General features: G+C 38.3%; 7 protein-coding genes across 7 annotated transcripts in view; 6 read left to right on the top strand and 1 right to left on the bottom strand.

Moving 5' to 3' along the window:
* The window catches only part of LOC105951228 (uncharacterized), a 4,448-nt gene extending 349 nt beyond the window's left edge, over window positions 1–4,099 (top strand). Inside the window, exons 1-5 of the mRNA XM_012974614.2 lie at window positions 1–120; window positions 739–1,192; window positions 1,298–2,489; window positions 2,569–2,715; window positions 3,273–4,099. The exon at window positions 1–120 is cut by the window's left edge and continues 349 nt beyond it. Of these exons, the coding sequence (XP_012830068.2) occupies window positions 1,136–1,192; window positions 1,298–2,489; window positions 2,569–2,715; window positions 3,273–3,904 (2,028 nt within the window). The 5' untranslated portion in view covers window positions 1–120; window positions 739–1,135 and the 3' untranslated portion in view covers window positions 3,905–4,099. The remainder of the gene's footprint in view (window positions 121–738; window positions 1,193–1,297; window positions 2,490–2,568; window positions 2,716–3,272) is intronic.
* A 2,608-nt stretch (window positions 4,100–6,707) lies between these two features.
* LOC105970603 (uncharacterized) lies at window positions 6,708–10,863 on the top strand. Its single transcript, XM_012995432.2, has 4 exons — window positions 6,708–7,064; window positions 7,737–7,945; window positions 9,527–9,634; window positions 10,121–10,863. Exons 1-4 carry the CDS (start codon window positions 6,773–6,775, stop codon window positions 10,736–10,738), a joined length of 1,227 nt encoding a protein of 408 aa, XP_012850886.2. The 5' UTR covers window positions 6,708–6,772; the 3' UTR covers window positions 10,739–10,863.
* A 4-nt stretch (window positions 10,864–10,867) lies between these two features.
* LOC105970523 (Pentatricopeptide repeat (PPR) superfamily protein) lies at window positions 10,868–12,737 on the bottom strand. The gene has a single exon (XM_012995359.2). It carries the CDS (start codon window positions 12,599–12,601, stop codon window positions 10,982–10,984), a length of 1,620 nt encoding a protein of 539 aa, XP_012850813.2. The 5' UTR covers window positions 12,602–12,737; the 3' UTR covers window positions 10,868–10,981.
* A 3,890-nt stretch (window positions 12,738–16,627) lies between these two features.
* LOC148768594 (uncharacterized) lies at window positions 16,628–19,053 on the top strand. Its single transcript, XM_088821134.1, has 3 exons — window positions 16,628–18,412; window positions 18,505–18,570; window positions 18,651–19,053. Exons 1-3 carry the CDS (start codon window positions 16,685–16,687, stop codon window positions 18,840–18,842), a joined length of 1,986 nt encoding a protein of 661 aa, XP_088677260.1. The 5' UTR covers window positions 16,628–16,684; the 3' UTR covers window positions 18,843–19,053.
* A 7,745-nt stretch (window positions 19,054–26,798) lies between these two features.
* On the top strand, window positions 26,799–28,348 carry LOC105970564 (coumaroyl-CoA:anthocyanidin 3-O-glucoside-6''-O-coumaroyltransferase 1). The gene has a single exon (XM_012995398.2). The coding sequence runs from the start codon at window positions 26,879–26,881 to the stop codon at window positions 28,277–28,279; it is 1,401 nt and encodes a 466-aa protein (XP_012850852.2). The 5' UTR covers window positions 26,799–26,878; the 3' UTR covers window positions 28,280–28,348.
* Window positions 28,349–57,322: 28,974 nt separating this feature from the next.
* On the top strand, window positions 57,323–57,922 carry LOC148768593 (uncharacterized). Its single transcript, XM_088821284.1, has one exon. The coding sequence runs from the start codon at window positions 57,323–57,325 to the stop codon at window positions 57,920–57,922; it is 600 nt and encodes a 199-aa protein (XP_088677410.1).
* A 1,521-nt stretch (window positions 57,923–59,443) lies between these two features.
* LOC148768592 (uncharacterized) lies at window positions 59,444–60,571 on the top strand. The gene is made up of 2 exons (XM_088821283.1): window positions 59,444–59,978; window positions 60,132–60,571. Exons 1-2 carry the CDS (start codon window positions 59,444–59,446, stop codon window positions 60,569–60,571), a joined length of 975 nt encoding a protein of 324 aa, XP_088677409.1.
* The last annotated feature ends 6,401 nt before the right edge of the window (window positions 60,572–66,972 follow it).

Genomic DNA, 66,972 nt, shown 5'->3' with positions numbered 1-66,972 from the left:
CGCTCCTTTCTCTTCATTCTAGGGTTAAATAATTAATTTAGGAATTTACAAGCAATTTTTTTTTTCTGTGCTCATTTTTTCGTCACCGGGAGCTATACTCGGCAATCTGGCTTACAAGAGGTCAGATCATAATTCTTCGAAAAAAGTCTACTTCTTTTTTTGTTTGGTTGAATCGCCTTTTTTTTTTTTTTTTTTTTTTTTTTTTTATTCCTGTTGTCTCCGAGGAGTTGAATTATTTGAGCTTTTGTGTTGATATGATTATGATATGATTATCCGGCGTTGAGATTTTTATATTTTGTATATATTGGATGTGTATATATTCGTGTTGTGGTTTATTGAAATTGACTGTTGGCGTTTTGATTAGCTATAGATTATTGGAATCTTAGGGTAGTTCTTATTTAATGTTTTGATATATGTTTACTTGATGAAATATTGTTGTTTGTTGTATTGATGCTTGAGCTCATCGGAGTTCTGATGCGGTTATAAGTACGTCGTATACCTTTTGTCCGAAACGAGTAGTGTGTTCAAATTTTTTAAAGCCTGAAATGGATTTTCAGATGGTTAATTCATTATAATGCTCCGAATTCTAGAGCAGAAATTTAGATTTGTGTAACTGGTGTATGTATGTAAAGGCTTCGTATGTACTTAAAAACTACGTGGCCCTTTCGTTGCACGCAGCCAAGTGAATTTCACTTTGATTCTACTGATGAATTTGTTTCGGTTTGTTATAATTATCAGGCACCTGTCTCTTACATGCATAGTCGGATTTACGCTCTTCTTAGAGTTGCAGAAGATTTTCTTTCAGTCTGGCAGCTACAACATCATCTGAGGTTTCTCACACCTCTTACCAGGTGTGGGGCGATAATGAGAGTGTGATTCTTTTGTGTGTTTTGAGGAGATCAAGATCATCACATGTATGGAGATTATGCCGCACTTTAGAGGGTTTATCTGTTGATTATGGCTAAGGTTTGCCTCAGTTTAGCCCGCGAAAGTGTTGCTGCTGTCTGTGATTTATTTTTTTCATAGTTGTTCAGACAATGTTTGTTAGGAGAATAGCCGTACTCGTTCGCCACTTACCTTAAATATTTGCAATAAGATTAGATCTGATGTGAACCAACTGTGTCGTTTCGGAAAGATGGTTAGATTTTCATGCTTTCAAGCTCACATACTTACCCACCACCACAAAAATAAGGTTGGTTGATTATTTTCTTAACTAGGTATATTCTCATAAGTTCGATACTTTTAGTGATCTTTCGATACCTGTTTGTTAATTTTAATCTATTTCTTTCCTGAGTAGAGATCCGTTCAGCACTCTAGCGAAGCAATGCAGAAGACTTTCGAAGATAAAATTTCTAGTTTGACATCGGAAAATAAGCCGTGCTTGAAAAAAGAGGGAGACATGCATAGTAATATTACCGATCATGCGACTGATTACTCTCCTAGTGAACATGGTTGTCGATCTGAGGAAATCGAGGGCAAATACAGTTCCGATGGTGATATGATTGTGCGCAAGAATTCACTGATTAAAAAAAGCCAATCGATGGGGAGTTGTTTGAATTTGGAAGGGAGATCCTCTGGTGCTGATGGCTCGGAAGATGTAACGGAGCAGAGATTTTCTTACAATGGATCTGTGAATAACAGTGGGATAAATGTCCAAGATGGCGTCAATAGTCAAGAACCAATGCCCTCTAATTCTGTTCAAGCTGGTTCCGATTTCGCTAAAAATGTATCCATATTTTCAATCGGAGAACCCCAACAAAACGAAAAGGAAGATTCTGATAAAGATGATACATATTTATCGGGGGTCGTTGATTCTGGTGATATTACTCCTCGACCTGTTCTTGTGAAATCAAGTTCTTTACCGAGGATTGGTTCCCCTAACGGAAGCCCTACATCCTTCTTAACACACGCAAGATCTGCAGATGATCTGAATACTTTAGATTCTATCAAGAAAGGCACAAAAGTAGGAAGACAAGCACAATTTGAAGAAGTAGATACCTCGTTGTTCAACAACGAGAAGAACATTAATGGTGAAATTCCTGCTGATGGTGTTGACGAGACTTATAACTATCTCGGCTCATCAAAAGACTGGATAATACCCGTGTCGAATGGGCTAGACACAGGGAAAGGTATACAAGAAGAAACTCCGTTTCACCATTGGGATGAATTGCCAGCTAAGGATTTTCGGTTAAAGCGCATTCAAGAATGGGTTGTCAACCTTCAGCACTGTGGCCCACTAGAGGAGTCTAACGAATCTGCTCCGTACTATGATCAGGAGTTATCAAAAGTCGATCCTTTCTCAGAGGAAACCACCGCCCCAAAGACGGAAGTCAAAGTCAACCCCGGAATGGAGGCAGCAAAGAGATACATCTCTTCTCTGAATGCCTCGGCTACAGCAGCTCAGTTGACTAACCTTGGGTTGGTTGTGATACCCTTTTTCAGTGCTTTTGTTAGCCTCAAAGCGCTCAATCTATCTGGAAATGACATAGGTTCGTTTTTTCTCTGCCATTTTGTTCTTTTTCCTTTTATGTGCTCAGTAACGATTTCTTGTTTCGGCTGACTGCTCAGTGAGGATTGCTGCCGGTGCTCTCCCTCGAGGACTCCACATTTTGAATCTCTCAAAGAACAATATCTCCACTATTGAAGGATTGCGTGATCTTACACGGCTTCGTGTGCTTGACCTAAGCTATAATCGGATATTAAGAATTGGACATGGTACGATTTCTTCTCAATATAAACTTTGATGAATCTCCCTAGCAGTTAATGGTATTTGATTAGCCTGAATGTAGTTTGCATCAGTTCTGTTTTGCTTCAAATTTCCAGTAATCTGTGAGGTAAGGCAGTAAAACTAATAAATCCATTCTTGACAAGTAACTTTTCCCGGTTATAGATTTTGAGAATCGTAGCCTTTTTCAAGAAGTCTTAATAAACTTTGTTGATTCTTCTCTGAAACGGCTGGCGGCATATGTTCCTCCGTCGAGTAACTTTTCACTGTTCTGGATTTCTCTCGAGAGTGAAAAGAAAATGAATAAAAGCTTTAATAGTTTGAAAGTTTTGTGTGACCAAGTCAATTTTATGGAGCTTGGCAATGTTCTGTTAAGAGGTTTTGTTGAATACTCTTCATAGTAAATGTGCTCACCGTAGTTGGGGTTGAAATTCGGGCTAAGGGGGGCTAGGCCCCTCCCCCCACTTTCTCAAAAACCAAGTATTTTATATATAAAATTGTTAATTTTCAAGAAGTCTTAAATAAACTTTTGCCCTTTGTTTGAAAGGTCTGGCGGCATGTTCTTCACTCAAGGAGCTGTACTTGGCTGGCAACAAGATAAGCGAGGTTGAAGGGCTCCACCGACTCCTAAAACTGAATGTCCTCGATTTGCGTTTCAACAAAATCTCAACAACAAAATGTCTGGGCCAAATTGCAGCTAATTACAATTGCCTACAAGCTATCAGCTTGGAAGGAAACCCTGCCCAGAAGAATGTAGGAGACGAACAGTTGAAGAAATACGTGCAAAGCCTTCTTCCAAACCTCACATACTACAACAGACAATCTGTGAAAGTTGGGTCAACGAAGGACACTTCAGATCGGTCGGCTCGATTAAGCATCGGCTCTCATCAAATGGACCGTGGCCATCGATTGGAAGCGAAGTCCACCAGAAAGGGGGCACATGGGATCGTAGCTCAGAAGGTATCTTCTTCTTCAAACCATGGCAGGAAAAGTCAAGCAGTAGTGGCTAACTTACCAAAGTCCCACAGGAGTAGGTCGGGGGGGCGACTGCCCCCCACTGGAATGAAAACGGCAACTCAGGGACATGAGCTTACCGACCTGAGTAAAAGGGTTCTGAGCCTGAGGAATGATTTCTCTTTCCCTCGAAGTCGAAGTGAAGGCAATCTTGGAGGCCTTTGAAGTCGAATTATGTGGTATTTGATGTTGGAATGTTTTTTTTCGAATTCGGTTTGTCTCGATGTTTGTGTGTGTGTGCTCTCTCTTTAGTTATTTGTTGGGGCTTGATTTTGGCTTGAACTATATGGTGGAGACTCTTTGGTTTATGTTTCTCTAAGTTTGGTTTGCTTGTTGAATGGAAACAGTTGATCATTTTCATCTTAATTTAAATATTTTCAATTATTATATGCATTTTGTGGTTTATTTACATTATAAAATAAAAATAAAATTGAGAATATGTTTTGAACTGTATTATCGGTGAAATGTTCCCACATTACCTTAGTTCTTATCATCCGTCTGTGCCATTGAGATATTTTGAAAGAACATTCATTTTGAATGTTCTTTCAAAATGAATCCTAGTTTGAGTTTTATTTTTTAGTATCCCAAATTTAAAATATAACCTTCAAGTTTGAATCATTGTAAAATTCATTATAAAATAAAATTTGTGTTTCATAGTTTTCGAGAGATTTGTTTTGTTTAATGTTCTGAAATAAATACGAAGAATTTTGATTAATAATCGGGCGTTGGTGCTAAGTTTTAATTTATTAAATAAATGGTAAATTACAACCACCCATAAGGTAATGTCAAATTACAAAAACCCTCTCTTGTTTGGCTAATTGCAATCACCGCCTCAACTGTAAATTTTCTTACACGTCCACTCTTGCAGTTTCAAATTTAGTGGAATTTTCGAGATTATATGAAATATTATCAATTTTGTACCCGTTTTATCCCATTCGAACTCTACATTTTGAAGCAAGATAATTATAATATGTGTTTTTTTTGGCTTGTATATTAGATTGTGGTGCATCATAAACTGTATTTTTACTCAAAACGAGTACAACTTAGATCACATTCCACGAAATATAGATGATTATGTTGAATTTGATACCATAAGGAATGTAAGAAAAAATCATAGTTGAGGGATAGATGTAACCATCCAAACAGGATAGATTTTTTTCTTACATTGGTCATACCTCGTGGGTAGTTGTAATTTACCCTTAAATAAAATATCTTATATTTACCAAGTTCCTATTATTAATCATCAAAATACGAGTTTATCAAATTTTAAGCATAACTGAGACTACTACTGTCTTCAATCTAAGTGGAAACCTCGATTTTTTTCAATTTCAAGATAAATCAATGGACAAATTTTGAGTTTGGATGATTTCCCCAATTTAATTCAAAAAGTTAAAAAACATAATTTATATTTAGAAATTTAACAACACCAAATATAATTGAATTTTAAATATAACAAGAGTAAAATATGCTAGAAGCCCCTCAACACAAACTTAAATTGAAGTGGATGACAACCTAAAATAAAATATTTTAAATAAATCCTTAATTCAAAATAAAATTTTATTCACATCCTTTTATTTTTATTTAACCCGAAAATACCCTTAATATAAATAATAAAAGATTAGGTTTATCTCTCATTCCTCTCATTCTCTTCTCACGCTTTTCTTTTTTCATCCGCCACACCCTAATTTTTTCTCTCTTCTTTTCAACCGTTCTCTCTCCCCCTCTCTGCCTCTTTCTCTCTTTCTTCTTCTCTCATAATTCCGTCGTCCGATCTAACCCATCCCTTCTCACTCTCATCGATGGAGTGCAAACTGAAGATGTCGCCGCCGCTGCCACGACCGAGATCTGAAGATTTAAATGATCCATTACAAATCCGTCGCGGAGCAGTAAAGGGGGTGAAAGAAACGATACATAGATCTGAAAATCTCGAGGTTCTTGGAGACCGTGGCGACGGTGCAGTGGAAAGGGCAGCGAAGGTGGGTCTACAACGATGGCTATGGTGGTCATGGTTATAAGGGTGATGGTTATGGTGGATGCGGCCTTTGGAGATGGTGGTGTGAGATTAGATCGATGGTGGGAGGCAACTGCATCATCTAGAGTTTCTTGACGACGCTAGGGTTTTGGTTGACGGCTAGGGTTGGTGAATAATAGTTGGCGGCGACTGTGATTTCTTTGCTGCTAGGGTTTGCCGATGGGTGTGATTGTGTTTTGATGCTAGGGTTTGGAATACTACGCCATTGTAAACCATAGTATACCGTAGGTCCGTAGTAAACCATAGTATATCGTAGGTCTGTAGTAAACCATAGGACACCGTAGTATACTATAGTTCACCGTAAACCATAGTACATCGTAGTATATCATAGTACACCAAAGTCTACTACAATATTATTAACAACAAATAAAAGTAAAACAAAATAAAAAAAATGTAAATTTATTCAAAACATGTTTTTTTTTGGTAATTTTCAATATTATAAAGGAAAAATGGATTTTGTTTTGTTTTATAATAGTGTAAAAAATGATTAAATGGAGAAAGAGAAAAAAAAAGGAAAATGTGTTTTTTGTAAAAAAAAAAATGAAAATATTAGATTGAAAAATGAAAATATTACATGCTAAAAAGATGATAAATGCAATTTAAATTTTAATTAATTCATATTTCGAATTTGTGTGTAAAGGGCATTTTTGGAATGAATTTTACAAAGGATGTGTAGCAAAGATTTAGTTAAGCTTGTCATTTAGTTCTAATAAGTTTTCTCACTAGGGACCTATATCTTAAGGCCCCAAAAATAAAATCAAAGAGATGATAAATGGATGGAATGGAATTAAAGAATTAAAAAAAAATGAATTGCGTATACTAAAAGCCGAGATTTCACTGTGATTAATTCTTAAAGAGTTAAAGTGCATCAAAAAAAGGGAAAATAATAATTTATTAAAGAAAATAAAATATATTATTCTTCAGTGTTCACGCCTTCCATGCTGCAGTGCGGTGGGTTTAGAATTGAAAGGGTAGAGAGAGAAGGAAGGTAGAGAGAGAGAATGGAAAGCGGAATGATATCTGTAGATAAATGGAGTTACGGCAGCCAAGCCTACTTCTTAACCCACCTCCACGCCGATCACACCGCCGGACTTTCCTCCACCTGGAACCGCGGCCCTCTCTTCTGCTCTCGCCTCACCGCCAAGCTCTTCCCCTGCAAATTCCCCTCCTTCAACCTCTTCCTCCTCCGCGTACTCGACATCGGCTCTTGGTTTTCTCTTTCCTTCACCTCCCCTTCTTCCGGCTCCCCCACCACCATCTATGTCAAAGCCATTGACGCTCAGCATTGCCCCGGTAATTGCCCCTCCTTTTTTTTTAATTTATTTTTTGTGTCCGGCAGGTGTTTGTTGTAATTCCTCACTGACATTTTATCAGTTAGTTGGTGTTCCGTTTGTTGCATTATGATTTTCAATGTAGATTTCTTACTTCCTGGTTGTCGGTTAGTGTCTTTAATTCTGCAATGCATTCTTATTCTTTGGTGCTAAATTGAATGGAGAATGAATTGTGTTAGTTTGTGTCTATTTTTACGGCATAAGAAAACTGGAAGCAGGATTCGAATACATGAACTCTGTTGGCTTAGCATAGTTTCAGCTATAACAATTCTACATTGTTGAAATGTTCAGATCTACATGTTTACTTTCTGGTTTTGAGTGGCAATGTTAATTCGAGGGCTGGAAAAATATTCTAACTACAATGCAGAAACGATTGTTAGCAGTTTGATTCTGTTGTGTATGTATTTACGAGCTAATGTCGAGATATTCATTCATGTATAGTTGCCGAAATCTGTATCGAGCATACAATTATTTTTTTGTATACTGCCTTCCACTTGTCATTAAAATATTTTAGTTCTTACGCCATACAAATTATATTTATCCACTACGTAAGTTTTATTATCTTGCTTCTAGTATCTTCTAGTATCTCCTTGAAAACCTTAATTCTTCTCCTGTTTCACCGATCATCAAACAGGTTCTGTTATGTACTTGTTTCGAGGTGATTTTGGCTGTATGCTGTTCACTGGCGATTTTCGATGGGAAGTAACTGGTAGTGGAGTGGAAAATAGAAGGGCTATGTTACTTGATGCTCTCAAAAACGAGACACTTGATACTTTGCACCTCGATAATACTTATTGCAATCCAAAATACTCCTTTCCTTCCCGTGAAGTTGCTGCCAGGAAGGTACAAATTCTATGCCTCTAAATGTATTCTTTTCATTTATTAGTATGTATGCTGCCTGTTACAGTTAAATCTCGCACACGCAGATTAATATAAGAAGCTGTTAGGGATTTTCCACCTCACCCCCATAAGAGCAGTAGTTCTCTTGTTTCTCTTGCCCTCAGCTTACCATAAACGTTTTAAAGGTTACACCACACGAGTTTACTCATTATGTTTCTGAAAAAAGAGACAGTCCATCATAAGCTGCATATAGGTTGTCCGTAAAATTTTCGGTAAATTGTTGAGGAGTCTCTCTAAACTAAGGAGGACTATAATTAGATTTCAGTAAGAGCAGCTATGTTTCGTTAGCTGTAAGTCCTTTGGTTTATCATTTTCATTTCTATAAATTGATTTTAAGCATGTTGTGACATTTTCACACTTGAGTAGTTCAAATTCCAAATCATAAACATAAAAACCTAATTCGTAACACGCTAAACACACATACAAGCATTATCTTTCGCCTTCCTTTATAATCTCCACCCAACTTTTAATGTTTTTTCTTTAGATTTTTCGATTATAACAATACTCTTATCATATCCTTCACTTTCAACAATTATTTTTTCTTTTTTCAGCAATTTTGCGTTGTGAATTGATGTTTCCTGGCACTTGTATGTAATTTTTGTGGGATTGTTGGTTTATGCAGTTGTTCTATTACAACTTTGGCTATATTTTCTCGGGTTTTAACAAGGAAAACATTATCTTAAAAATGGGAATCAAAGTAGATCTTCTAATTGGAAAATCGTAGGATAGAGTTTTGATATTTTTCCAGCAAATTCTGGTGGTTGTAGTGGTGGTGGTGATGATTTCTTTGATCTTTACGTTTTAGTTCGAGGCTTACCCTATTTAAAGTGAAACGGTCCAACCATCAATACTCACCACAGCCTTGGGTAGTGATGCAAGGCGGATTTTAGCGATATGATATCGTTTTCAGCTTTCAAAATTATTGTATTAGTAAGTTTAATATGTAAATAAACTTGAACCATAGTAATGTAAGCTAAATCTCAGTAAAAATAGCAAAAGTAAGCTAACTCATAGTAAAGTAATTTAGAACCTCAATAAAGTAAACTATAATATCAGTAAAGTTTATTAGAGCCTTAGTAAAGTAGGCTAAAATCTCAATAAAATAAGCTTAACCTTATTGAAATCATGAAAAAAAATAATACATGCAGAACCTTAGGTTAGTTTATTACCTCAGTTTGGTTAACCAAGTAAAACTAATTCAGAAAAGTTAACTAAGTGAAAGTTAACCCACCTTATTCATAGGGCAAAGGACTTTTGACTACGAAAACAGCAAGGTTACTTTGTCAAAATAAAGAGCGAAGGACTTTATGTTGGTGGGGTTTTAACTAATTGCCCTCGCTCTGAATGAAACTAGTTTCATAGCCTCATTCAGTTAAGATATTTAACGTGTAAAATACATAGTAATGCTGTGCTTTCATTAGTTTGTGTGAAATCTAAAACGCGAAAGCTCTGGAGAGATGCTATTGCACTTAAATCTATCAAACATCTTTGCTTTTGCTTCATAAGATTGATGGCTTATTACAGGTTGTTGATATCATTTCGTCTCATCCAAAACATGACATTGTTATTGCGATAGATTCTTTGGGGAAAGAAGATCTTCTGCTCCACATATCACGTGAACTGGACATAAAGGTACACATGCATCTTGCATCCTATTAAACACATTGAATAATCCATCTGCTTATTGTCACTTGAAACTGACTAAAAGAACCAAAGAAATGGGGATTAAAAAAAGAGAGGAGAATCTTGTTAGACGCTAGTCAGGCTAATAATTAATATAACAGTAATGCTATATTCTCCACTCCCCCCCCCCCCCCCCCAACCGGCATTTTAGTAATTTAGACTACTCTTGGGACATAGACTTACTGAATGTATCTCTGTATCACCGGATTTCGATACTGTAGTTTGGTTAAAATCATCGTTTTCTTCTTTGTTCGTGGCTATATCGACATAGTTTCGTATTCTTCAACTTCGTAATACTGCTTACGATCACCCTTCACTAATTGATCTCAATTTAAAACATTTTCATGAAGAGTCAGAGTGAGTGGACATAAATTTCAATCTCATTTAGAACATGTTTCTCTTACTGAAAGGTGTAAACCTTTTGATTTCTTACAGATTTGGGTTTGGCCGGAGCGATTGCAGATCATGCATCTTCTCGGATTCCACGAGCATTTCACCACACAAACCTCTCTCACTAGAGTTCGGGCGGTCCCACGTTATAGTTTTAGTATCGAAACTCTCGAAGCGCTGAACACAATCCGCCCAACCATAGGGATAATGCCATCTGGACTTCCGTGGGCGACTAAACAAAATGACAATCCTTTCAGCTCTTCTGAGTACATATTTGTAGTTCCATATTCCGATCACTCGTGCTTCTCTGAGATACAAGAATTCATCGAGCTTCTCCGACCAATTAAGATCAAAGGAATAGTATCTTCTTCTTCGTGTTGTATTGACCCTTGTTATTACTTTGACCACCTTTGTGGGACCCAGCAAGCAATCTGGAGGATTCAAGCGAAGATTGAAAATGATGAGGGAGTTGATACATCAGTTGAAGCTGCTGTAATAAAATCATCAGCAGCAAAAGAAGAAGAAAAAGAAAGTTCGACTGTTGTAGGAAGGAAAAGAAGGCGTATTCTTGATCAGGTCGATTTTTTCGGTATCCGTGTAAGTAGGGTTAGCTTGTTGAGGAGGCTATGTCGTGGCGGCGTTAGACTTGCAGATACTGAATGAATTGGGAAATTATCTCTGAGTTGTAATTAACACCTCTCTTCCACTTTAGAAATGTACAAATGGAAGAAGACTTGCTGATATATATATAATTAGTTCTAATTAAAATCATATGAGCTTTACGTAAATTTGCGAATAGTTCGTTTAGTTGGAATCTATCATTGGTAGATAGTCATGGTAGTCGTAATATCAGAACTCGAAGTACAATCATAAGGCGATATGTAAAATCGTAATACATATCATTTTTTATCCAATTCCAACCATTTCACCGTACAGCTGACGAGCCCTTGTCTCGTTACCATTCTGCAAGTGTCCAGCAATTAATCTCTCGTACACATTCGGACTAGGAATAAATGATTGACATTTCATTAACCCCAAATACTTCTCTGCCTCTTTTAATTTCCCGTTATTGCATAAACTGACAATCACCGAAGTAAATCCCAACACATTGGGAAATATCGAACGGTATTCCATCTCAAACAAAAGCTTTGTGAGCCCCTCAACATCATCTTCTTTACCGTAACCACAAACAAGATGAGAATACGTATTTTCGTCGGCAACAAATCCTTTATCCAACAAGATTGTCAATATCTCATCAGCTTTCTTCGTCTTTGCATTTTCACAAAGCTTCCCAAACATCTCATTTACAGACGAACAGCTAGGAACGAGACCCATACTCATCATTTTCTTACAAAATACAACCCCATACTCGAATCTTCCGTACGAAGAACAACCTTCGATCAGATGATTAAACGTCTCGTCAAAAGGCTTCAAACCCAAACTTTCCATCTCTTCGAACAGTCCGACTGCCTCATCAATTCTCCCCTCCTCACAATACGCCCCGATGAACAAACTGCACACGAAAGCGTTCTCTTCAAAACCTCTCTTGAGCATTTCCTCGTATATTTCTTTAGCGTTATCCAAATTTCCCATCTTAACCTTGGCAAAGATAACCAACGAGTAAGAAATAGTATCCAAGATCATCGCTTTCTGCAACATCCGTTTCAATAAAACCAACCCTTCTTCGATTTTGTCCTCCTCTATCATCTCATACACCAAACAAGTATTCACAATTACCCGAGGAATCGAACACCTCTTCCCGTGCATCCTATCCACAATTCTAAGAAACCTTTCCAATTTTCCTTCTTTGCATAAAGCACTAACCATGATTCTCGTCGTCATTTCATTCGGGCACATTCGTTCGCTAATCATGTGCTCGTATACGCTCCAAACCAAACGGGACTTGCTCAATTTTATCATCACGTGTAGCATAGTATTGAAACTAATCACACTCAACGGAAAATCGTGACGAGACAACAACTTGCAAGCATCGAGAATATCATCAACCATTCTCAACTTGGAACAAGTTTGTATAAACAAGTCGAATACAAACGGAACCGATTCAACAATTTCATAACTATCGATCAATGATTCAAGAACATCGAGCATTCGAGAATCTCCATCGGAGAAGTCTTTGATTAAAACCGATTCGATCAACGCCTTGGCATCCTTGATTAGCCTAGCTTTCACCAAAATGTGGATTGTTAAGCAGTAATTTGAAAGCCCGTGTTCGAAATTCATTTCTTTACTCGACCAATGGAAGAAGTTGAGGGCTTTTCTTGAATTAATGGGTTCTTTGAGCTGCAAGAGTATTTTCTGAACTATTTGGTTGGTGAATTTGAGTGAGCCAAACTTTTCGGAAAGGGTTTTCCAGCTGCGGCGTTCGTGTAAAGAATCGATTAAGGAGGTGATGCTGCTGCTGCTTGTGTTGCCATTGATTTCGGGTTTCGTTAATGTGTGAATTAACGGGAGAAATGGAATTGTAGATTGTTTTCTGCGTGAAAAGATTCCAACAAAAGTAGCCATTTGAGGAGTTTGTTAGCCAATCGAGCCGTCGGAAACCGGTTAAGCCGGACGGTGGAGAATGATAAACTTTTTGGATGATGAGAGAAGTTGAGTGCGGACTTTTGTCGAACAGATGGTGTGCAGAATATCAAATGATTATTTAATATAAGATACTGAGGCTTCATTGAAAGTAGAAAGAGAATTGTTAGAGAGAGAAGATCTCCATTGTTGGTGTTCGGTGAAGAAGAAAATAAAGAAAAACATGGAAACAAACGGGATTGCAGAACAGACGGATTAAAATGAGGAGTAAACTGGACTAGATAATAAAATAATGGACCAATAGGCAAACCCTTTTAATTACTACCGGTATGAAATTTTGGTGCTATGAAATTTATTATCCTGACTAAAAATTTCGGTATACCAGATATTCGATATGGTACGATGATTATAATTACAGGTTTATGTTATTTACTATTTTTGTCAAAATTGAATATCATTTTTGTAAAACAATTCATGATATATACTTGTTTAAAATTCTCAAAACTGGTATTTAAGATATAAGTATTCTAAATGTATGTTCTTAATTTACCAAATATAAAATCCTTCTTAAATAAAATTATAACATAAATTTCTTAGCGTAAACTATATCACCGTTAATAAAATAATTAAAAATATTTTTAACATACCTAAAAAATACAATTGAATTTAAGTATTATTAGTTACTAGCTACTATCTTCACTTTTTATACAAAATAAATTAGAGAAAATTAGAGAAAACCCCATCTATGTAATATAGTTAAAGAAATACCCCATCCAAAAAATAATTAGAGAAAACCCCATTAGCTAATATTCCACCCATGTGATATTCCATGATTCCAAAATTACTCTTAATTGTCTATTATACTCTTTCAAAACCTTAATCTTATTTTTAATTTTTTATCCGCCGCTTTCACGTTCTAGTTTTTCTCTCTGTTATGTTTTCTTCTCTGTTTTCTCCGGCAATCTTCTCCCTGCTGCTGTCGCTGCCGCCGGAAGATGGAGAAAGAAAGAAGAAGAAGCACTCGTCGTCGGCGTGTGGAGGAGAAACACTCTTCTTTCTCAACAGCCTGTTCCATCCCGTCGGCGTGTGGAGGAATAAGAAGAGGAACATGCTGTTGAGAAAGAAGAGGAAGCACTCATCGTCGGAGGAGAATCAACGGAAATTGTTGATGAAAGTATTTGTTTTTTTGGACATTGAAATGCTAATTTATGTTTTTTTTGTATAAATTATTTATTTTATTCTTGTTAATGATTGGTTGAATTGTGTGGTGCGGTGGTATGGTGACAATTGGAAGACAGATTTAGGGTCTTTTAGTGAATCGTGCGGGGACGGTGCGTGTATAGAATTTCGCGCAGACTGAAACGTTAATCGACTATGTACATGTTCATAGTCGATTAAGCTAATCGACTATGCTCTGGTAGTCGATTAAGGTTGATCGACTTCAGTTTTTTTTTTTTTTTTTGGATTTTTTGTTTATTGATTCAAATTGTATAAATCATTAATGATGGTTGTATATTTTTTGTTTTTTGTAATATATAGTTGATTTTGCATTTTTTCGCAGTTGTGATTTTTATTTTTAGTAGCAAATTCTTAATCGACTATGCTACTTCACATCATAGTCGATTAATATGCTTCACTGACTCCAATTTTTTATTTTTATTTTGAATTTTTTGTTTATTGATTCTAATTGTATAAATCAATTATAATGTTTGTATATTGTTTGTTTTTGTAAAATATAGTTGAGTTTGCATTTTTGTAGTTGTGATTTGTTATTTTTAGTAGTCGGTTCCTTAATAGACTATATTTCATCATAGTCCATTTAATATGCTTCATAGTCGATTAATATAACTGATAGAGAAAAAAGTTAAAAAAAAAAAAAATTTAAATTTAAAAAAAAAAAATAATAATAATAGAAAAAAGAAAAATAAAAAGAAAGAAAGAAAGCACGGCTGATGGGTCATGACTCATGGGGATAGTGTGTACGGTGGAGGGACATAAATGGAAAAATGAGTGGCTGAAATTTGGAGTGGATTTTTCTCAAATGGTGCAAAATAATTTGAGTTTTTCCCTATTAAAAGAAGTATTGAAGGGTTATATCAAAGAGCCCCTATTAAACAATAAGTTTTTTTTATTTTATTTATTATTAATATTTACAAGAAGTATTGAAGGGTTATATCAAAGAGCCGCTATTAAACTATAAGTATTTTTATTTTATTTATTATTAATATTTACAGTGGAGTATTACAATCATAGCCCTATCAAAATATTTCGGTACGATACAATAATTACTTGGTAGAAACATTTCCGTAGAATTCCATAGGAGAACGGGTTTTGTAGGATAATATGGTAAACAAAAATGAGCACCCCTAATTGAGATTTTACTTCTTAATAAATTCTTAATTTTAATTGATATTTAACATAAATCCATTGGGCCTAAAAAACCTTATATACCCCACTAATTAGTATAATTATTTTAGGGTAAATTACACTCACACTCCTGAGGTATGCTTAAATAATTTTAAGGTCCCTATGGTATCAATAATTACACTCACCCCCTGAAACGTAATTAGAAACTTTAACGGGATAATGCATTGGATACATCATTCCGATAGGGTTCTAATGGACTATTACTTTTAGCTAGTGGTGGAGATAAGATATAGTTATGGGGAGTTATGGGGTGACATGGCTCCCCCAATATTTCTTAAATCACCTATAACTCTTTGTTGTCTCCACCGGTTCCTGAAACCAATAGTCCGTTAGAACTCTATCGTAATATCGTATCCAATGCATTATCCCATTAGAGTTTATAACTACGTTTCAAGGGGGGTGAGTGTAATTATAGATACCACAAGGACCTTAAAGTTATTTAAGCATACCTCAGGGGTATGGATATAATTTATCCATTATTTTAAATTAAAGTACAGTGAATTAAATGCAGAATCCACCAAAATCACATTACCTACAAATCCTCCGGGATAATTACATTTTTGGTCCCCCAAGTTTGCCCGTTTTTCAGTTTTGGTCCCCCATTTACCGCAGACAACAAAATACACTCTCGTTTTACCACATTCTAACACATTTGGTCCTACCATTTGGTTGACCGTCTCACCTAACAGTCAACCGTCATGTGCCACGCACGTGACTTCAAATTAGGGCTCAAATCGTATTTTTTCCCCCAAAATCAACATTTCTCTCTCTCTCTCTCTCTCTCTCTCTCTCTCTCTCTCTCTCTCTCTCTCTCTCTCTCTCTCTCTCTCTCCACGCGCTCTCTCTCTCTCTCCACGCTCTCTCTCTCTCTCTCCACGCTCTTCAAATTAGGGCTCAAATCCGGGTCGAAGAAGAAACAACAAGAAAAGAGGAATTTGGTACAAATTTGGGGAAAATCTGAATATGGGCAGGTACTTGGAAACTGATACCGATGTGGCTTCTATGAAACCTATTAACTATGAAGTTGAAATATACTTAGAACAGTTGGGGTTAGAAGAAACTGTGAATGTGGTACCTACCTTGCAAAGTCAAGTTGCATCATCAATCATTACTGATGAGCAAACTGACAATGTTTTACCTGAATTGCCCAATGTTGAACCTGAGTTAAGCAATGAGAGTGATAGTGAGGAAGATGGTGATGAGTTTTATGATAGTGATTATGACTTTGAAGAAGATGACAAGTTGTTTGAAGCCTATGTAGATCCAGATGCTGAGTTCGGTGGGGTTAAATCAAAGGGTAAAGATAAGGTCTCTGAATTTGTCTCAGATGATATGTATACTAGGATGCTTAATGAAGAAGGTGATGATGACTGTGTTAATAGTGACTCAATGGGCAGTGACTGTGGCTCTGATGATGAACATAGGGTTAAATTCCCCGAGTTTAATCCTAAAACTGACAATAAAAACCCTAAGTTAAAGCTTGGGTTGGTTTTTTCTTCAACAAAAAGAAGCAAAATTTGCTATAGAGAGCCACTGCCTTAGGAGGGGGATGATGATCAAGTTTTACAAGAATGACATAGAAGACTGAGGGCCTGTTGTAAGAATGATGGTTGCAAATGGTCAATACATGTTTCTCCAATGCATAATGACAAGACTTGGCAAATCAAAACTTATGTGTCTGACCATAACAACTGTTATTGGAACTACAACAACAGCAGCCTCAAGTCCAACTGGATTGGTAAAACTTTCATGAAAAAATTCAAAGAAAATCCTAAGTTAGGCACAACTGAGTTCAGAAATGAAGTGTGCACAACTTTGAAAGCAAGTGTCTCCAAATCTCAAGCCTATAGGGCAAAGCAAAAGGCACTAAAGGCTATTCAAGGTTCAGAAGAAGAACAATTTCAAAAAATAAGATCTTACTGTGAAGAACTCAAAAGAACAGACACAAATGCCACTGTTGTTTTAAAATTGACAGAGGACACAGAAGGTTTAAGGTTTCAAAGATTGTACATTTGCTTTTCAGCTTGCAAAGAAGGGTTCAAGAATGCTTGTAGACCTGTCATAGGAGTGGATGGGTGTTTTTTGAAAGGGCAGAGGGGTGGACAATTATTGGCTGCAGTTGGGTTGGATCCAAATAATAACATATACCCAATTTGTTATGCTATTGTTGAGGGTGAAACTAAGGAAACCTGGATGTGGTTTCTTCAGTTGTTAGATGAAGACATTGGCTTTGAGGAACAACACAAGTGGACATTTATGTCTGACAAACAAAAGGGACTTATCCCTGCTTTTGAAACTCTATTCCCAGGTGCAGAAAACAGATTCTGTGTAAGGCATTTACACAGTAATATGAAGAAGGATGGGTTTGGGGGTATGGCCATTAAGAGTGCACTGTGGGCAGCTGCAAAAGCCACTAGAATTGAAGAGTTCAAGAGGAGAATGGAAGAACTGAGGGCTATAGATGAAGCTGCATACAATTGGTTAGTGAAGAAGCCTCCTCAGAATTGGACCAGGTCTCATTTCAATCCATTTCCAAAATGTGATATCTTGTTGAACAATATGTGTGAGTGCTTTAATTATTTCATCCTTGATGCAAGAGAGAAACCAATAATACCAATGCTTGAGTGTATAAGAAATCTGTTGATGGCTAGAATGGTGTTGAATAGGGAAAAAACTCTAAAATGGGATACAAACATTTGTCCCAAGATCAGAACTGTCTTGATAAAGAATATGAAAGAGGCTGGTGAGTGCATCCCAATGAAATCAGATGAGTGGAATTTTCAGATAATGGGGATGTATGATCAGCATACTGTTGACATAAGAGCAAAGAGTTGCAGCTGCAGAAGATGGGATTTGACAGGTATCCCTTGCAAACATGCCATTTATGCCATTTGGTGTAGGCATGAAGACCCTGAGCAATATGTTCATCACTGTTACAGTGTTGACTCATATAAAAGAGCATATGAAAACTCCATTTCACCAATAAATGGACCAGAATTTTGGCCTCAATGCACTTTGCAGCCTCCATTACCACCAATGTATAAAGAAAAAGCTGGTAGACCACAAAAACTGAGAAGAAGAGAGCCAGATGAGCCACCTTCTGTTGGGGGAACAAAGTTAAAGGGGGTTCCAAGAATTAATAAGTGCAGAAAGTGTGGGCAAGCAGGGCATAATGCTAGGAAATGTGGAGGAAAAAGAAAGGCTGTGGAAGAAACAAATGAAGTTGATCAAGGTGTGCAAGAATCTAGGCAAGAACCTGATCAAGGTGGGCAAGAATCTAGGCAAGAACCTGTTACACAACAAAGCACTGCTGCAATGAATGTTTCTCAAAGAGGAGAAACACAAGTTCCACAGAGGAAGATGCAGGTAACTTTATTCATTTTTTATTCAATGTTCTTCATTTTTTTCAATGTTTATTCTTATTTTAGTTTATTATTATTATTATATCACTGTTGTAGGTAAGAAGGCCAACAAAAAGGCAAGTGAATATGACAGGAACTTCAAATACTACCTCTACAATCAATGTAAGTGTTTACTGAACCTTTTGATTGTTTAATGTACTTAATGGTTTGTTTACTGAACCTTTTTCTTTTTGTTGATGTAGATGCAGATCAATGAAGGTTCAAGTGTAAGTACTCCTGTCATTGTCAAGGGAGGAGTTAATTTCATCACAATGTCCAACCTCAGATCTGCTTTTGACATCCAAGGCTCTACAAGTTCTGCAAATCCATTCACTGCACCAAGGCCAGCCAAAAAGCCAACACACTCAAAGAATGGATCAAAGAAGACCACATAACTTCATGTTTTTCCTATGTTTGAATTGTTGTTGCAATGACTTTTGGAGTACTTTATGGACATGTACTTTATTTTGTTTGTTTTGTCATCCATTGGAATGATGTTACTTTACTTTGGGTTGATTTGTTTGTTTGTTGTTGTTATGTTCATTTGGAATGTTGTTTAATTGGAATGTTGTTCATTTGGAATGTTGTTAATTTGGAATTCTGGATTTGTTCAGTTGGAATGTTTTTCAATTGGAATTTTTATGGGATTTGGAATCATTCATGCTTGTATTTTAGTTCTTATATATATTGATCTCATTTGTTGCTCACCATCACACAGTAGCACACATTAACCATCACCGTCTTGTTGCATTTGCATTCAAAACATCAATAGTCTAACCATTCATTACATTCAAAATATGCATTACAAAAGTCATATATGCATTGCTATAAACAAAAGCAATTACATCATTAGAGGAGAACATTACATCAATTGAGCTTCAACATCAGACAACATTACATCATTAGAGCTTCAAAATCATATGCATTGCTATAAACAAAAGCAAAGCAAGAATCACAACCATCAACTTCCTTACTTTCTTCTTGTATAATTCAAGTTGAATCAACATCTTCCTTTGGTTTTCCTTCTCTTCTTTCATGTCATCTTCCAATTTGTTCAATTTCTTCAACAATCTGGGAATAATTTGTTTTGACCTTCCACACATTTCTGGATCGACCCACTCAAAATAATTGCAATGTGATACTTTCTGTGACAAAAAAAAAAAAAAGAAATTAATTGAAATTCGTAACTGAAACAAATGGCACCCCTTAATTTCAGATATTTACTCACCATGTAATTCGCACATGCAAGAAATCGTCGCCCAGGGTTTTTATCAGTCCACGAAGTGTTTATTGGAAGCTCAATTCCACATTTACATGTATGAGCTTCGATTGGAAATGGTCTTGCACTCCAATCCCCAGAATCACTGCCAGTTTGCTGTTTTCGACTTGATGTGGTCGATCGACTACTCATGTTTTCAAGTGGGGGAGAGAGAATTTCGTGATTTAGTGTTTGGATTGTTGAAATCGGAATTTCTTCCAAAAAATAGGGTTCTTGCAAAAATCCCCAATTTGAAAGAGAGAGAGAGAGCGTGGAGAGAGAGAGAGAGAGAAATGTTGATTTTGGGGGAAAAAATACGATTTGAGCCTAATTTGAAGTCACGTGCGTGGCACATGACGGTTGACTGTTAAGTGAGACGGTCAACTAAACGGCAGGACGAAATGTGTTAAAATGTGGTAAAACGAGAGTGTATTTTGTTGACTGCGGTAAATGGGGGGCCAAAACTGAAAAACGGGCAAACTTGGGGGACCAAAAATGTAATTATCCCCAAATCCTCCCAATATTTCTCCCCTAATTTGTTTATCACATCTAATCTTTCTCTATCTCTCCACAAATCTCGCCCCCAACTTCCCCAGTATCTCGAAAATCAGTTTCATCTTTTTTCTCTTGATCTCCAAAAACTCCAACAATGGTTTCATGTAATTTACTATTATTTTCGCACAAAAACTTCTTCTCTTTAGGGCAAACAGCATACACATATTGGTTCAACGTCACACAAGCTTTTTCAGTAAAAAAATTGACGTGTCTTTACAGTGGAAATGACAAAAACCACTTTGCACAATAGTGGTTTTAAGAAAATGGGAAGGTCAAAATCCATAGATTTAACTGCGCACGAAACCACTCTGTGCGCGAAAACCACTCTGCGTGCAAAAACCACTCTTACATTTGTTTAAGCATCAACAAAACGTGTACAGTGCACCAGACACATACAAATCTTATATACATCAACAAAACGTGAGCTGACACATACAAATTACTTTCCAATGTAAATCAATACAAAACCTCATATATAAATTCTCATGTGAGCCGAAAACCACCACGTGAATCTGCACCGCGGCGCTTATCCAATGACACAAACAAATTATTATTTCTGTGAGTTTCAATTCCAATTTTACATAAACGGAAATGTGCAATCAATAAGCGCTAATAGTGGAATTAGTTGAGAAAATGCTATTTAAAATATTTATGTAGAAGATATTATGTATCGATATTATGTATCTTCTAATAACATATATTAAAACACGTGTATTAATTAGTTAGGGTCATAATAGTAATAATTAAGGGTTTTTAATTAATAAAAGTTTGTTTTGGATTTATCTTAAAAATTAGGCTCAATTTTATTTTTCATTTTTAAGATAAATTCAAAACAACTTTTATTAATTAAAATTCTTAATTAGGAACATGGCAATTGAGTCTAATGGGCTAATTGAGTCTTTCCTTAGATTCTTTTGTGGTCCATTTATCTGGAACAGGCCAATTGAGTCCGATTTAGAACTTATAAAATGGGGGTCTTTACAAATAAGCCCATTAATGGGTATTTATTTATAAAGAGATCTAGACAAAAAACTCCTTTACCAATAAGTCCACACATGGTCCAGATTTTTGTAAAAGACTAAAATAACTCCTCATACTTTAATATGCTCCAATTTCATCCTTAACTTTATTTAACCTCAATTTGACCCCAAATTTCATAAATTATTCAATTTTGACCCAAAATTTTTTTTTTTCAAAAACTTTTTTTTTCCCGCCGGATTCCGGCGTTGACTTTTCAATATATTTTGTTTTTCGCCGGTTTCCGGCGTTGAGTTTTTCGATTTTTTTTCTTCTTTTCTTTCTTTCTGTAACCTTTTTTTTTCGTTTAAACAACAATATTGCTGTGATTGACAGTAATATTAACTATATTACTATTAAACACAGTAAAATTATTTATAGTAACAAATACACGGTGCACATCAACAATAATTTCCGTTTGCAACGTCTCACAGTATTGTACATTTTTGCTACTGGTAAAAACGCTATTTGATTTTATTTTTATCTACACATTTTGTTTTGACCTACAATCCTAAATGTAGACTTTGGTATCTCCACTTTTTTTTCTTTGTTTCGGTTTGTGTTTACTTCCACTTCGGTGACCTATTGCATAATTTGAATACTTAACTTTTACAGATGATTGTTGAGTGTAGATTTTACACCCAATACGTTTACTTTACATGGATCTTTTGTTTAGATTTAATTATATTTGTGCTTTAATTGATTAATTTTGTATTTTATATGTGAAAATGAAGGAAAAAAGATCAAAAAGAAAAGAAAAAGTTGCAAATTAGGAAATAAATCAAATTGAAAGAAGGAATCTCGCCACATCTTTGGCAATGTCCACCATTCCGAGCATATCTCTCACATACGAACTCCAAATCAACTGATTTTGGCGGCACTGGAAAGCTAATTTAAGGGGCTACAATTCTTATTTCACGCAACATTCCATAATTCGTACTCCAACATGAAAAAAATCGAAGAACGAATCCCTGATGGGGGAAAGTGGCGGAAATTCATTCCTATTAGGTATTCACTACTTTCTTATCAAGAAAAGCCTATAAAAACAACAAGTCTCTACACCAAAAGGACGAAATTTGACACTACAAAAACGCCAAGATCGAAGACTCAAGCATAGTGTTTCTTATTTCTTCTATAGATTATATTTTGTTTATTATAAGAATTACGAGTAGCTAAGTCTTTATTTCTAGGGAATTTGAATCCTATGTGGGATTTGTGAATCCAATATATGATTTTATGCAAGTATTAGTTTGGATTATTTCTTCTACTTGATTTATTAAGTGCATGAAATTGATCAATTTATGTGCTTTATTGTTATTGTTGAATGCATGAATCGAAAGATCGGTTTAACAATTAGAATTGTGGTAGAAGAGCCTTTGTGGTGTTAGCAAAGGAATACAGTTAACCTCTTAGGTAATCATTATTGAGATTTGTGCTTAATGCTTTGTTCTTGATTGAATTGTGTAGGAATACAGTAATTTAGTCTTGAATAATATAATCGTAATACACGCGGAAGCGGGTTATGATTAATTTAGCATCTCAGGTTAGTAATCCGAATTATTTGCTTGCATTATTGAGGGAATTGGGGGATCAATAATCACATAGGGGGAAGATAAAATCCGAAGCTCGTTTACTTTGATAATCTTCGTGTTTATTTATTTTTCTTGCTATTTAATTTGCGTTTAATATTTTAGTTTAATTTAGTTAATCATCTTTAATTAAACTGTGTAGGGGTGGGCTTGAACATAGTTGGGATAATCTAGCGCTAAGAATTTTATAGTTGAATATTCCTCGTGGGGTCGATATCCGGACTTAATTGTCCACTATATTACTTGTACGATACGTGCACTTGTGTGTAGGTATTACCGCCAACAATGATTAGATGAATTCATGGGCCTATATTTTCAAAATTTAGGAAATATATTTAATTTGCATATATATTATTTACGATAGCAAATACACCACACACAAGTTCTACAACAAATTCAGTTTGCAACGTCTCAGAGTGTTTTACACTTTTACTGCATGTAAAAATGCTAATTGGTTTTTCTTCATCAAAGTATTTTGCTTATGACCTATAACACTAAATGTAGACTTTTGTATTTTCTTTTGAGGCATTTCTTTTTTCTTTTTGTTTTGGTTTTTGTTTACTTCCACTTCGGTGATCTATTGCATAATTTGAGTTTGTAACCTTTACACATAGTTGGACAAATTCGTGTACCTATATTTTCGATTTTAGAGATATATTTGACATATTATTTACGGTAGGAAATATACCACGCGCATGTTCAACAACAATTTCAGTTTGATACGTCTCAAAGTGTTTACACTTTTACTACATGTAAAAACAATAATTGATTTTTTTTTTTCCTTTTCACCTAGGTATTTTGTTTTTGATCTATAATTATAAATGTAAACTTTGGTGACCTATTGCATAATCTAAGTTCTTTACTTTTAGAGATGATCTGATGAATTCATGTACCTATATTTTCAAATTTTATGAGATATATCTTGCATATTATCTACAGTAGCAAGTACTCAGTGCACGAGTTAAACAACAATTTCAGTTTGCAACTTCTCAAAGTATTTACACTTTTACTATAGGTAAAAACGCTAACTGATTTTTTTAATTTAGGTATTTTTCTTTTGATCTATAATCCTACATTTAGACATTGGTTTTTCCTGTTAAGGCAGATTCTTTTTATTTATTTTTTCTTTGTTTCGTTTTTTGTTTACTTCCACTTCGGTGACCTATTGCATACTCTGAGTTCTCAACTTTTTCAGATGGTCTAACGAATTTATGTGCCCATGTTTTCAGATTTTAAAAGATATATTTTGCATATTATTTAGTATTTACAGTAGCAAATACACAACGCACGAGTTCAACAATAATTTCAATTTGCAACGTCTCAAAATGTTTTAAACTTTTAATAAATGTAGAAATGCTAATTGATTTTTTTTTAGATTACAAACATTAATTAGAAATGTCTATCTTTCGTGCATCTAGGGGGCGATGTTGCAAGAAGTACAAAATCACAGTTTAACGATTAAATTAAGCTACAATATATTGAGAAACAACGGATCAATTGAGATGACAAGTGATATATATGTTGGACTTCGACCAGCGAGTCTAGAAGCCTAGATTCCGATATGCAGGCTCGATTGTTCAATTGTGAAAAACTATTGTTAATTGTGTTGATCAAGTTTTCAATATTATTTATCTATTTACTTATGATTTTCTTCTGTGGCAAGGTGTTTTCAATTTAATTTTTGTATTCAACATATTAAATTTTAAATAATTACGTAATTCACTTTTGGAATGTTATCGATGGATCCCGTGCAACGCACGGGCATAGTTACTAGTTCAAATAAAAGACAATCTAGCTACTTACCTAGAGTGGATGGATTTTAATTGAAACAAAAGACAATCTACCGTCTTACCTAAGGGTGTAAATCGTACTAATTGAATCGAAATCAGCACTTTTAATTTTTCGAAGTGCAAAACTGATTTGAATTCCTTTACAAAAATTGGAAAAATTAGATATCTGGAATTTCATAAATTGGATTGAAAAACTTGTAGCAAAATCAAAAAAAATCGGACCACGGCGGAATTCAAATTTTTTGTTTTTTAGTTAGCTATAGCATAAAATATATAAAAAATGATAGTATAAGCGTAATTTTCGAAATATACTCGAAAATTTTCGGATAAAAATTTAACATGTAATCTTATACAGTTAAAAAAAATCACAAATTTAATATTTTCAAATAAAAAGTATTGTTGCAAAATCCAATTTTTTTTCAGTGAAATCGGCGGAACTGAAATTTTTTGTTCTAATTTGCAATCCTATTATTATCCCTAATTATAAAAGGGTTTTTTATGCATAAGTCTGTGATCAAACATCTTTATTATTCTAGGTTCAGAGGTTTTATCTTTATCGTCAATAAATTCATGCGATTAAAATGTATTGTAAATGAAGGCAAAATTAATGTATATGACAAAATTACCCCCAACCATTTAAACTAAATTCCTAATTGTAACCCAATTTAACTTTAATTTCATCAATTTTGACTTTTTCTCTTTTTAATTTTTTTTTTCTCTGTGTTTTTCTTTTGCGTCGGTTTCCGGCGTAGATTTTTTTTTTCAAGCCGCAAGACTCTGGCCCGTTGACTTTTTTTTTCTTGTCCGAATTTTTTTATCCGTTCTTTTACGTCCGCCGATGAACGTTGGCCGTAATTGTCATGTCATTAACAGTAATTATACTGTCGCTAACAGTACATTTACATAATTCTATTGTCGTTGACAGTACATTTACGTAATTGTACCGTCGTTGCTGTCAACCACGTCAATATTTTAATTTTTTTGGCATTTTTTATTTTGTTTGATTTGTTGACAAGTCAACGTAAAAATATTACTATCGTTGACGGTAAAATTTCCTTAAACAAAATAATATTACTCTCAACCACATCAATATTATATTTTTTTGTTCTTTTTGTTTTGTTTGATTTGTTGAGTGATTAATGTAATAATATTACTGTAAACACAATAATATTACTGTGGTTGATGGTAATATTACTGTCGTTATCGTAATATTACTGTGGTTGAGTAATATTACTGTCAACCAGATCAATATTAATTATTTGACTTTTTATTATGTTTGTCTTTGTTGTATGGTGAACATATTAATATTACTCCATTACACAATAATAGTAATTCTTATTGTGTTAATATTACTGTGCTAGAGATTAATATAAAAATATTATTGTGTTAAACTATAGTATCGTAACCGCAGTAGAGTTTAACCACCAACAGTAATATAGGTAATATTATTGTGTTAAACAGTAATATATTAATATAAGTAATATGACTGTCAACCACATAAATATTATTGTTTAAACGAGCCAAAAAACGAAGAAGCAAAAAAGAAAAAAGAAAAAAAAAGGTCAACGCCGGAGCGACGATGGACGAAATTGTTGGATTTTGTGTCAAAATTGAATAATTGATGAGTTATAGGTCAAATTGAGGTTAAATCGAGTTAAGTGATGAAATTAAAGCATATTAAAATATGGAGATTAAATTCAGAGCGGATCAGCCGATATTTAATATAAATCGAATTCTACTAGTTTTTTGACATGTGGCACCCTTAAGTTTTATGTGTTATGGGTTCTGCTGGTTTTTTTTTTTTTTTTTTTTTTTTTTTTTTTCCAATTATTAGAATTCTTATTATATTTTTATTTAAACTATCCACGTGTCAGTCATGACATCTGACTTTCCTATTAAAATTTAAAACAGACCATCCAGTCTAAATTTGCACCCCAAAATATAATGGGATACTTTAATTTACACTTCTGAATAATGTATGGACTCAATTATAAAACTCAAAACGTTTTAGACGTGTCCAACATTAGTATAAAAATGGCGTTGCGTGATTCAAAAACATCAATTTATTTATTCTATATTTCCTTGTCAATTGTCAATTCCCACGTCACTAATCATAAAAAGCAAGCAATAATTCACACAATAAATAATGCCAAACACTCATTGCCATATTCATAAAAATTATAAAGATACCACTTCCGATTTCGCCCATTCGCCCTGCAAAAATGGTTTCTTCAGCCAAAGTCACGGTGGTTGAAACCTGCACCGTCGCTCCGCCGCCGCAGTCCGTGCCGGCGACCTCTCTCCCTCTCACCTTTCTCGACATACCTTGGCTTCTTTTCTCCCCAACTCAGCCACTCTTCTTCTACGAATTTCCCACCATCACCACCGCCCACTTCATACAAAACATCCTCCCAAACCTCACCAAAACCCTCTCCCTCACTCTCCAGCACTTCTTCCCTTTCGCCGGGAACTTGGTAACGCCGCCGCCGCCGCCGCATTCCGCCGCGCCCCCCCACCTAGAGTACACTGAAGACGACTCCATTCTCTTCACAGTTGCCGAGTCGGCCGCCGCCGCCGACTTCAAGAACCTCGCCACCAACCACAAGAAAACCGCCCGGGATTTCCGCGATCTGGTTCCTGCACTGCTGTCCGCCGGGAGCGGCGGAGAAGGTTCAAGAAAGCAGCAGCTATTGGCCATCCAAATAACCGTCTTCCCACAAACTGGGATTTCCATGGGCTTCAGCTTGCGCCACGTGGCAGCTGACTGGAGGACGTTTAACAATTTCTTGAAGGGGTGGTCTTCGCTCTGCAAAAGCGGCGGCGAGTCGTCGTCGTCGGAATATACCTCCTTACATGATAGGTCGGTGATAAGAGATCCATTTGGGCTCGGGTCAACTTTCTTGAATGAGTGGTGGGCCATGAAAATTGACCGGTCAATTAGTACTTGTGAAAAGACCATCATCATAAGATCCACTTTTGTGTTGGGTCCAATTGAAATGGAATCCATCAAGAAATGGATCTTGACCCGGTCCGAAACACTATTCGGGTCGACCCAACTACTCCTCTCGCCTTACGTCCTCGCTTGCGCGTTTCTATGGGTGTGTTGGGTGAAGGCGCATTGGTCGACGGGTGAAGAAGATTGTGTTCACTATTTTGGTTTCGTTGCTGGAGGAATGACCCGATTGCGTTACACGGTGCCCGACAACTACGTGGGTAATTGTGTCGGGTTTGGTCGATCGTCGGCCACGAGATACGAATTGCTAGGAGAAAATGGAATTCTATTTGCGGCGAAGGCAATAGGCGACACGATTAAGAAGTTAAATGCGGATATGTTGGGTGGTGCGGAGAATTGGATGTCGGATTGGAAGGTGTTACGCGAATCGGAGCTCCATATAATGGTGACCGGGTCGCCGAAGGTGGATCTTTACGGGTTGGATTTCGGGTGGGGAAGACCCGTGAAAATGGAAGATGTCTCAATCGATGGAACGGGTGCAATATCTCTTTGTGAATGTAGAGAGGTAGTTGGGGGCGTTGAAATTGGGGTGGCTCTTCCTAAGTTTAAGATGGATGATTTTACTATATTTTTTAATAAAGGTCTCAATCATTACTCTATTGGTTATTGAGAATGATTTTATAATTGATTTGCATCATCTGGTGAAAAAAATAATAAAATAATGTTGATTTGTGGTGTTTACAATGAAGCATTTTACCAAAGTATCCTTCGATTATTTTTTTTATTAAACAAATATAAAATAAATTAATATTGAATTGTCTAATTTACCCCTGACTATATTTTAGTAAATAATTAATTTAATATGTTTTAAAGATTCGAGCCGGGTCAACTCAGTAACGGACCCAATTTCATTTATGAAGTCGAGTTAACTCAGTGATCCAGTCGAGTTAACTCAGTGACCCAGTTTCATTTGATGAGTAATATTTCATTTAAGAAGTCGAGTTGCATTGGCCAAAAATGAGTTGACCCAATTTCATTTGATGAATAATAATTGCATTGACTCAATTTCATTTGATTTCATTTATGAAGTCGAGTCAACTTAGTGGTCCATTGCATTGCCCAAAAATACATGCATTAGCTGAGAATTGAACTTGAGACTAGACATGACCATCTGTTCGGCTAGAATCGGAACCGGAACCGAAAAAATTGGTTCCGTTCCGGTTCCTCATTTTCGGTACCGAGAATTGACGATTAGAACCGCGGTTCTAACCGTTTGAACCGGTTTTAAAAAACAAAATAGAAAATATTATTTCTCTCTCTCTCTCTCTCTCTATATATATATATATATATATATATATATATACTAGAAATAGATCACCTTAGATATCTTAGATAGTTGAAGTAGGATGAGCTGGAAGAGCAGAGTGGATCACTAGCTCACGAACTTGATGACCTTGAGATACCTGCGATCATAAAACACGTGAACTAGGCCGGAGGTTGATCCAACGAAAACCTGTCCGACGCTCAAGTCAGACGTGCGGATAGTAGAAATAGTTGAGAGAATATGACTCGTAGTATTACTCAGGTAATAGGACGTACCTTTAATAAATGAATTATATCGTTATTTATACCTTAGTTGAGATTGTTGGGCCCAAACCTTATTTGAACGTGATTGGGCCTCGGTGATAGTGGTCTTCAATATTGGGCTCGTGGCCCAGTAGGTAAATAAATTGTAAGCCCATTGGGTTGGCCCAATTAGGCATATCATTAAGCCCCCCACTCTCGAGTCGATGTGGGGGCCATGTTGAAATGGGTGCCAGATCGTGTGGAGAGTAAAAATTGTAGTAGTCGCTCGTTGGCGTATGGTCTGATGGTGTGCGAAAATGCGTTGGAGCGTGTGTCGGAGCGGCGTGAAGGCGCGTTGGCGCGTAGCGCAACCAAGTTGTCGCGATGTAAGTTACTTGAGTCGTCGGTGTTGTCCCGCGACGATGTGGTAGCGCGAATTGAGTTATCTCCTCGTGGGAGTTGTTATTTATTGACGTTGTCAATGGTTTGACGTGTTGTTTGTATGTGTTTACAAATAGCCTTGTGCATGATGTACTTGATGAGTGGATCAGGCTCTCAAGATTTTTAGGTGGGAATCGTGCCCCTTGTTAGACCTCGTGGGTCGTAAGTATGTTAGGACCGTGGCCACGTTTTAATGAAGGACCCATCGAAAACAATTAGAGAAATTTGAGTAATCAAGCTGGCCAGGCTATATAGATTCCCATAATATCTCTAAGTGTTTCTAAGGTTGTAATCGTGCTAACTTGAGCTTGCGATTGTGTAGTGAATTGCGAGCGAGTTGTCTTCTCGAGAGAGTTGTCTTGCAGCGAAGTTGTAGGAGCGTTGGATGACGCGCGACTGAGGAGCGTGCGGATTGAGGTCGCTCTGAGCGAGATGTCTCTTCGTGGGAGTTGTCTCGCAGCGATCGAGCGAGGTGGCTCCTCGTGGGAGTTTCTTTGCAACGGATTTGTAGTGCCGATCGAGTTGGCTCCTTGTGGAGTTGTCTCGCTGCGGGTTGTGGTACTGAGGGAGTTGGCTCCTCGTGGGAGTTGCCTCGCAACGGGTTCATAGGACCGAGCAAGTTGTCTCCACGTGGGAGTTGTCTCGCTGTGGGTTCGAATTACCAAGGGAGTTGGCTCCTTGTAGGAGTTGCCTCGCAACGGGTTCGTAGGACCAAGTGAATTGTCTCCTCGTGGGAGTTGTCTCGCTGCGGGTTTGTAGTACCGAGGGAGTTGGCTCCTCGTGGGAGTTGCCTCGCAACGGGTTCGTAGGATCGAGCGAGTTGGCTCCTCGTCGGAGTTGTCTCGCTGCGGGTTGGTAGTACCGAGCGAGTTGTCTCCTCGTGGGAGTTGTCTCGCAAGCCCCCTGTTGGGCTAAATACCTAACACGCAAGTGCACGTATCGCAAACAAGTAGTAAAAGTGGACTCGTGAGAGTCGGATGTCGATCCCATAGGGAACTCTCAAATTATCTAATCCGAAGTATCAAATTCTAACAATTATGATTTTTATCCAGCCTACGCAAACTTGTCAAATTTAATCAACAAATTAATTAAAATAATTATAAAAACAATAAACACGAGAAAATATCAATAAAAACGGACCTAGGATTTTATCTTCCCCCTATGCGAGAATTGCTCACCCAAAACCCCTCAATTATGAAATATATGATTCATGATTATTAACCGGAGACACTAATTTACTCATAATCCGCTGTCGCATGTATTATGAGTCTATTATTCATAAGCGGTTCACTTTATGTCTATGCAAACCAATTATGAATAAAACATTAACTAACAAGTCTCGTAAATGGCTACCTAAGGTGATATATGTATGTCTACGACACCACATGCAATTGACACACTCATCCGGTGAAAACTACTCGAAGGTTCTTTTACTTACCGTCTAATTATCAAAATAGCTCTGTCGAGTCAATCCCAATAATCACAGATAAAGCACATAAATTGATCAGGTTCATGCACTAACAATCATAACAAGTAGAAGAAATAATCATAAAATCATAATTGCATAATCTCAAGAAAACGGGTTCACCATCCCCACATAGGGTTCCAACAAAATCCTAGATTAAAAACTTAGCTACTCATGTTCTCTACGAAAAACATAATAAAAATATAAAAAGATATAGATTAAGAAAAGATAGATAAAAGAAGAATTGTGATGAAGATTTGTCAATTCTCCGTCTTCGATTCTCCGTTCTCTCGCTCCTCTTCCTCTAAGATTCTGTTCAAAAGTTCTTTAATTCGTGCTTGGTTTGCCCTTAAATAGATGCCCCAACTTGGTAGATGATTTTGGTTTCCTTGTGTGATTAAAACTCAAAAATTGTCTCCTGCATGTTTTCACACGGCCGCGCGAGAATCGCCGAAACCTTCTGCCCTAATTCTGCAGTTGGCGCGGCCGCGCCAAAAATAGGCAAAATTTGGCACGACCGCGCCGGCCAATTTCCAGCATATTTTTGTTTTGTTCCGTTTTTGCCATTTTTGACCTTTTTTGGCTCGTTTCGTCCTTGGAACTCCCAAATCGTCAAGTAGTACCAAAAATAAAATAAACCACTCATTAAGCATCATTAAATCAATAAAAGTATACAAAAATCCTCGTAAGAAAGTATACATTGAGTGTAAAATATACACTCAACACCCCAAACTTGAACTTTTGCTTGTCCTCAAGCAAAAACTAGGAACCTTCAAAGCAACACTCTCAACAAATGCCTCTCATCACATAGATTAATGGTCAACTTCACGTTTTCAGAACTTGCAATTATCATGACAATTCTTAAAAATTTACAAGCTCGTGATTCAAAGATACGTATTCACTCACCCTTGCCAAAAACCACAAACCATGCTATCGCTTCAAGTATCCCATATTTGTAAATTAAAAATGGAGAAAATTAATACTTACATAATAATATTCATCTCCAAAGACTCACCAAATTTCTTTACTCGGCTAGTATCAAATAATTGAGCTATTGGGATCATTGGGACTTTTTTGCTTTCAAATGTTGGGCTTTTGGTACAAGGTAGAAAATATGGGTAAAATTGGCTACTCTTCTCCTTTCATCTCACAATTAGTCACTAAGAGTTGCACTTGACGGAATTTTTAACTCTCGTTCTTGACTGGAGGTGTTTTTCGCTAAAATTTAGCTTTTGAAATTATTGCTTCACCTCGAAGGACTTATAACCTAACTTGATTTGTTAAGAGTTCAAAAGTCTCAACTTTTGCTCTTAATACGATGGTTCGAGTTTTTACTTTAAAATCTCTCTCAAGTCCTTTCTTCCCCTTCTATCTTTCTTCTTTTTTTTTTTTTTTTTTTTTTTTTTTTTTTTTTTTTCTCTCTTCATCATTCTTTTTTTTTAGCCAAGCTCCAAGGGAAAATTTATCAAGAAATCACCATCTAATCTACCCACTTTATTTCGGCTAAAAGAAAGAACACCGTTTCTCCAAGGCTCAATCAATGTTCGAATGATAAAAATTTAAAGGTAGGCTTGAAAGGCTCAAACGGTTCAAAGATGGCCCAAATCACTTCTCAAATTGCTCAACAATTTAATATATCACTTTGTAAATTCCTAAGGCAAATTCTAAAACCGAATAGCATATGATATAGCATAAATTAATTCCACGTTTTAAAACACAAAACTTTCAACCAAAGCAAGGCATAATTCGTAATTCCTAACAATGACTCATTCCTACGACACTCAGAATCAAAAGCTCACCAAAATTCAATCACAATCAAGATAAAGCAAGCAATTTCATCATTAAACATCAACCATCTTTCATCATCATGATTCATCGAAGCATTTATCTCAATCATTTTTTTTTCGAAAGCCCTAACTAAACTAAAATAAACTCCTAAGGCATGCAAACTAAAAAATTAAAGCACATAGAAGCAAGTAATTATCCAACCCCAAACTTAAAATATACATTGCCGTCAATGTAATTAGCATGAAGTTTAAGGATAGAATACACCTGAATTAGTCGTCTTGGCCATCTCCGTGTTGCTCTCTTATTATGCGTCTGTTGCGTTTCGCACGGCCGTATGAGATTTTGAACTGTTTTCCGCACGGCCGTGCGAATTGTCAAAATTGGGCAGTAGTTATCTGTTTCTCGCACGGCCGTGTAAGATTATAGTGTTTTTCTCGCGCGGCCGTGCGCAAAGTGAAAATTGGGCAGTAGCTTCCCAGATTTTTCATACGGCCGTATGACATTTTGCCTTGTTTTGGGACGGTCGTATGAGCTCCAGAGCTGCAATTTCTTGACCTGAAAATTAAAAATATGCTTAAATTATTAGCTTGCATACTTATAAAATAAATAAATAAATAAAAACAAGAAAAATAAATAATTAAAAAAAAACAAAAATCTCGGGTTGCCTCCCGGGAAGCGCTAAGTTTATAGTTTTCAGCCAGACTTCGTTCCTGCTCTTCAATTCCTTAGCTTTTGAACCCATCTCCTTACTTCCTTTTGGAGAAAGTCTTGAATAAATGGGTTGATCCGATTCTTCCTTCGACTGGTTCGCTTAGGACTGCCCTTGAATTTATTCTTCTTGATGTCATGAGGCTTGCCAACATCGTCTTTAAAACCCCAACTCTTTTGACTATCTCTCGGAAGAGTTGAAATTGAGTTCATAAAATAAACTTGCTCCTTCCGACTCCCATTTCCGCCATCATCTCCTGCACTCAAAGATGCTTTTCCATGGTCCAAGATCAAAACATCAAAATTTTCATGATTTTTAAAATCCATAAGATCAATAGCAAAACAATCATTATTTTCACATGGATTTTTATTAGCACTAAAAACATTAAATTTGATCGTTTGATCATGCAGCGTCATTGTAAAATCACCACTAGCACAATCAATTAGAGTTTTCGACGTGGCTAAAAACGGTCTCCCTAAAATAAGAGGTACCTCCCTATCTTCATCTATATCAAGTATAACGAAATCAACAGGGAAGATAAATGTGTTCACTTTTACTAGCACATTCTCTAAAATAACTTTTGGGTAAACTAAAGACCTATCGGCTAATTGAAGAGTTATAGCCGTCGGTTCAATCTCACCTAACCCAAGATTTTTAAAAGTGGAATAAGGCATAAGATTAATGCTAGCGCCTAAATCAATGAGCGATCTAAAATTTTTACCTCCTATAGTACAAGGAATAGTGAACTTACCTGGATCGCCGAGTTTTTGTGAAAGGGGCCGTGTAAGAATTGCACTGCATTGCTCCGTGAGTTGGATCATCTCGTTCCCTTGCAATTTCTTCCTCTTTGTCACGAGATCCTTGAGAAATTTCACCCACTTTGGCATCGTTTGAAGGGCTTCGATAAATGGGATATTTATGTGAATTTCCTTCAACTTGTCCAAAAATTCTTGGTATTCGGCATCGAGCTTCTTCTTTAGGAGGTTTTGAGGATATGGAATTGGAAGGGCTCGTGATTTCACTGTGGATGATAGTCATTCTTTGTGAGTTGCTTCTTTTCCCAAATCACTCTCGGCTTCACGATTACTGACGCAGAACGGAAGCACGGTAAAGAATTAATTTCTACGAATTAATCCTATAGAACACGATAACTCTGGAATCCACCAGATAATTGAGAGAAAACTCAGAAATTTTTATTAATAATGAAAGATGCTGAAAAATAAACCCTAGAGCAACTATTTATACTAAAAAAAACGAAAAACCTAATCAAACTGGGAAAACGAGAAAATTACCAAAAAAGGGAAAAACCTAATCAAACTAGGAAAACGAGAAAATTACCAAAAAAAGGCAAAAAAACGAAATAACTCCTAAACCTAATAGAATACCGAAAGTTGGAAACAACCCAACTTGCGGAATTCAAATCCTAATCAAACTAGAATTCCGACTCCGCCACCTCTGCATCAATCCCTTCTTCTTCGAAAGAGCTCGACCTCGAGCTTGTATCGGGATAAAGTGGGGTATTCTCCTGATACTCATATAAGTCCGAAACGTTGAAAGTTTTCGAAATACCCGTGTGAGCCGGGAGGTCGATTACGTAAGCATTATCATTAATTTTCTGAAGGACTTTGAACTGTCCATACTTCTTTGGCTTGAGCTTGCTATACGTTCCCACCGGGAATCGCTCCTTTCGAAGGAATACCATGACATCGTCCCCCGCATGAAAATTGTTCAGCCTGCAATGCTCGTCCGCGGTAGCTTTATACTTGGCATTCTTTTGCTCGAGCCTCTCCTTAACCTCTGCTTGGACGTCTCGTACTTCATTAGCCAGTCGCTCAGCCGCCACACTTTTTCGGTGCTCTTGAGGGAGGCGTATCGAATCCACTGCATGCTTCGAAGCTGCTCTATAAACCAACGCGAAAGGAGACATTCCAGTGGCGCTATGCACAACGCTATTGTAGGCAAACTCCGCTTGTGGTAAAGCATGATCCCATTGCCTCGGGCGATCGCCGCAAATACATCGTATCAAATTTCCCAAAGTCCGATTAGTCACCTCCGTTTGCCCATCAGTTTGCGGATGTGCTGTGGTGCTTCGCTTGAGGGAGGTGTCAAACATCTTCCAAAGGACAAGCCAAAAATGGCTAAGGAACTTCACGTCTCGATCGGATGTGATTGTCTTCGGTACGCCGTGTAAACGGACTACTTCTCGAAAGAACAGTCTCGCAATGTGAGACGCATCAGAAGTCTTTCGGCACGGAATGAAGTGAGTCATCTTGGAAAACCTATCAACCACCACGAAAACCGAATCAACCCCCCGCTGGGTTCGCGGCAAGCCCAACACAAAATTCATCGATAGATCTTCCCAAATACCACTTGGGACCGGGAGAGGTGTATACAACCCCGTATTTTGAGATTGACCCTTCGAAACTTGGCAAACATAGCACTTTGCAACTATCTTACCAACATCTCGTTTAAGTTGAGGCCAATAAAACCGCTCCTCGACACTGCTCGTCGTCTTGTCTCGTCCCAAATGACCGCTTAGCCCGCCCGCATGTAGATCCACAATTAACTTTTCGCGAAGAGAAGTCCTCGAAATGCACAGCTGGTTACCTCTAAATATGAATCCTTCACTAATATAATAATCCTCCATCGGCTGTCGCGCAACACACTTAGACCATATTTCTCCAAAATCCTTATCTCCCTCGTACAGCTCCTTCAAACACTCCAATCCGACCACTTCTTCACTAAGAGTGGTAAGTAATGCAGCTCGCCGACTTAGGGCATCTGCGACACGTTTCATGATTCCACTCCGATGCTTGATGACAAACGGAAACTTCTGCAGGAAATTCGTCCACCTCACATGCATGTTGTCGACACTTTTCTGACTATTCAGAAACTTCAAAGCTTGGTGGTCGGTGTATAGTACGAACTCTCGCTGTATCAAATAGTGTTCCCACTGTTTCAAAGCTCGAACTATTGCATAAAATTCTTGATCGTAAGTGCTCCACTTCCTTCGTGTGTCACTCAATTTCTCGCTGAAGAAAGCCACGGGACGCTTTTCTTGGGACAAAACAGCTCCAACGCCTACTCCACTGGCGTCACATTCTACTTCAAACACCTTCTCGAAACTAGGCAAGGTTAGGACAGGTGCATTACTTAATTTCTCCTTGATCACTGCAAAACTCTGATCTGCCTTGTCACCCCACATAAATTTTCCCTTCTGCATACATTCAGTAATTGATGCCATGATGGTGCTGAAATTCCGAATGAACCGTCTGTAGAATGTCGCCAACCCATGGAAACTCCTGACTTCCGAAACATTCTTAGGCGTGGGCCACTCACGAATTGCCCGAACCTTTTCATCATCGACATGAATTCCTTCCGCCCCAACTATAAATCCCAAGAACAGTAATCGACTAGCCATAAAAGTGCACTTCTACAAATTGATAAACAGCTGATTATCCCTCAAAACAATTAACACCTCACGCAAGTGTCCCATATGCTCGTCTTCGTGTTTGCTATAAATCAGGATATCATCGAAATACACAACGACAAATTTTCCAGAAAAGGGTCGTAATACCTGATTCATCACGCGCATGAAAGTGTTGGGCGCGTTCGACAACCCAAACGGCATCACCAACCATTCGTATAAGCCATCTTTTGTCTTGAACGCTGTCTTCCACTCGTCCCCGGGTCTAATCCGAATCTGATGATACCCACTTCGAAGATCGATTTTTGAAAACAGCTTCACACCTTCGAGCATATCCAACATATAGTCAAGCCGCGGAATGGGAAAACGATACTTTATGGTAATCCGATTTATTGCTCTACTGTCGACACACATCCTCCAGCTGCCATCTTTCTTCTTCACTAGTAGCACAGGCACCGCACACGGGCTCATACTCTCTCTAATAAACCCCTTTTTCAGCAGCTCCTCCACTTTCTCTCGCAAAACCTCACATTCTTGCGGATTCATCCGATAATGTGGCAGATTTGGTAGGCTAGCACCGGGCACTAAATCAATGTGGTGCTGAACGTCTCTCATAGGCGGCAACGAATCCGGTAGGTCATTGGACACCAACTCGTCAAACTCCGTAAGTAACGGTTGCACACTCTTAGGAATTTCGACGGTTTGTTTATGAACCTCCTCTTCCTTTTGAATTCCCAAAGACCTCATCATCGTCACGTATACTCCGGCTGCTGATTCGACATCTTTTATGAATTCGCTCTCAGATTGGGTGACCACGAAAACTGGTTCTTTTTCCGCTATTCTGGCAGGCTTGACCGTCGACTCTGATCGGGGTAACATCACAATCTTGCGCCCACCCCATTCAAATATGCATGAGTTTTCTCTCCCCTAATAGGTCATATTAACGTCGAATTGCCAAGGCCGACCGAGTAGTAAGTGGCTAGCATCCATGTCTATCACGTCGCATGACACCTCATTGGCATAGTTCATCCATATTGAGATAGGCACACGACACACTTCTGTCACTTTGACTGTTGGCCCTCTCTGAACCCACCCAATAGTGTAGGGGACTGGGTGTTTTTCCACCGGTAACTTCAAATAATCTACAAGTCTTCTCGCAACAAAATTTTCGCAACTACCATTGTCAACTATCAGATCGCACACCTTCTTATTAACTGAGCACTGAGAACGAAATATGCTATTTCGTTGGTTTTGCTGCATCGCCGTACAAAGAACTCGTTGCACCACGCAGTTAACTTGCTCTCCATTCTCCTGACTATGATATTCTGCCGTATCCTCTTCTTCTTGAAAAACGTCTTCATCATAACCTTCTTGATCACTCTCGCCTCTCTGCTCCGATCCACCTACTAAGTTCACGGGTCTTCTCTCAGGGCACTCGTTAGAGCGGTGCCCAGGTTTGTGACATCTAAAACAGTTTCCAGGGACTGGTCTCGCATAAGGATTGTTTGTTCGAGGCTGAACGGGCGTGCTCGAACTACCGGCACCGGCTCTCGTCTGGATCTGTGGTGCCTGTGTTGGCGGGGCAACATGATTAGGGTTTTGGGATACGAACTTACCCTTATCAACCGGGGGTGGTGCATAATTTGGCGGCCTACGATAATTATTCACGTTGTTCCGTCGCTCAAATTCTTCTTCTCGCAATGCCATACTCTGCGCATCCTGGATGGTATAAACTGGCTGCAAACCTATTCGGTCACGGATATTAGCTTTCAACCCGTTCAAATACCTGGCCACTTGCTGGTTCTCCGACTCCCTTAAATTATTTTGATCTGCCAGCTTCAGGAATTCTGTGGTGTATTCGTGTATAGATCTACTACCCTGCGAACAATTATGGTATAAATTGTATAAGTGTTGTTCATAGTCGGCTGGTAGGAATCGATCGTGAAGAAGCCCCTTCATCCTCCTCCAAGACTGCACTGGGCCCTTCCTTTGTCGAGTCCGTGATCGCTGCAACTGGTCCCACCGTACAGTGTTGGGGATCGTGCATGTATACGCAGCGGAATTTAAAATTTTTAGATCGAACTAGTTTCGATTACATGCAAAAACTAATCACATAGTCAACGTACCTTAAAGCTTCCGCCATACATATGGTAATTATCGATTTAATTGAAAAACACGTAAAACCGAAAATTACGAAACATGCTGGTTCATCATAAAATCGAAACACGTAATCACATATTACTCATAATCATAAATTATAATTCATACAAACATGCTCGAATTAATTTACGAAAGTTTCGATTTATTTACCTCTTGTAGCGTGAGATTTCGACGAATCGAAACCTAGGATCAATCACGTACAAGCTGCAAATTACCAATCCTCGGGGCTGCAACTCACGGCTGGAACAAGCTGATCCAGCAAGCGACGAGCGGCGGCGCGTGGCAGCAGCAGCGGCGGCGCGTGAGCGGCGTAACGGCGCGTGCGGCGGTGCGGCGGCGGTGCGTGGATTCGTCGGGGCAGCAGCTCCTCTCCAATTAGGTTTCACCTCGTATTTTCGACCCACTCGAACTACAGCACTAGATGTAAATGAGTTAGATAAACAACAAGAATAAAACGAAGGAGACGAGAGGAGAAAACCGGCGGTGATCGGCGGTGGCGCGGCGGGGCAGCAACGGCCGAAGAGGATGAGCGGCTAGGGTTTGGGCGGCTAGGATTTGGTGCAAAAAAATCTGATCTCAAACTCTTGTTTGAGGTCTATTTATACTTAGGGTTTTCAACCCTAGTGGGTTTAAGTCATTGGGCTTGACCCACTGATGCATTAAGCCCATTCCCTCGTCGGCCTCGTTTCTAATAAACGATCGTTCACAAAATTATAACAAAATTATATTTGTGACGAGCTCAAAGTCCTCGTCGATACGAGTGCCTCTTCGAAATTTCCAATTTCCAATTGGAAATTTCCACTTCAGTGGACTTGCTAAATTGGGAAACATCCCAATTTAGAAAGTTCACTAAATTCCGCATGTCTCTCTTTCTCTACGTTTATTCCGATTCGCAATCCACAATTACGAATCTTGGATTCAATCATATCGACATCCAATCGTTCAAAGATTAACACATTAATCTATGCTTGTTGTTATCAATGATCTATATTACACGAGAAGTGTGACCCTCAATGGTTCAGGTGTATGCTAGCCGTGGGCTCACAACTCTTTGTGATTCGAACAACACATTGTTCTTATACGAAATCCTCCCAAGAGTCCCGATTAGAGTAAAACTCATTTTACCTAATCCCGATCAAATCGGTGCCCAACGAATCAAGATTGGCGTCTAGCAACTACGCATCATGATTCCCTAGATACAAGTGAAGTGCCTGCAAAAACCTTATGATATAGTTAGCGTACAGTACGATCCTTTCGCAGCACATGTCCCGATTGAACTAGAGGCATTGGTTCACCGAGACCTCTTATAAAGTTCAATAACCGTGCGAACGTTCTAGGTATTATAAATCCGTTCGTGTGCGACTTAGGGAAACACATTTCCCTAATCACCCTACTATCAACTCTGGCCAGAGATTCCATGGATTATAAACCGTCAGAACACACAGGACATCCATGACTACTCAAGCGCTCGAATCCCCTACTACAATACACAGACTTCACACTAGATTTCAGATTGCACGAACGTTGGCCCTTGGAGTGGTCCGCGGTGGGACTCAGGGACAGGTCACGATACAATCGGTCCTCTAGTGAAGTCACGGTGATGTCTGGGTCTTAAGGACTAATGGTGTACAACTATATCTTAGAAACCTATTACTCGATGAATGAGAACCACTTATAGATTTCTAGGGCGAGGGAGTTCAGTGAACTCATCTAATATGAGCACCCAGTCAAGTATGCCGATGTCACAACACCGAGGACTGATGAGACGCAGTACACATACACTAAGTGCTAGTCTCAAAAGGGAAAGGCCGATATACTCATTATTGGCGTAACCCATCGACTAGGAACAAGGTTTAACAGTTACATTACATTGCTGAGTTATCTCACGATTCTACTAGATCAACTCACAGTAATAGAGTAACTCGTAAGGACTATATCTATGCTACTTGCATGGGATAACAGATATAGAATGCTAAATAAGATATTTTATTATTACGAACGAAAAACAATTGTTTTATTACATAAAATAAGATAAAGACCACAGCCACAAGTTGGCTTGTCGGTCACCTACTCTAACAATCTCCCACTTGACCTAAAGCCAACTACTCATAAATCTAAGTCCCATCGACTCTCGATGTTTCTCGTTGACTGATCCTGACAATGGCTTGGTGAAGGGATCTGCAATATTGTCCTCCGAGGTGACTCTGTCTAGCTTGACTTCACCTCTCTCTATGATCTCTCGGATCACATGGTATTTTCTCAACACGTGCTTCGACTTCTGATGAGCTCTTGGTTCCTTAGCTTGCGCTATGGCTCCGTTGTTATCGCAGTACAGCCGTACTGGATCGCTAGCATTTGGAAATACACCCAACTCTTGGATGAATTTCCTAATCCATGACCCTTCCTTTGAAGCATCTGATGCTGCAATATATTCAGCCTCGGTGGTGGAATCAGCCGTCGTGCCTTGTTTGGAACTCTTCCAACACACGGCACCCCCGTTGACTTTGAATATATACCCCGAGTTTGACTTCGAGTCATCCACGTCCGATTGAAAACTAGAATCCGTGAAGCCTTCTAATTTCAACTCGGTATCCCCATAGACCAAAAACAAATCTCGAGTTCTTCGCAAGTACTTGAGAATGTCCTTCACAGCCTTCCAATGGGCTGGGCCGGGGTCGGACTGATATCTGCTTGGGACGCTCAAAGCATACGCAATATCAGGTCGTGTACACAGCATGCCATACATTATGCTTCCTATAGCGGATGCATAAGGTGTCCTTTTCATCTCCTCGATTTCCATTTGCGTTTGAGGACTCATGGATTTCGAGAGACGAACCCCATGGGACATTGGCAAGAATCCCTTCTTGGATTCTTCCATGCTAAACCTTTTAAGAACGGTGTCTATGTACATGGATTGGGACAAGCCAAGCAATCTCCTCGATCTATCTCTATAGATCCGTATTCCTAATACGTAGGATGCTTCTCCCAAATCCTTCATCGAGAAACGTGTGGATAACCATACTTTAGTCGACTGCAACATCCCTACATCATTCCCAATGAGTAGTATGTCATCAACATAAAGTACAAGGAAAGTCACTGCACTCCCACTAACCTTCTTGTAGACACAAGGTTCCTCCGGGTTTTTCACAAATTCAAACTCTTTGATAGTTGTGTCGAACCTTTTGTTCCAACTACGGGATGCTTGTTTCAATCCATAAATGGATCGCTGGAGTTTGCAAACCTTTTGCTCATCTCCAGAAGATATGAAGCCTTCCGGCTGCGCCATGTAAATTTCTTCCTTAATGTCCCCATTAAGGAAAGCGGTCTTCACATCCATTTGCCATATCTCGTAGTCATACCACGCAGAGATGGCCAGCAAAATCCTAATGGACTTAAGCATAGCAACTGGAGAGAAGGTTTCCTCATAGTCAACTCCTTGCTTTTGAGTATAACCCTTCGCTACCAATCTAGCCTTGTAGGTCGATACCTTTCCATCTACTCCAATTTTCTTCTTATAGATCCACTTGCAGCCTATTGGAACAATTCCTTCGGGTGGATCTACTAAGGTCCATACCTTGTTGGAGTACATAGAGTCCATTTTGGATTTCATGGCATTAAGCCAATGTCCCTTGTCTGTATCCGATACAGCTTCATTGAAAGTTCTAGGATCACATCCTTGGTCAACTTCATCAACGAGGAATAACCTATCGGGCGCTCTCCGAACTCTTTCGGATCTACGCAGCGATGGTTCAGGAGGTATATTAGTGGTTTGTTGAATTGGTTCATTATCTGATTGTTGTGCTTGAACTTCAGATTGTGGTTCTCGAACTTCTTCGAGATCAACTACACTGCCCTTTCTATCCGATAGAAATTGCTTCTCAAGGAACACGACATTTCTCGAGACGAACACCTTTGCCTCGGAAACATAGTAGAATTCGTATCCCATGGAATCCTCGGGATACCCCACAAAATAGCATAGGTCGGATTTTCTATCCAACTTATCTCCCACTAGCCGCTTCACGTAAGCGGGACAACCCCATATCCTAATATGTTTAAACGTGGGTTTCTTGGAGTGCCAAAGTTCATAAGGTGTGGAGTTAACTGCTTTGGTATTAACCCTATTCAGCAAATACACGGCAGTTAGGAGTGCATGACCCCACAGGTATGCCGGTAGCTCGGTGAACCCCATCATAGATCGAACCATGTCTAACAGTGTTCGATTCCGACGTTCGGAAACTCCATTAAGTTGAGGAGTTCCAGGAGGAGTCCATTGAGACTGAATCCCATTCTCTTTAAGATAGTCTATAAACTCAGTACTTAAGTATTCGCCACCATGATCGGATCGTAGTTTCTTAATACGTCTACCGAGTTGGTTTTCTACTTGGTGTCTAAAATCTTTGAACTTTTCAAAAGTTTCAGACTTATACTTCATTAAGTACACGAAACCATACCTAGAATAATCATCGGTAAAGGTAACGAAGTAGTTAAAACCACCCCTAGCACTAACGCTTAGTGGACCACACACGTTTGAATGGATCAGATCCAAAAGACCTTCGGCTCGTTCCATCTTCCCTTTGAAGGGAGTCTTGGTCATTTTTCCTTTAAGGCAGGACAGACAAGTTTGAAGTGATTTTACGTCCTCCAAGGAGAACAATCCTTCACTTACAAACTTGTTCATCCTTCTCAAGGAAATATGACCCAGTCGAGCGTGCCAAAGTCGTGCGGGGTTAAGACTTATATCTTTTCGTTTTGCTGATATAACGTTAATAGGTATTTCATTTGAATTTAGTTCATATAAGTTGTTTATAAGTTGTCCCTTACAAATCACATTTTGATCATTTTGTATAATGCAAATCGAATTTCCAAAAACAAAAGTAAAACCTTCATTATCCAAAACAGGAATAGAAATAAGGTTTCGAATAAGTGACGGAACAAATAAACAATTGTTCAAAACAATGGAAAAACTAGAATCCAAAACAGAAAGATAAATCGTCCCAATGGCTTCAGCAACAACCCTTGCTCCGTTGCCCATTCTTAGGTAGGTCTCACCCACATTAAGGCTCCTACTTCTTGTCATGAGCTGCAAATCATTACAAAGATGTGAGCCACAACCAGTATCCAATACCCAAGCAGAAGATTTAACGGACAAATTAACTTCAACTAAATACGTACCCTTTTCAGAACGTTTCTGATCGAGGTAAGCCTTGCAGTTGCGTCGCCAATGGCCCTTCTTTCCACAATGATGGCAAGCGTCATCAACTTGCTTGGTGACCTTGTCATTCTTCACTCCGCTCGACTCGCCCTTCTCAAGTTTCTTGCTCGGGCCGAAACTTATTTCTTTCCTTTTCTTCTGGAAAGAACCTTTCTTCGCAGAAGGAGCAACTAGGAGAACGGATTTCTCCTTCTTGATTATGGACTCATAGCTGACCAACATGTTCAACAACTCATCCAATGGTGGATCGAGCTTGTTCATGTTGAAGTTCACTATGAACGATTCATAAGAACTAGGAAGGGACAGTAGGATCAAATCCACCGAGAGCTCGGCCGGGAGGGTGACATCAAGGCTCACCAACTTCTCAAGGAGAGTGATCATCTTGAGACCGTGCTCGTGGACCGAAGCCCCTTCACGCAGCCTCATGGTGATCAAATCCTTGGTAGCTGAGTACCTCGATGCCCTAGTATTCTCACTGTACATGCTTTCAAGATGATGCTTGATATCATAAGCATGCACGTGAGACTCATACTTCCTCGCGAGATCTGGCACCATGGATGCTAGCATGTTGCACCTCGCATGGAGGTCGTCCTTCTTCCATGCCTCGAAAGTGGCAGTCTCGTCAGCAGTAGCAGTCGCAGGAAGAGCAGCGGGGGGACGTTCATTGAGCACATAGAGACGCTCCTCGACTTGGAGCACAAGTTTCAGATTGCGAAGCCAATCCAAATAGTTTGGACCGGTGAGTTTGTTTTGGTCGAGGATTGAGGAAAGGGGATGTTTGGACATTGTTGCTGAGAAAATTTTAAGAAGACAATAATTAGAGTTTAGTTCGTAATAATCGTTACAATTAAAATTTTGGACTTTTATGTTTTAATTGTTCTCCCACTAATTTTATCGAATTCCACCACCCTCTAGCAGACAATCGAGAAAACTTATTTTTCTTTAATGGCTTTAGGTCCAATAGCGCTAATGTAACCCGCAGTTAATCTATCCCGATTACATAAGCCTAAAGGTAGAGTACTATCAATCACATCACTATGTGACCCTAAAGTTCGATTTACCTCACACTTGATAATGACCTAAGTTAATCTAGCGAATATCAAAATGTTCGTGTGTCAAGTCTAGCCTACCAATATGAGATGTCATAGATCCAACTATATCAAACTAATGCAATCCCTAGTTAATCTAGCCGACCACATTAATCCAATATAATTTTATCTATGACCGTATCTCCATCTAATGTCAATTAAATTACTGCTTATCCCACAATAGCACTCCCCGCTAACACGGCTTACTGCACTATTATGAGAGGCTACACATAATTTAAAATTTGGTAGAAGGAAAGAAAAAATTCAACAATTTGATTTTTCTTTATAGCTTGATAATTATTCTTGATTAAGAATGAGGGATTTTATTTATTAAATCTTATTAGCTCATCGGAAGTTTTAGGTTATGATCGTTTGTGATTCCTACAACTATGTTCTCTAGGTATGTGGAAGCGCATATGGATCCTAAGAGAGACATACGATCATCATCGTACTTAATCACAATTATTCATCTCATGAATTAATTAATTAATACGATTAATTGCAAATATAATTAACGGACTCCCTTCATTCATAAATCATTCAAATAAGAATGAAGTCCATTAATTATTTGCCATCTAACTTGTGTTCCATTAATTAAACTAATTTAACGATTAAATTAAATAATTAATCCAACACTATTCTTTGAATTCAAATTAAATTAATGGATCAATTATCTAATTAGGTTTAATTGATAAATAATTTCAAAAATTAGAAATCAATTAATTTTAATATTAATCTCAGAAAATCAATAAAAATTTTTTTTGTTGTTGTTGTGTTGACCGGACCAGTCAGACCGGTCCGACCTGACCGGTTCGGTCAGCTGAAAAGCAGCAGCAAAAAAAAAACGATTTTCTAAATTAAATTTTTTTTTATATTTTCTGAAATATTCAAAATATTTAATTAATATTAAACCACCCAATTTGATAACACCAAAAATTCAACAATTCAACAAATCGAAGCATGCTTTCGAAAGCGATAAACACGTTGACAAATAAACGATTAACCCGTGGCTCTGATACCACTGTTGGGGATCGTGCATGTATACGCAGCGGAATTTAAAAATTTTAGATCGAACTAGTTTCGATTACATGCAAAAACTAATCACATAGTCAACGTACCTTAACGCTTCCGCCATACATATGGTAATTATCGATTTAATTGAAAAACACGTAAAACCGAAAATTACGAAACATGCTTGTTCATCATAAAATCGAAACACGTAATCACATATTACTCATAATCATAAATTATAATTCATACAAACATGCTCGAATTAATTTACGAAAGTTTCGATTTATTTACCTCTTGTAGCGTGAGATTTCTACGAATCGAAACCTAGGATCAATCACGTACAAGCTGCAAATTACCAATCCTCGGGGCTGGAACAAGCTCTTCCCCTCAATTTTTTTTTTTTTTTTTTGAGGTGGTTGATGTCCACCCCTTAGGATTGATGTTCTATTTTCTGAGTAGGGAGACCATATCTGGCTCTTGGGATTGGTTGTGAACCCCCTTGGAGTTGAAAGGTAAGGGTGATGTCCAATCATTGGGATGAGATGCCCAACCTTAGGGTGGGACAGCCCCCCAACTTAGGATCAGGAGATGACGAACCATTGGAATGAGATGCCCAACCTTGGAGTGGGATAGCCCCCAACTTAGGATGAGGCGATCACGAACCCTTGGGATGAGATGCCCAACCTTGGGGAGGGATAGCCCCCAACTTAGGATGAAGCGATCACGAACCCTTGGGATGAGATGTCCAACCTTAGGGTGGGATAGCCCCCTAACTTAGGATGAGGTGATCACGAACCCTTGAGATGAGATGTCCAACCTTGTGGTGGGATAGCCCTCCAACTTAGGATGAAGCAATCACGAACCCTTGGGATGAGATGCCCAACCTTGCGGTGGGATAGCCCCCCAACTGAGGATGAGACGATCACGAACCCTTGGGATGAGATGCCCAACCTTGTGGTGGGATGTTACATCCGAGACCTATGGTCTGAAGTGGATGCCCACGACACACTAGCTGGGTGGCTGTTATCTTAGAGCGGGGGTTGTGCCACTGCTTCAACGGCAGCATAAGGTGAAGCTTCCGCGGTCATATACTGAAGATCCTCATCGGTTATCTGAACCGTTCGAGAGCAAGTAGAAGTTGATCATGTTGAAGCTTCCGCGATCATACGCTGAAGGTCCTCTTCGGTTATGTGAACCGTTCGAGGAGCAAGGAGAAGTTGGTCTTGTTGAAGCTTCCGCGATCATACGCTGAAGGTCCTCACCGGTTATCTAAACCGTTCGATGAGCAAGTAGAAAATGGTCTTGTTGAGGATCTAGTGGGACACCCGAGGAAGATCTCGTGGTGGATCCCGAGCACGAGGAGGAGGAAGTGGCAAGTCAGAGCCTCCACGAGGTGGGAGGTCGTTAGCAGTGTCACACTCCCCCTGGGCAAATGTCTCAAGGCCATCATGCGCGCTACGTGATTATGTCTTCTTTTCCACAGACGGCGCCAAAATGATGATGCTAGAAATAGATCACCTTAGATAGTAGAAGTAGGTGATAAGTGTTCGTTTTGCACGATTTTTGCTTATCAAATCTTCGAGTTTTGGCCTTCGTTCGTCCGATTTTCGGATTTATTTGTATATATTATTGTGTTTCTTGTTTTATTTCCCTTTTTAGGTTTTGTTATCTATTTTTGCCGAGTCGAAGCCATTTGGAAGAGAAATCAATTTTTCAAGCCAAGAAAATGGCCATTAAGACCCATATCGCGATCCAGGAACTTCGGATCGCGATCTGGATGCAAATTCCAGTGAGCAGCAAATTAAGACCCAGATCGCGATCCAGGAAAGTCGGATCGCGATCTGGTGACAAATTCCATTAGCATCGAGAAATTGGGGCGGATCGCAATCCCCACTTCCTAGATCGCGATCTGGAAAGGCGGTTCACTTTTTTTCGAGAAGCCAAATCGCGATCTGACTTTATTGGATTGCGATCTGGCACGATTTTCGAGGGCAAATATTTTCAAAGCAAAGCTTCTTGAGGAAGCTTTGGATTTACTATAAATAAAAGCAAGCCCTCACTCTTCGTTCTTCTTCGACTTTTTACGGTTTTCGACAGTTCTTCGTGGGAATCATCAACGGGGGTTTCGACTTGGGTTTTTCTTACGCAATTTCTTTATGTTTTGTTCTTCATTTCTTGTCTACATTATTTTGACACTATGTTTGTTATGAAATAAGAAAATTTTCTTCTAGGGTAATGAAACCTTGTATATATTGATTTCGATCGTTATTTCTGTTATCTATTTGTCGTGTTTTGATTTCGTTTATATTTTTATGTATTAAATTCTTTTGATTGTTTGATCAGCTCTCGGATTGATATTAAATATGAATGAACTCGAGAGAGGATTTCTTGTTTGAAGTTAGGAAAACATAGCTCGGGGTGTGGAAACGGAGACGTGATGCACTTCGGGTAGCCCTTAAGGACTTGACCTAAATGCTTTCTTAATAGCAGGTTCTGAACAAAGATGTCGGACCTGTGGGTAGATTCTAACTACACTGGAGATGGGGGTTAGAGTACTTTAGCATATGGGTTAACGAATAAGAATGTGATTTTAGATAACCGATTTGTAGATCGTTGTTGATTATACATAGGTGGATTTGGCCCTAGAAGTCCCTTTTAAATCGAAGTCCTCCCGTGTTGAGTTGTCACTATTCTATTTACGTACATTTTATTTGCATGTTTACGATCTTGCATGCTTTTAAATTAGGGTTTATCACCATTCCAATTATTTACGATCGGCTAGATAATATAACGATAATATAATTACACTACTCAGCATGTGAATCTACAAGGTCCCTGTGGATCGATGTCCGGAACCGCTGTTCTGCAAAATGCGATACTGTATACTTGCGGTAATTTATACGTGAGGAAAACGCGTATTTTGTACTTGTGTTGGGATTGAAAACATGAATTATGGGTGAACCAATGTTTAGATATAAGAATTGCCCTATTGCTCTTAATTTCGAAATGAAAATAAAATGAAATGAATGACTTGGGTTAATTGTTGTATATAGTGGTGGATTCTCACTTTGGGGTGTTGTAATTGATGTAGGAGGGGTAGGTACCGAATAACCGTTGGAATCCAAAAGACTTCCGAAAGCTTTCGACCCTCCATCTCGCGCAAACTCGAACGAAATGACGTCACCAGCCAAGAAAATCTTAAAAACGGGCGAGACCTCCAAGAAGGCCCAACCAAATGTCAAGGAGAAGGCTCCGGCAAAGGGAAAAGCCCCACCAAAGAAAAAGGCAAACCCTCGAGGCAAGGGAGGCCAAGAAGGCACTTCGAGCACACCACCACCGTCCGAGGTGCTGGAAGAGCAACAAACCCCACGCAAGGGAAATGTGCAACTTGAGATGGGCTCCCGTGCTATTCAACACTCCATCCTTGACCATGTAGTCCTCGAACCAGACGATGAGTTTTTGTACATGAGATGGGCTCCCGTGATATTCAACACTCCATCATACGTCGTCGTAGCCGACCGTTTGTTCCCGAAAGGGAATTGGATATCTACGGCATGGAAAAATAATCGATCATAACAAACTTTGATCGTAGAAAATGGAAGTACTTGGCCAAAAGACCGGAGGACTACAACGAGAATCTAGTGAGGCTCTTCTATGCCAATGCTAGTTTTCACGAGGGGTCGGTGGTCGTTCTCCGAGACAAGGAGATGCGCTATGACGCCGCTACAATCAACAACTTTTTCCACGTACCCGAAGTCCCGACTGAGCCGTTTCAACAACTGAAGATGGCAACGACCTATGAGCAGCTGATTCAGACTCAATGCCCTAGGGGTTCGAGGTGGAGACTAGGAGAGCACTGGTTCCGTCAGGGGGAACTTTCAAGAGAAGCGAAGGTGTGGATGTACTTCGTCAGTAGCCGGCTCATGCCCACAAAGTCGACAGCCAAAACCTATGCCCCACGTCTTACTCTGATGTATGCCATTATGAAGAGGACACCTGTGAATGTGGGCGCGATAATACACACTGAGATCCGACGATGCTTGGGTGATACCTCTCTAGGTCTGATGTTCCCTTCCCTCATCACTACAATGTGTGATCGTGCAGGGGTCCCCACATACGCCGATGACCGGATTACCAGGGCACCACAGTCTATCTTCCCTTACCACAAGCTCCAGCCAGCCAGTGGACCCCAAGGCGAGGGCGACACAGATATACCAGATGCAGGTCCCTCAGATGTTCATGCAACTCGACCAGAACAAAGGGGCAGAAGAGGCAAACAAGAAGCAGAACCACAGCTCCCAGAGTATGTCGGCAAATGGATGGATGTTATGGAAGAAAATATGGGATGGTTCAAGAAAATGATGAAGGCCATGGCTGGAACGCTCAAGTGCAGGACCGATGACATTGTCGAGCCACGGTCGTTCCCACCACGGCCCCGATCTGACGGAGCATCAACCTCCACCGCCGACGAACCAACACAAGCGGCAGCCACTACACTGGTGGCACAGGCCTGGGAGGAGCACGAGCGGGGACATCAGGAAGAGGAGGGAGGAACCAACGAGATGGATCAAGACAACTAGGGGACGTCGTGTTTTCTATCCATTTTATTTTTTATTCTGCTTGTGAGCATAGGGACTATGCTAGTGTTTGAGTTTGAGGGTAGTGTTTATTGAACCTGTTTGTTTTTGTTTTTATTTTCGTTTGTTTTGGATAAGTCGTTGGATTGATATTTCTTTTACGATGTATCTTTGCTAGACTTTGATTTTATTTTATTTTATTTATCTTATTTTGATTTGATCTTTTGCATGCATATCATATAATTTAGTTTCATTTATGTATTTCAATTTCCGTAATTGTGTTATGTTTGTCACATGCATTTCATATAGGATCGAGAGTAAGTTGTATTTCCGGATTCTATTGAAGCAAAGCAATTAATGAACTAGTAGACTGGCTAGTTGATTTAAAATTGAAATTGTAGATAACCGGCTAATAATAGATGGACCTTCCGACTGCGTTTTTGCAATTTGTGTGGATAGCCTTTCGAATCCTTTCCGATTAAGCTTGAGCAGACTTTTCTGAGGGGTATAATAGTCTGAGGTTTGGGGGGCGAGTTAGAATTGAATTATGTGTTCACGATTCGAGTTGTTGGCTAAAAATTCTATCAATGGTCTTTACGTTTTTATTTTATGTTATTGTGTTGATAAATAAATGTTTAAAATATATATATATATATATATATATATATATATATATATATATATATATATATATATATATATATATATATATATATGTGGTATATTGTTGTGATTCACGCTCTGATTTCCCCGCCTTTCTGACTCGAGCTTAACCCGTTGGGTGCACCTCGTCGCCTAGTCTCTCGAGCTGTCGAGCTTGGGGGTTTCTTATACTAAAGTTCGATACATAGGTCAGAGAGATAACACAGTGGTGTCGAGCCTTGCACGAGTCACGATTATGCTCGTTTCAAAAAAACAAAAAGAAAAAGTTGTGATGAAAATCACCAAAAATATTGTTGTTGTCATTTATTATATTGAATAAATAACCCTACTTATGCCCAACTCGAGTTTTTGAATTTCAGAATCAAAACTTACTTTTCACCCACATTTCTACTCAAAACCCTTGATGATTGTGTTTATTGTTTAATTACAGATTCTTGAGTCTATCTTTCATTTTGGTGTAGAAACAACTAATTGGGTTGGTAGGAAAGTCGAATACCTTAAGCCGTTTGCCATTATGAGATTTTAGGTTATCTAGCTCGTTTTATCTTTGGAATTAATTGCAATGCTTTGACCAATCCGGCAACTTTGTGGGTGTGTTGTCTGAAAACCCTCACGAGACACAACTCGTCCTTTGAGGGTACCAGGGGTTCAACGGCTTGTTGCATACGCTAAATTCAATCGTGATTCCCTACGTTAGTGGCCTCGTTTAGATTGTCGTTTTTATTCCTTTTTGTTTTAGTTTCGTTTTGATTTACTCGGGACGATTAAAGATCTAAGTTTGAGGATGTGATAAGTGTTCGTTTTGCACGATTTTTTCTTATCAAATCTTCGAGCTTTGGTCTTCGTTCGTCCGAGTTTCGGCTATATTTGTATATATTATTGCGTTTCTTGTTTTATTTCCCTTTTTAGGTTTTGTTAGTTATTTTTGCCGAGTCAAAGTCATTTGGAAGCGAAATCGATTTTTTCAAGCCAAGAAAGTGGCCATTAAGACCCTGATCGCGATCCAAGAACTTCGGATCGCGATCTGGATGCAAATTCCAATGAGCAGCAAATTAAGACCCATATCGCGATCCAGTAGCATCGAGAAATTGGGGCAGATCGCAATCCGCACTTCCTGGATCGCGATCTGGAAAGGCGGTTCACTTTTTTTCGAGAAGCCAGATCGCGATATGACTTTATTGGATCGCGATCTGGCACGATTTTCGAGGACAGATATTTTCAAACCAAATCTTCTTGAGGAAGCTTTGCATTTACTATAAATAGAAGCAAGCCCTCACTCTTCGTTCTTCTTCGACTTTTTACGGTTTTCGACAATTCTTCGCGGGAATCATCAACGGGGGTTTCGACTTGGTTTTTTATTACGCAATTTCTTTATGTTTTGTTCTTCATTTCTTGTCTACATTCTTTTGACACTATGTTTGTTATGAAATAAGAACATTTTTCTTCTAGCAGGTTCTGAACGGAGACGTCGGAACAATGGGTAGACTATAACTACACTGGAGACGGGGATTAGAGTACTTTACCGGGTTAACGAATAGGAATGTGATTTTAGATAACGGATTTGCAGATCGTTGTTGATTATACATAGGTGGATTTGGCCCTAGAAGTCCCTTTTAAATCGAAGTCCTCCCATGTTGAGTTGTCACTATTCTGTTTACGTACATTCTATTTACATGTTTACGATCTTGCATGCTTTTAAATTAGGGTTTATCACCATTCCAATTATTTACGATCGGCTAGATAATATAACGATAATATAATTACACAACTCAGCATGTGAATCTACAAGGTCCCTGTGGATCGATATCCGGAACCACTGTTCTGCAAAATGCGATATTGTATACTTGCGGTAATTTATACGTGAGGAAAACGCGTATCAGTAGGATGAGCTGGAAGAACAGAGTGGATCGCTGGCTCACAAGCTTCATGACCTTAAGATACATGCGATCATAAAATACGTGAACTAGGCCGGGGGTTGATCAGGCGGAAACCCCTCTGACGCTCAAGTCAGACGTGCGGATAGTAGAAATAGTTGAGAGAATATGACTCGTAGTATTACTCACGTAATAGGACGTACCTTTAAAAAATGAATTATATCGTTATTTATACCTTAGTTGAGATTGTTGGGCCCAAACCTTATTTGAAGGTGATTGGGCCTCGGTGATAGTGGTCTTCAATATTGGGCTCGTGGCCCAGTAGGTAAATAAATTGTAAGCACATTGGGTTGGCCCAATTAGACATATCAATATATATCTGTACGTATATATATATTTCAAACGGTCAAATTAAACAAAAAAAATTACGTATTTAAAAAAAAAAGTAAGTTTTTTAAATATACTTCCACTTTTAAAAAAGGAACTAACCGGGAACCGAACCGGAACCGGTTAGGAACCGAACCGCAAGAAACCGAATTTTTTCGGTTCGGTGCCGGTTCCTCCAAAATCCGAACCGGAATCGGTGGTTCAGAACCGGAACCGGAACCGAACGGAATCGTGGTCAGGTCTACTTGAGACCTTTAATTACTTTCAACCCTGCTAACCATTAAGACACATTAACTTATATTAACACATCTAAGAATTATTTTATATATTGGCAAGATACATTGTAAGTGATAATAAATATAAGTATTTAAATAATGTTAAATAGAATATTAAATGCGACATTCATTATTGTTAAATAATGTTAAATAAATTATAAGCAAATTTAATATAATAAATTTTAAAAAAATATACATAACTGCGGTTCAATATCCCTAAACATCTATTATTAATTATATAAATTAATAAACTCCACTATTGAAAAATATAAAGAATACTCAATTAAATATAAAAAAATGCATGACTTATTAATAGAAACTGACTTATTAAATAGTGTTACAAATTCAAATAAAAAATAAAATAAGATGTTTATTTAGAAGAAAAAAATAGATTATAACTCATTCCAATTAGTTTTCTTACTTTAAAATAAAACTATGTACTCAATATACTATATTGCGATTTTTGTTTTAATATTTAGTTTAATCAAATAGTAAAATTTGATAGATTAAGCTTAAATCCTTTCAAGTTAGTAAACGTTAATCAAAGATTTGAATCCATGAGTCTTAATAATTAATAAGAACATATTAATTGAAGTAAATATTTATAATTAAAGTCTAATTTCTTTTTAATTCAATTTTATCATTGAAAAATAATAACTTTAATTCCTAACATATATAAGAATCAAATCGTAAGACTTGAATCGATTAAGCTCAACTTTGTTTAATTTGTAAATATGTTTCAAAGATTTGAATCGATTAAGTTCAACCATTGACAAGAACGTATTTATCGAGTTAACTATTTATAATTAAAAAGTCTAATATCCTTTTAATTCAATTTTAATAAAAAATAAAAATAAATTTAATTTGTAAAAATTGTAGGAATCAAATCGTAAATCGTAAGATTTAATCTAACCATAATATTTGAATCGATTAAATCTTACGATCTTACGATTTTTACAAATTAAGTTTTATTCTTTTTATGATAAAATTCAATAAAAAAATACAAAACTTTAACTATACATAGTTACTTCGATTAATACATTTTTGTAAATTGTTGAGTATAACCGATTCAAAAAATTCTCTCTCCACGAGAGGCCTTTTCTCTCTCTCCATGAGAGGCTCTCTGACCATCGGAGTTCATCTACTGCCGGCGAATCAAGCCGTCCCGATCTGCCCCCATACACTCAGGATCGTGTCTTTTACTGCATCTAATTTGTTTGTCTATAATTACGGCGGCTCTAGGGTTGTTCTCATAAAGTGTTTTTTCTTGCCCTTTTTACTCTGTTATCATCTCATAACCCTTACCCCACCCTTTATTCGTCGTTCTCGGTTTATTTGTATTTTTCTTCTTTCTCTGACAGGCGGCGCTCGAATTCCACTCTCCACTGCTCATCTCATCTATCTGGGTCTCGCATTCCGAATGGACAACCTTGTGAAGAACATGGCTAATAAGTTTCGTCTCACAACGGATGAAGAGGAAGGCATCATGATCGCTCAAACATCAACGCCTCTTGGAAACCCTAATCACAGTCTTAGTCTTGTCGGGAGAGTTGTTACGCTGAAAGAGATCTCTGGGCATACGATTAAATCCAATGTCATGCGCCTACTTCAACTAGTCAAAGGATGTGACATCCAAACTCTTGGTACAAATAGGTTTCTCATCAGTTTCAATCATCCTTTGGACCGAAAACAAACACTAGGGGGATGCCCATGGATCCTGGATAAACTCTGTTGTTCTCGGAGATCAACCCAGAATCGGACCCATCGACCACGGAAATCAATCTTATGCAGATTGTAGTTCGACTCCATCATCTCCCTATGAATCAACGCACCGAGGACGTGGTGGCCCGAAATGGTGGCAGAATTGGAGAGGTCCGAGAGGTTCTCGATAGCAAACAGATCCGTTTCGCCCAATTCGTGAGAGTTAAGGTGGCGATGGACGTGACTCAAAGCATTAAGAGAGGAATGTTTCTCCATATAGTAAATGGTAATAAGACCTGGGTCGCATTCAGCTATGAACGTCTACCCAACATATGGTTTTTTTGCGGCTTACTGGGTCATGGAGAGAACCGTTGCCCAAAAAGATACGAGGAAGGGTTTGAGGATCCATGCGAGAATTTTCCTTATGGCAATTGGTTGAGAGCGTCTTTCAACTGGGAGGATACCACCCCGAAACTACCCCTTCAATCCGTCAACCCTAATATGCAGTACTCATCGATTCTCCATGGAAAATATAAGGGGTGTGGCACGAACATCTTCAACTTTTCCAACCAGTCAGTCTCGAGGGACTCCGCGCCGAATCCAAACCAGGAGAAGGAAAATGGATCGACTATTGCTATTGAAGATATGCAACTCACCAATAATACTATCCAATTATGTCCGGTGGAAGCATTAACCTCTTCCCTAGGAAAATTGTAACGGTTCCAAATCAAAAGAGAAAGAACAAGCGATCATCTACATCGGATCACGAGAATAACCAAACAAAGAAGAGACAGAACCTACACCTGGTCGACGAAGACTCTAATTCAACGGCGGAGACTGCGGAGCAGTCCCGCCGACATCAATGAGTTACTTATTTTGGAATTGTCAAGGGCTCGGGGCTCCCTTGACAATTCGCACCCTCGGAGACATCATCCGAAAACATAGCCCTGACTTGATGTTTCTCTCGGAAACAAGATCAACACCATCCTTGATTGAACGTCTAAACAGTAGATGGAATTTTTTTGGCTTGGCAGTTGCGATGGTTGGAAAAGCTGGTGGCCTCGCTCTTCTTTGGAAGAAGGACATTCAGGTCCATTTATACGTATTCTCCAACAATCACATTGACATTGAAATTGTGCCAAAAGACGGTCAAAACCGATGGCGATTCACTGGTTTCTACAGTTTTCCAAAATAAAATCAACAACGGTCTTGGGAATTGCTTTGTAAGATTCGTCAACTTAGCGACCTTCCATGGCTTATCGGTGGAGATTTCAATGAAATTCTTAGTTCCTCCGAAAATGAAGGGGGGAATTCGAAGCTTTCTAAATATATTGAAGCTTTAAGGGTGGCCTTGGATACTTGAGAATTAATGGATTTGGGCTTTAATGGCAACCCTTTTACCTGGTCCAACAATCGAAGACACCCATTCACCGTTCGTAGTCGTTTGGATAGGGAGTGCGCCACGAATTCTTGGATTGCTCTATTTCCTCAGGTGCAAGTTACGCACCTGGAATACCCGGGTTTGGACCACCAGCCCATTGAGCTCCGCATTTGTGAACTACCAGCACTATTATCCCGCCGACGACGAAAACCTTTTCGCTTCAAAGCCATTTGGGCCCGAAAGGAGGAATGTGAGCTTATCATTAATCAGCAGTGGCTGGACAATAAAAAATCAGATCCAATGATGACGGTTTTAGAGGCGAATGAGGGCTGCAAAGTTTCTCTAATTGAGTGGAACAGAACCAGCAACACACTCCCTCAACGAAGAATCAAAGAGGTCCATGAGAAGCTTCGTTTACTCCACACTGGTATTCAAACGGAAGAGAATAGGCAGGAGATTACGGCACTTCGAGCTGAGCTGGAGAAACTCTATGTGGATAATGACACCTATTGGCGTCAGAGAAGCCGTATTCACTGGATGAAAGAGGGAGACCGTAACACCATTTTTTTCACGCTAAGGCAGCCTTGAGACAGAAGGGGAATTGGGTGGACCGCATTAGGGATAGTTCGGGGAATTGGAAAGACAAATCGGAGGATATCGAGCGGATAATTTTGGATAATTTTCAGCATATTTTCCAAAGTACGCACTCGGCTGAGGAAGAGATAGATGAGACGATGCAGTGTATTGAGCCACGAATTTCGGCGACTGCCAGTCAGCTTCTATCTCGCCCATACACCGCCGATGAGGTACATCGGGCCATTTCTCAAATGGCCCCTCTCAAATCCCCCGGCCCTGATTGCCTCCCTATCCCTTTTTACACAAAATACTGGCATATCTTAGGGTCCGATATCACTGCATGTGTTCTTAAATTCCAGAATGATAAGATTCTCCCCCCGTCTAAACTTCACATTCATTGTATTAATCCCTAAAGTCAAGAAACCCGAAAAAGTCACTGATTATAGACTTATAAGCTTGTGCAATGGTATTTACAAAACATGTTGTAAAGTGATAGCTAATCGCCTGAAATTGGTCCTGCATGACTTAATCTCTCCTACTGAATCTGCATTCGTACCTAAACATTTTATCACGGACAACATCCTTGTTTCTTATGAGACTAGCCATTTTATTAGAACAAACTCGAACAGTCGTCGGAATTATATGGCTATAAAATCCAGAAAATTCTTTCTCGCTTTGGATTGCCCTCTTCATTTATAGATTTGATTATGCTATGTATCACGTCTGTCTCTTATGCTTTTCTTTTTAATGGAACTCAGTTTGGCTAGGTGCGGCCGTCGCGCGGTCTCCGGCAGGGAGATCCCCTCTCTCTTACCTTTTCATTTGTTGCTCTGAGGCTCTGATTGCAATGACTGAACGAGTTGTGCACGAGGACCGAATTCGTGGAGTGAAGATCGCTCCGACAGCTCCAGCGATCACGAACCTATGCTTCGCAGATGACACCTTTTTCTTCTGTAGTGCGGCGGAAACGGATGCTAGAGCTCTGAAGGAGATTCTTGATACTTATGCAAGGATTTCGGGCCAAGAAATTAACCTTGACAAATCGACGATGGTCTTCAGCCCAACTACGCCGATGAATATTAAAATCAGAATGCATCACATTTTAGGGTTTAAGGTAGAGGAGCGTCACGAAAAGTACCTTGGGATGTCGTGTGCCATCAGACGTGCGAAACAAGAAATCGTTAGTTACTTGAGAGATCGAATATGGGGCAAAACTAAAGGGTGGGGTGAGAAACAATTGTCTAGAGCGGGCAAAGAAATTATGATAAAGTCGGTTCTCCAATCCATCCCAACTTATGTAATGGGTTGTTTTTTTATGCCGGGCAGCTTATTATCGGATATTGAGTCTGTTATTCGAAGATATTGGTGGGAAAACGAAAATAATAAAGGATTAGCTTGGCTATGTTGGAGGAAAATGTGCCACCAAAGGCTGAGGGCGGGATGGGTATTCGGGATTTGAAAAGTTTCAATCTCGCACTTTTGGCAAAACAAGGATAGAGAATTATTTCTCATCCGGATTTACTCCTATCACGGATGCTCAAAGCAAAATACTTCCCAAATGGCGACTTCTTCTCGGCGGATATTAGCTCTCGCCCATCTAATACATGGAGAAGTATTTTAGCGGCAAGAACACACCTCAAGGCGGGGATTAGAAGGAGAATTGGCAACGGTTTTACCACAGCGATATGGGGCGATCAATGGGTAACTGAAGATGGCAACCTCAAGATCATTACCAGAAGGTCGATACACAGCCCCTTTCCCTACAAGGTGGCAGATATCATTAGCCCATCTTCCTCCTCGTGGAATGTTCCGCTTATTGAGCAGATCTTCTGGCCTGTAGACTGGGTTCGAATCACCTGGGTGGCACTAGGTGGAGCTTCGGTTGAGGATAGAGACATTTGGCACTATACACCACACGGCTATTTCACAATGAGTTTGTGCTATCGTCTTATTCTTCAACGCCTGAATAGGGACATGGGGACGGTGGTCTCGGGCGGGCAATCATCGGGTCAAGACGCCCATGGATTTATCACTAAGATATGGAAAATTGATATTCCTACAAAAATTCGTATTTTCATCTGACGAACGTCCAACAACATCCTTCCAATGACCTTAGAACTTTTTTCCGAAGAAAAGTTAGCTCTTCTCCGTTTGTGAGGCACAACAGAGTCTTTGATGCACATTTTTACACAGTGTCGTGGTATGCAACAACTCTGGTCAGCACCACCTTTTCAAGGTTCCTATCTACAGGTGGAACTTTCCTTTGAGATGTGGCTTGAACACCTATTGGTCACTCTCCCAAGCAATTCATTTCAATTGGCCTTGGTGGTTATGTGGAAAGTATGGGATATTAGAAATCAAGAGCTCCATGGTGAAAACGAAATGAGAGTGGCAAATTTACTTGATTGGTGCTCGGCGTATCTAGATCAGTTTCACCGAGCTAATGCTGGGCATATGATTAGGCGTCAGCTGGATCACCCCTCCACTTGGCTTCCCCCTCCGCAAGGCACTCTTAAAGTGAACGTAGACGCAACATTCCCAAAAGACAAGAACTACGTACATCAATGGTGGCACGAGACTCGCGGGGTCAATGTATTTATTGGAAAGTTGAACAACATTTGGGTCGACCGAACCCGGCCCGTGGTGAGGCTAAGGCAATAGTACTCCAGGCAATCAGGAAAGTGGTAGACAAGGCGTGGCACTCACTTATTATCGAAGGGGATAACATACAGGTGATGACAACCCTTAAAAATGGAGGAACAAACTCCTTCTATTTTGGAGCCGTTATTGAAGAATGTTTGAATTTGGCGTGTAATTTTCATTTCATATCCTTTAGTTTTATTAAAAGAATTGGTAATAATTGGCTAACGATTTAGCTAAACTGGATGACACTTCTTGCATGGAAGGCTTTATTCTTCCCCTCATTTGGCTAATTAAGCCTAATGATATCTCCTCTTCAAAAAAAAAAAAAAAATCAAATATTTGAATATTGTCTATGAATTTAAATGACTTGAGTTTAATTGTTTCAAATCTTTGAATATTGTTTTCGAATTGAACACACATTAGCTTAATTGATTTAAATCTTACGATTTAAGATTCAATTCAAACTTCAAATTCATTTTTATATTACACGAGTTGATTTGTATTTTCTTAGATTTTTAAAATTAATTATATATAGATCTGTTAATATGGGATATTTTTAATATATAATAATAATAATAATGATTTGAGAATTAGCAATTTTTTTAACATTATTTATAGAGTAAAAAACAGATTGCCCCCTAAACTATTGGCCGTTTTGTACTTTGCCCCCTAAACAAAATTTGTTTGCACGTTTTTACCTGAACTCGTTAATTCCTTGTACGGTGCCCCCTAAACTGAAGTTTTCGGCAATTTTGATCGTAACATGAAAACACGTGCGCTGCACGTGATATTTGCAGGGGTAAATTCGTCCCTTCACTTATGTTCTATATATTAACTAGAGTAAAAAAGCAGTTTGCCCCCTAAATTAAGGGTCAATTTGCACTTTGCCCCCCAAACAAATTTTTTTTTTGCACGTTTTTACCTAAACTTGTTAATTCGTTGCACGATGCCCTCAAAAGGAATTTTCCGACGAATTTTGGCCGGAATATTAGAAACATGCATTGCACGTGAGATTTGTGGGGATTTTTATTACGTATAAATTTAATCATTAAAAGGAAAGGAAAAAAAAAAGAACAAAAAAGAAAAAGAAAGAAAAAGAAACCCATAGGCCACAACCCTCCTCTTCTTCCCGTCACCCACCACCCTCCCCAGCCCATCTCCAGCCAAAATTCTCGTTTTAAATCTTTAAACGGAAGTTGGCATCTTGTTGGCTGAGAATTTTAAATTGTTCTTGTAATAAATATTATGTAATCGTTTCTGCTATTTGGGTTGAGTTGATCTTTTGAGATTCTACCCCAATTTTTTTTCTTCTTTTGTTGATTGTTTCAAAAATAAAAATCGGTTCTTGAAGGGGAAGAAATCGTTGTTTTTCTCTCGGAGATTTTAGTTTCTTTGAAGCGAAAGAAATGATTTTCAGAGTTATATCTGACTTGTTTTCTGAAATTGGTTCGAGTTCTTTAAGGTGATTTTGAGTGAAATTAGGACCCTATTTTTAGGTCCAAGGTACGAGAAAAATCAGCGTTGGATGATTCTTGTCTGAGAAATTAAAGATGGAATTAGTTGTTGATGATGGGCTTAAAAAAGTAGATTCTTTTGGTGTCAAAGATCCAAAGGGGAGCAAGAAAAAAGACGATGATGTTGCGGAGGAAGAAAAAAGCAGATTTAACAGGAACAGCAAAACAAGCGCAGTCAAAAGCAAAAACAAAAATGAGAATTTTGGCTGGGAGATTTTGGGAGGGTGGAGGGCGATGGGAAGAAGAAGAGGAATATGTGTTTTTTTTCTCTTTTAATGTGTTAATTTATATTTAATATATACAATGCAAGTGAATGTACAAATCTACCCCTGCAAATCTCACATGCAACACACGTGTTTAAGATTCCGGCCACAATTCGCCTAAAAATTCATTTTTGGGGTATCGTGTAACTAATTAACGAGTTCAGGTAAAAATGTGCCAAAAAAATTTGTTTGGAGGCAAAGTGCAAAACGGCGATTAATTTAGGGAACAAACTGCTTTTTACTCTATTAACTATGAATTAATCATTAAAAAAAAAATACAAAACAAAACAAAAAGAAAGTATATTTTCTTATTCCCGTCGCCCACCACTCAGGCCCGGCCCTAGGCTATAGGCAACTTTGACCTATGCCTAGGGCCCTCAACTTATGAGTATTATAGTTGGAGCCCCAAAAATTATGTTTATTATAATTAGGGCCCTCAAATACGAAATAAAATTTATATTTTCTTATTTAAAAAATATATACTAATTAATAATTTTAATACATGTATTTAAACTAAAATAAAAATATCCAACATATTTAATTTTATATTAAAAATTTAATGTAAAGGGCCCAAAATTTATATTTTGCCCAGGGCCCCATATGGGCTCGAGCCGGCCCTGCCACCACCCCTCCCAAACCCATCCCAAGCCAGAAAATCTTTCTTCCCCCTGGCGCCGATTCGATCCGCCTTCATTCCTGCCATTCTCTCCATCTGTCACCACCTGTTTTCTTGACGTTTTCCTTTACAGGTTTGATCAATGGCTGTGAGAAATAGGTCGAAATCTTTGGCCCAATTGTTTAGGGGGAGAATGCTTTTCCGATGAAAATTTTGGGGGATTTCGGTAAATTTTTTGGGCTTGTTTTGATCGTAGTGAAACCTTGAGTGTGTCTTTAATAGCTTGATTTTGTAGTTGTTGAAGAGTTTGTCGGCGGGCAACGAGCTTCTCTCCAATTGGCGTCGAGTTCTTCCTCAGTGTTCGCTGTAATTGGATGAGGCGGCAAAGCTTATTGCTGCTTTGGATGATCCTGGTTATTCTTCCCTGCGCCGCCGTGGAAGTGGTGGAAGAAGGCGGAGATACGGGTAGGGATGAAAGAGCCTGTGGTGGGTTTCTTCGATGATTTTTTTCCCGGAAATCCACTCCTTATCCCTAATAGCTCCTTGGAGATGGTTTGTCTTTTGAGATGGAAAGAAGTAATCATAGCCATGATTGGCTCTATATAGTTGGGGAAGAAGATAAAAATGGAAGAGAGAAGAAAAATTGAAGTCATACAAGAATAAAAGTAAAAAGACAAATTTATCCCTCTGAATCTCACGTGAATGGCACGTGCGTGAGATTCCGGTGACATTTGCCGGAAAATACCACTTTAGGGCACCGTGCAACAAAAAACGAGTTTAGGTAAGAACATGCAAAGAAAATTGTTTGGGGGGCAAAGCGCAAAACGGGTCATAGTTTAGGGGGCAAACTGCTTTTTACTCTTATTTATATAAGTTTTATAATCATTATACACTGTAGCGTTGTTATATATATGCTTGTTTTTAGATAATTTTCAATAATATGTTGTGTCCCAATGGTTACTGTTTTTGTATGTTTTAATAGGTTAGAAGCTCGAATGTTATAGAATGCATTTTTGAAAACCCAAATAATGTACCACTGTTGTTTGGTGTGAAAATTGAAGTTATTAAGGCAGATATAGAGTTGCTATAATTTTAAGGGGAACTAAAAGGGCATTTAATTAAAAGAAATATATTTTACTTATTTTTATTAGGAATTATATTCATCCCGTTCAAAATTATTTGCTAATAAAAAAAATTCTTTCATAAATATCAAAATTACTTCTAACTCCATGAAATTCTAATTTAATTTTAATTTCACGATTTATTCCCTAATTTAGTCATAATTTCACCAATTAACCAATTTTGATTATTAATCTAATTTTGACCCCAATTTTAACCGCTACCGTTAGGGGTGGAATTTATTTATTTATTATTATTTTTTTTAACCATATTTCTCTACCAACATGTTGCCCTACTGAACCCTACCGACTCTCTAACAAAAATTTTATACCAAATAATTACCGTATCATACTGTACTATTCATAAATAAATTTAGTTGTACTTTTTAGGTATGTCAAAAATATTTTTAAATACTTTCATTAATGATGATATAATTTATGTTAAGAGTTTGGGGAAACGTGGGATACCCCCTAGTTTTGAAAAAATATAAAGGGATGTACGTCATATGGATTTTTCTTTCCTAGTGAAAAACCTAAATTCTAATCTTAATTAATGAGACCCCCTAGATAAATTGAAATACCCGTTTTGCCCTTTTAGTTACAATTTAAAACCCTAGTTTTTCTCTCCATTCATTGAGCCGTTACATCTCCCCCCTCTTTCTCTTATTCTCTCTCTAACTCTCTCTCTCTATCACATTACATCTCTCCCCCTCTTTCTCTTCTTCTCTCTCTAACTCTCTCTTTCTCTCTCTATCCACAATCATGGCCACCTCTACTTCTCCCCCGACTTGCGCCGCCACCGCCGCTCACCTCACCGCTGCCCGCTGCTGCTCCCCTCGTTGCTGCCCGCTGCCGTTGCTCTCCACGCCGAGAACGGAGCCATAGCTCCCCCTGCCGCCGCAAGCAGCCGCTGCTCCTTCCGTCGTCGCCGCAAGCAGCCGCTACTCCCTCTGTCGCCGTCCGACGATGTTGCTCCCCCCGCTGTCGTCTGCCGCCGCTGCTGCCCACACTAAGAACGAGATCCATATTCTGCCGTACGGAATCCGTATTTCGACGATGATTTGTATTGCCGGAAAATAAGATCTGTATCCTGGCCGCAATCGATGAACGGAATCGGCATTCCGCCGCACGAGTTTCTAGCTTGGTAAGATTGCAAATTATAATGTTTGAAGTAAATAATCGCATGTTTTTAGTTCGTCTTCGTAATAATTAATGGCAGGCAGTGTTAATTCTGTTCATTATGTTAGTCTGTTTTGATTTTAGTGGAGATCTGTGGCTTAATTAGCTAATTTGGTTACAATTTCATCATAATTGGCTATTTGTTAGAGTTTGTTTTTCCCATTATAATTGGAGATTTGTTGGAGTTTTTTTTTTCCTATTATCAGTTGTAACTATTACTTATTTGTTGGTGTAGGAGTTAGCTTAGAATTAAGAAGGGATTATCTATATAAAACTTCTGTTAAAACTTAAATTTGCTACGAATTTTATTGTATAAAACTATATATGACTATAGATGACTTCAATCATATATAGTCACATTTTGTAACATATGGACTTGTAGTACACTATAGTCATTTGTACTCGATTTTAATTCGACCCTGATTCTTCGGCTGAACTAATATTTTGTTTCAATTGGCTATATTTTTTAATCAGTTTCGTGTTTGATCAAGTTCTTTGTTTGTGTGTGTGTGTGCATTTTTTAGTTTATTGCATACTATTCTAGATTTTTTTTTCTGCCATTTGAATGACATGCGTGTCGTAATTAATGAAATTTTGTATGCTTGGCGAACCTTTTAGGTCCAATTTAATGATTTACCTCTTGAAATTTATGTTTTATGATTTTTATTATATAGTAACATGTAGTCATGTATGAGTTATGTGGGGAGTATATGTTGGTGATGTGTATGTATATCAGTAGGTGATAGTGTGTGTGTGTGTGTGTGTGTGTGTGTGTGTGTGTGTGTGTGTGTGTGTGTGTGTGTACAGATTCAAATTTGAAGCAAAATTCGTTGTTTGTTTAACTCTTTTTTCTTTTTCACATGTCTTGGTGTTTGAACTACTATGTAGTAAGTTTTGGCGGAGTGGACTTTGTGTTCGTCGTTCAAAACAAGCCGTTCTCGTATTGAAAAGTGGGATTTGAGTCAAATATAGTCGTATAAATGACTATAGATAACTATAGATAACTACAGTCATGTATAGTTCCATGTAGTAATATATAGTTATATACAAGCTATGTGGTTTTTTTGATGTATAATGATCTTGATTATTGTGTTTTTTTCAATTTTTATTGGGTGTAGATGATGTTCTTTTTTATATAATTAACGGTAGTACCATAACTTTGGGGTTAAAAGACAGTACATGACTGTGGTATACTATAGTCACGTGTAGTCAATTTAAATGCAGTAAATTTATCAAAAAATTGAAAAGGAAAAATTAAAAAAATTAAAAATTAAAAATTAAAAAATTAAAAAATTAAAAAAAATTATAAAAATTAAAAAATTAAATAATTAAATAACTAAAAAGTTAAGAAAATAAAAATAATAATAATACACAAAATAGGTGTATATATAAAATATAATAATAAAATAAATATTTATATTTTTTTATTAAATATATCTATAAAAATGATAAATACAGGTCCATAAATGCTAAATGCAGCTGACCAATGATGCTGAATGCAATTTGAAAAAATACTTAAAGCAGTTGGGCGAAAATTGCACATAAGGGCACCATAGTACTTTTACCTCTTCAGGGGGTATCTCAAAGGAAGAATTTTAGGGTGGACATATCCCTATATATTTTCCATATGAGGGGTGTATATCTAATGGACTCTAAGAGTTTTTATGTTATAAATTTATGTAAGAAATATTTTATATAAGGTAAGTTAAGAATATATATTTAGAATACT

The sequence above is a fragment of the Erythranthe guttata genome, chromosome 8 (genome assembly GCF_056151865.1).
Source record: "Erythranthe guttata isolate IM_541 chromosome 8, IM_541, whole genome shotgun sequence".
Taxonomy (NCBI): Eukaryota; Viridiplantae; Streptophyta; class Magnoliopsida; order Lamiales; family Phrymaceae; genus Erythranthe; species Erythranthe guttata.
Note: the sequence above shows the minus strand (reverse complement) of the source record. Positions and strands in the feature narration are given on the sequence as shown.

Excerpts from the sequence above, each read along its gene's own strand:
- LOC105970603 (XM_012995432.2), top strand. The coding sequence starts at position 6,773 with ATGGAAAGCGGAATGATATCTGTAGATAAATGGAGTTACGGCAGCCAA. Across the intron at positions 7,065-7,736 it reads TGACGCTCAGCATTGCCCCG|GTTCTGTTATGTACTTGTTT; the intron begins GTAATTGCCCCT and ends ATCATCAAACAG. Across the intron at positions 9,635-10,120 it reads CACGTGAACTGGACATAAAG|ATTTGGGTTTGGCCGGAGCG; the intron begins GTACACATGCAT and ends GATTTCTTACAG.
- LOC105970523 (XM_012995359.2), bottom strand. The coding sequence starts at position 12,601 with ATGGCTACTTTTGTTGGAATCTTTTCACGCAGAAAACAATCTACAATT.
- LOC148768594 (XM_088821134.1), top strand. The coding sequence starts at position 16,685 with ATGCATAATGACAAGACTTGGCAAATCAAAACTTATGTGTCTGACCAT. Across the intron at positions 18,413-18,504 it reads TTCCACAGAGGAAGATGCAG|GTAAGAAGGCCAACAAAAAG; the intron begins GTAACTTTATTC and ends TCACTGTTGTAG. Across the intron at positions 18,571-18,650 it reads ATACTACCTCTACAATCAAT|ATGCAGATCAATGAAGGTTC; the intron begins GTAAGTGTTTAC and ends TTGTTGATGTAG.
- LOC105970564 (XM_012995398.2), top strand. The coding sequence starts at position 26,879 with ATGGTTTCTTCAGCCAAAGTCACGGTGGTTGAAACCTGCACCGTCGCT.
- LOC148768593 (XM_088821284.1), top strand. The coding sequence starts at position 57,323 with ATGGATTTGGGCTTTAATGGCAACCCTTTTACCTGGTCCAACAATCGA.
- LOC148768592 (XM_088821283.1), top strand. The coding sequence starts at position 59,444 with ATGCTCAAAGCAAAATACTTCCCAAATGGCGACTTCTTCTCGGCGGAT. Across the intron at positions 59,979-60,131 it reads TGATATTCCTACAAAAATTC|CACCACCTTTTCAAGGTTCC; the intron begins GTATTTTCATCT and ends AACTCTGGTCAG.